Here is a 66,954-nt window from a genome sequence, read left to right on the forward strand (position 1 = left end):
AGCTCCTCCAGTGTCCAGTGTGTCCCAGACCTCTGCCATCTTGGATTCAGAGGTGTTGGGGCACAATGGACAGCTCTGAGTGGCCAGTGCCAGCAGGTGACGTCAGAGACCCCTCCTGACAGGTGCTTACCTCTTTCAGTAGCCAAGCCTCCTTTCTCAGTAGACAAACCTCCTTTTCTGGCTATTTAGGGTCTCTCCTCTGGGCTATTCCTCAGATAACGAATGCAAGAGCTCACCAGAGTTCCTCTGCACTTCCGTCTTCGACTTCTGCCAAGGATCGACTGCTGACTGCTCCAGGATGCCTGCAAAACCGCAACAAAGTTGCAAGACGACTACCAGCAACATTGCAGCGCCTCATCCTGCCGGCTTTCTCAACTGTTTCCTGGTGGTGCATGCTCTGAGGGCTGTCTGCCTTCACCCTGCACTGGAAGCCAAGAAGAAATCTCCAGTGGGTCGACGGAATCTTCCCCCTGCCAACACAGGCACCAAACTTCTGCATCACCGGTCCTCTGGGTCCCCTCTCATCCTGACGAGCCTGGTCCCTGGAACACAGGAGCTGGGTCCAAGTGTCTCCCACAGTCTAGTGGCCCTCCTGTCCAAATTTGGTGGAGGTAAGTCCTTGCCTCCCCACGCCAGACAGCAAACCTGAGTCCTACATGATTTGCAGTTGCTCCGGCTTCTGTGCACTTTTCCAGGACTTCATTGTGCACAGCCTAGCCTGGGCTGCACTCCTACCCCCACACCTGGTGCTTGCACCCCTGTCCTGGCTGCACCCCCCCATACCTGGTGCTTGCACCCCTGTCCTGGCTGCACCCCCCCATACCTAGTGCTAGCACCCTGTGCTGGCTGCACCCACACCCCTAGTGCTTGCACCGCTGGCCTGGCTGCACCCTCACCCCCCCTCCACCCCTGGTGCTTGCACCCCTGTCCTGGCAGCACCCCCCACCCAACCCCTGTTCTGGCTGCACCCTCCTACACCTGGTGCTTGCACCCTTGTCCTGGCCGCACCCCACTCACCTGGTGCTTGCACCCCTGTCCTGGCCGCACCCCACTCACCTGGTGCTTGCACCCCTGTCCTGGCTGCAGCCCCCTTTCCACACCTGGTGCCTGCACCCCTGTTCTGGCTGCACCCCTCCCCCCCCACGCACACACCTGATGCTTTCACCCCTGTCCTGGCTGCACCCTCCTACACCTGGTGCTTGCACCCCTCTCCTGGCTGCACCCCTCCCACCACACCTCGTGCTTGCACCCCTGTCCTGGCTGCACCCCACTCACATGCTGCTTGCACCCCTGTCCTGGCTGCACCCCTCCCACCACACCTCGTGCTTGCTTCCTTGTCCTGGCTGCACCCCACTCACCTGGTGCTTGCACTCCTGTTGTGGTTGCACGCCCCAAAACACCCCCCCGGGATACTTAAAACAAGCCTGACAGACCCTTTCAGCTACGAAGCTAGATTGCAAGCTGCGCATGCTCAGATACAAAGCCACAACTGTAAGAAGAATGGGACGTGGCCTACCGAGTTGCGCATGCTCAGTAAATACATTACTCTACACTCCGAGCTGCGCATGTTCACCGAGTTCTTTACTAACGTGCTGTGACTTATAGTCGTGAACGCCGAGCTGCGCATGCTCAGTGAATACCTAGCCGTGCACGCTCTGGCAACAAACGCCGAGCTGCGCAGGCTCAGTGACTTTCAAGCTGTGAACGCCGAGCTGCGCATGCTCAGTGACTTTCAAGCTGTGAACGCCGAGCTGCGCATGCTCAGAGGGGCTAGGTGACACTAGCCGACGGCTGAGCGCTTAGAAGGCTGTGCAAACGCGGAGAGGCGCTGCTGAGTTGCCGATGACAAACGCACAGGTGGATATTGAGCCTTGCATCAAAGGAACGCAGAGATAAGTAGCTGGTTTCCGGGTGCAAAGAGCGAGATGGCCGTGCATGATGACGTCTGTATAAGTGTAAGGGAGGCAACGGGGGGGGGGGGCAGGGGCATCTCTTATGTCCTGGGGGAGGGTTACTTAGGCTATGGTGAAGCTCTCCCAAATCTCACTAACCTGCTGGGTTACTCACTTCTCAATAGGTAGAAAAAGACAGAATCAATAAAAACCTCAAAGTGAGAGCAGCAGGATACCGGTGTCTGATGTGGCGTGTCACCCAGGTGAGAATGATATCCACCCAGTCACTCCTATACATTGCTTATTCACTCTGTAGGGAGCCGGGTTCTGTGTTTAGTACTCCCTACTTTTTGCCTGGTTACTAGGGAGGGCTCTCGACCTTCAGCACAGCCATAACTACCTAGTGGAGTCTAGGAGATATATATATATTTAGGTGCTGTTTGATGAATATTCACAAAAGTTTCCAAGAAAATACATGTATATATATAAAAGGACGCAAGGCTTCACAAACTCCCGATCCCGTGCTGAGATCTGATTGGCTGCCAATACTTCAACAAGGAAGTGTTGACACCCTTGTTAGCACTCGGCTTCAGCCACCTCCCCAGGCCCTTTAACAAATCTAATGCAGGGGGGCCGTGGGACTCAGGAAGCCGGCTAGGACCTTGGGCCCCCCCAGTCTTGTTGCCCTTGTGGTCCTGTCACTCTCTCTCTGTCTCTTCTATCCCATAATGGAAGGGAAGAGAGAGAGAAAGATTGTCATTGCAGTGGTCTCTCCATGCAGTGACTTCAAAGAGCAAGACTAGGAAAATATTTTATACGAATGTTATACCTACGTTTGGATGCAGAGCGGAACAGTCACTTCTGGCCTAATGGTCAAGGTCTTGTGCTGCCTCTCAGTGGGCTGACGGTTGAAATCCTAGTATCACTTGGCAGTGTGTTTCTTTATTGATTAGTGTTTGACCGTTAAACCTTCTTAGTGATGGAACATTCACATGTCTTTTCTATCACATGCTTGGGTTGAATGTCATCTTCACACCGAAAGTTGAGGGTTCTTCTCCAGTTGTGTCTGTGGTCTTTTCCTTTATTTAACTTATGCTTACCTTCAAAAGTTAAAGGTTCATGCTGAAAGGTGATATCACTTGTTGCAAATGACAAATACACATTTTCTTTTTCATTTGTCCTAAAATATCTAATTATTTGTGTATCATTCATCAAAGACTAATTCGCTGTCTCTCTCTGAATCTCGTAATTACTCTCTCTCTAAAGGTTCGATGGTTGAGGGGGTTGGTTGCAGGGCAGGCCCTATGACCAACCCCACCACGCATGGCCAAAGGCCATGCATGGTTGGGTGGTAATAGGTGATTGGCCAAAGGGCCGCTGTGCACAGCGGCGGTGGATTAACATATAGTAATGAAAATAACGTTAAATTTTTTTTCCAAAATTCACTGCAAAAATACAAAGATTACAGGAACATTATAGTTAGGAAGTAGAATACAAGTAGAAGTAGAATACAAAAAAACCCATAACAATTCACTTAAAAAAAAAATAAAGGTTACAGGGACGTTATAATTAGCTTCTGAATTTACTCGTACAACAACATAGAAATTCACCAGTTATACTTATCTCAAGTAACTATAACTCATGTCCTAAGGTAACTATAACTCGCACCATTGCAGTGCACTCCTAATTACCACACAAATTACGACACTCATGACATCTTTGATAACATCATTGATAATATCAATGTAATATATGCAGTAATATTTTTGAAGAGAAAACTGCATGGCGGGGGCACAAGTTATATTTAAACTATGGCACAAGTTACAGTTGCTTGAGATAACTATAACTAGTGGCTCGCAGAGTGGGCTCGGGCGCCTGGATCCTCCTGTCCCCTTGCTGCAGTCAGGGCATCTGTTGCGATAAGCTCCTAAGCTGGCTCGCCAAATGCTGTAGCAGGTTCTGTTTATCAAAAAGGTGAACAGCGAGGCTTGGCAATCAATTTTAATTAAACAATAATGGCTGGGAATAGCAGCCACATCTTTTACAGTTGAGTTCTGGAATTAAATTTGCTTTATGTGCAGGGCATGCTTTATGCTGTACAGTGGGTGCAATAAAGTGAAGCTCGTCCTCCTTTGGGCAGGAAATACTGGTACAGTGGGTCAGAAATTGTGTTTAGATGCTTGATCCCACTCTGATAGAAGGGGCCATAAATACCAACTGGAGGTCACATTCTCAGGTGGTCCAGGTGGCCGGGTGTGTTGTGTGTAACCTTGGGTGACGCTTACTACTAGACATTTTTTTTAGCTTTATCTGATGAATGCAGCTGACTGGCTGCTCTGGCATAGTTTCCTTGTGCCAAATGCCGACCCTCTGCTGTGCATTTATTTGAGTTTATGAGTGTGTGCATCTGATTCATTTTCTTTAGGTATTACATCCTTGGGGCCATATATGATTTACTGCTGCAGTCTTCTAGGTGGGTTTGAGGCGAATCTGGTGTTCCATCGTGGGAAATGCTGGGGTGAACAGAGGGCTGCTGTGTTCTGTTGATCTGATAAAGGGGCAACTTTGAAACCATAACAAGTCTTTTATGGTGTATTTAGGCAATCATTCTGTGGTGTGCTGGACTCCTACGAGCAGAACCTTGCCATAAATTGATCCAATACTAACAGTTCCTAAATCAGTCTGCTTTATCTAGTGCCTAGATCCACTGTGCTGTGCATACCACCTACACTTGTGCTACGGATTGGCGCCTAGACCTGCTGCTCTGGATAGCATCTACATCTGTTCCCTTAATATTTCTGTATCTGCTGTGCCATAGATAGTACCTAGACCCCAAAGTGCTGTGCATAGGACCTAGATCTGCTGCTCTGGATAACATCTACACCTATTCTGGGTCCTACCTTATAATTCCCTTAATATTCTTGTTCTCTCTCTGCTATTGATAGCACCTAGATCTACTATGCCTGCATAGGACCCTCACCTGCTCCGCTCAGAGTCGTAACTTGATGTGCTCTGGTTATTCTTGATGTCACTCTGTGAGAGAGAGCACCCAGACCCACTGTGTTTAAGATAGCACCTGAATCTGCCCTGCTCGGGTTATCTTTGCTGTCGGTCTGCTGTCCATAGTGCCTAAACCCCCTGTGAATATAGTCTAGAGTCATAAACAGTTCGAACTCCCACCACTATCAAGGGTCAGTCGAGATGCGTCACTTGTTTGGAAAAATTGTAAAGTAACTGTCCCAGTAATAGTGGAGTAGTTTACTGTTTAAGGTTGTAGCTAGTATTGTAAAATTGTAATGAAAATGTATCTAACATTTTAGGCCATCCTGAGCTGTAGGAGCACACTTATAACAAGCATTTGCAGTGCAATAGGTCTTGCATATTTCAAACAAGTTAAAAGTCATCTTTTGACAACAGCGCCCACAAGTAAAAACATGCGTGTAAACTGAGAAAAGACAACTTAACAAAATAAAAAACTTTGAAATTTTGTTTATCCTTCTGGGCACGCCTTTGTCAGTCACAAGCCTTCTGTTTGTGGGACACTGGAAGTTTGAACAAAAAAGTACCTTGATCACGTAGGGATCAGCGGACAAGCACTAGTTAAGTTGAATCAATTAGTGCTTGATCCCTGCTCCACACAGCGGAACGGAAATGATGCCAGGCATGCCTTGACGAATTACAAGGCTGTAAAGAAGAGTGCCATGCAAACCAACAAATGGACAGGCCGGCTCCAAGCCCCTTACTGAACACAAGAGGGTTTAGAATGTGAGACGCAAGCACATGAACTTGCAGGCTTGACCCTAATAAAAAACTAATGCCCATCTAAAGTCAAGTAATAAAATAAAAAAATGCCACTGTTGTTTACCCTAGGCCTGCTGTTTGGTGTGATTCTGCTGAAACCTTAGAAAGACATTTGCCAACCCGACTAGGACTCCTTGAGCCCCACTATTAACTACAGCATGATGTTAATAGGGGCCGGGACACCCTACACTTCCCTACTGAAGATGCACTCCTGAGAGAGACTTGTGGTTTCTTGCCATGATTTTGGGAACAGTCAGGTCTTTATTGCTTTTCTGAATTCTAGATCAGTGTTGATGGTCCGTATTCTCTTTGGAAGTTTGCTCCATGGGTTGTGTCTGTGGAGAAAGTCCTCCCACTGTTGTGAATCCTAGTTTGTTTTAATGGGATACAGGAGTTAGCTTAGCATTTGGCTTGCAGACTCGTGCTCCCGTCACCTAGTGACCTTTACCCTACTTAGCTTGCTCTTTTAAAGCACATTTATTTAATGAAACCTTGTTTGTAGTTTGGCCCATGTATTAGTTTTGCTTTATCAGTGCCACCGCGCTAAGGCGTCAATATTAAGCCACAAAGATAAACAAACTGTAGGTGTTCACATTAGGTACTTTCCCTCTTCACGCTTTCGAGGGAATTGTTTATATAAATCACTGTCCCAAGCATGTCTTGTTATCTATTGTTTGGGAACAGACCTACATCAGGGGTCCAAGCAGATCTAAATAAATACTCCTCACTTAAACAGATAGAGGGATTCCGACCAGACACCATCGCTGCTATCGATGCTGCACGTCACCTTGACACCGGCCCAGTCTTCGTGTCCCTACGGAGTCTGAGCTAGAGACCTCATTCTAAAGTAACGAGGGTGGGGGCTCTTCTCATGGACATGGCATTGGCAGATTAGGTTTAACATACCTAGCTCTCTTTTAGGTTAGAGCTTAGGCTCATTATGCTAGGACACACACACACACACACACACACACACACACACACACACACACACACACACACACACACACACACACACACACACACACACACACACACACACACACACACACACACACACACACACACACACACACACACACACACACACACACACACACACACACACACACACACACACACACACACACACTTGTTGTTATTATAATATATACTTTATCATTTCATGTTATTGCAAGATGGTGGGGGTCTTTGAATTAATGACTCGTCTTTACAGTTCTGTTTCTTGCACTGTTCATTATCCTAGTCATTGCAGCCCATGCAACTTATTGCAGTTTTGCTAAACAAAACCTATTGAAACTTTACTGCAGCTTCTTCATTGCCTGTGTTTGATTGAGACATGGTGTTTATGTGAGAAAGCGGTAATCTCCATTTAACCACAACAGTCCCTGAGATGTCACACTCTTGAGTCCATGCGTAAAGGCTGCCACAAATCACCTTTATTGTTTGGGTTTTTGGTGAGGTGCTACTTGTGAGCCCGGAGGGTTAGGACAACTTGTTGTAGGACTGGCATAGTCGTCTACAAACATAAGTACAGTCATCATTATACCAGCAGTCTTGCCTAGAGCAAGAGTCAAACTACGACATGACGCCACCAACGATGGTGTTTAGGCACTAATTTACGGATACCCTGACCATCACTGTCTCACATACAACAGGTACCCTAAGTGCCATTATACAGAAACGTCTGTGGTCTTGGGGAAGATCCTCCTAAGCTGAACAGGGAGCACCTAATTAGTCTGTAGGTTGTTGGAGCACGGACTCTTAAAAGGACTTTACCCCTTGTTTGGTGTTCCATCTCTTTTCCCATTTCACAATATGGCTAACGATATACACATTCCTGAGAATGCTAGACAAGCATTAACACTACACCTAGTAGCGCATGGCTTAACAGATGAGGGTAGGGATGTCATTCATAGTGGAAGCTAGTGAAGCTTACCAAACAGATGGTGCACTACCACATGTAATGCAACCCGTGAGATTAGCGCCCTTAGGTAATGATGGACCAACGTGGCCTATGTTTGCCACATATAGCTCACCCAGGTATACAAAATATACAGGCAGCAGACCTGCAAAACTTATACTTTGAACTAGTAACACTTTACAGACGACTTGTTCAGTTCATAATGCGAACTTTGAACACTACACCAGTGTGTCAAGCATCACCAGCACCAGCACCTGCTGGATATCAATTGGCTACTGGGATTAATCTACAAACAGTACATACTATCATGGGTAAGGTACCCACAGAACAAGAGAAAATACAGTGCCCAGAAAACAAATCAACTGGAAGCTGTGTTTCCCCATACGGGACCACGGGAGAAGCAGAGAATTCTCACAATGTCCTTGCCCTTCGGGATGGTTCCCTCAGTGGATTACTGCACCACATGCGGTGCAGTCTTCGCTGCAATTTATACTACCACACATGGTACCCCAACACTTGCCAATTTGCCATAAGTGTTAAAACAGTTACAGAATGAGCATGGGGCTGCACCAGCCCTAGATTTGGGGATGAAATTAACGCATTACTTCAACACAGTCTCCTCAATCATACTCAGTAATATTAAAGGGGAAGCGTTAGCACTGGCTATAAGCCAGCATCTCCGAGAGATTCCACACTTGGACCAGGAGAAACAGCTACTGAAAATTATTTCCGATACCCATACTAGTATAGGACGGGATAGTTTGGGAAAAAAGCCAAGGAAGCTTGAACTACAGAGTACCACCCCTAAGGAAGGTACTAACCCAGCATAGGAGGGTCCTAAGAAGCTCTGGGATTAACAAAAGCAATTTAAAGATAGACGAAATCAGAGAGCAGATTCTCCACATCCGGAGAACTCCAAAAAGAGATATACTCTCCGAAATAGAGAAAATATAAAAGCTCCTTTCAGGACGCACAGGATAGACGTAGCAAGAGAGGGGGCCGTTCTCATCGACATCCTGAACACGTGAAACAGAAGAAAGACTCACCGTAGTCTTCAGACAAAAAAGAAGAAAAGTCCCCACAACAAAAGCCACAGTTTAAAAAGAAAAAGGTGGCAGCACTGTCAATTAAAAACGCAAGTACACTTGAGAACATTGCTGAAGAACAAGACTTGGGCAGTGACACTATTAGACAGCGCAGCAGAGGTCACGATATATCGCCAGAGTCTGAAAGATAATCTGGATGCAACATCAACTTGCAATTTCATTGCAGTTGAGACTGCGTATGGGCGTGTTCTCCCACCCGACAGGGTTTATGATTTAAATATCCAAATTGAGAGAGACGTAGAGCACACCATAAGGTTGATATTTTATGATGAACTTAGTTGTGATATCCTGCTGCCCGAAAGGGACTGGCCACCTGAGCACATCTGTAAGCTCTCACATGGGGAAGATGTAATTTTGCCTTATTTCTCTGATCTTGTTCCAGAAACGCTAAAACAAGCCTACACTGTCAATTGGGCTTTTGTGCAGGCACCTGCGTTGTACCGCAATCATGTAGATTAGGACAAGGATTCTCCTTACCATGTAATACCTATCAGGTCTAGCCCCAACCTTAGCCACAATATCCTGTTAAACACGAAGTAAAAGCTCCAGTGAGGGAGATCCTCACTGAGCTCGATACCAGAGAGTAATTGAGCCCTGTGCCTCTGCAATGAATAACCTGTTATTCCCCATTGCAAAACCAGACCATTCCTACAGAATAGTCTTAGATTACAGACACTTAAACAGTCATGCACATACATATGCTATACAAAATTCACATAGCACAGCACTAATTAACAACATAGTGCACAAAAAATACAAAACAACGTTGGATATTTCCAATGGGTTTTTCTGCCAAAACTTAGCACACAAATGTCGGGACCTGCATGCATTCTCATTTGGCTCACCAAAAAAACTTTCGCCGTTTGCCCCAAGGCTACAAGAACAGCTCAGGGCTGTTCTCAGCCCGTGTAACATCAATATTACATGATATTGATTCTGAGGCGTTGTCTTACATGGATGATATCTGTCTCACAGATACGACCTCAACATTCATCTTGCCAGAGTCAATCGGATCGTTTTAGGATTCGCAGCCCTTGGCTATAAATTTAATTTTAGAAAAACGAAAATAGCCTTTCTCAGCTTATTGTTCCTGGGATATGAGCTTTCAAACGAGGGGAAGAGCCTGGCTCTGCACTTTCTTGAGAAATGTGCACAACTTCACCCACCTAACGCTCTCAAGAAACTACAGTCTTTAATTGTTGTCTTTAATTTTGGTAGAACTTACATTCATCACTATGCACAACGTATCAAGCCACTCTATGACTTAATACGCCCTGATGTTTCTAGCAGACACTCAACAGTTGAACACACATGCATCCTTAGGGAATTGCAACAGGACATGCTAGAAGTAAAACACTTGCACACACGTGACAACAAAACAAATTTGGTCATCAGAATAATTGCTGGTGCCATTGGGTTTACTTATGTCACCTTTAACGAGGGCGACACAGTGCCCAAAGCATACAAATCTCATTTATATTCTAATGCAGAACAACGTTTTGCACCCACAGAAAAGATTCCAGATGCAGTTTAGATGGCTGTCATTTAGGAGAGGCCACTTGCCCAAGGGAAACGTATCATAGTTGTTACCTAACCCTAAAGCATTACACCCACCCTGGATTCAGTGGGCAACCTCCCTGACTGCCACTGATGTTGATTACATGTTTGATCCAAAACTTCAGACACAAGAATTTCTCCAATATGAACATGACTACCCAGCTCCTCTTAGATATTTTGCCACTTGACAGATACCATACTGTCATTTACACTGATGGTTCAGCACAACCAGGTGTAGGTACGAAACACCAATATTCAGCCGCTTGCGCAGCCGTGAGTGCAGTGATGAAGGATGGAGATTTCCACCCTCACATTACCTACACGCAGACCCTAGGGGACTGCACAGCTCAGCTGGCTGAACTCAAAGCCCTTATTCTTGCTCTAGAACACACAGAGCCAGGATTGCTGACCTTAATTGTCTGTGACTCATACTACTGCATCCAGTCCTACAATGATTACCTCAGTCACTGGAAGATGAATGGGTTTAGAGACTCCAAAGAGAAGACCATAAAACACAAAAGATTGTGGGGGGAGGGTGGCTGATCTCTAGGATAAGCTACTGTGTGTCCATGCAGTACATACACTGGGCCACCAACGTGTAGGAGTACACGTTATCGGCAACACTTTCGCTGATGAAGCAGCCAAATTTGCAGTAGCTACGGCTTCTGTGGCTGCAGTGACTCGTTCACAGATGAGATTGGATAATGAAATTATGACTGCCGTGAAAGCTTCGGCTGAAGGCAAGCTTCTTCCAAAAAGATACCCTACAAGATATTCTTACCACATCAGTGCACAGAATTATGCTTATGCAACACTTCCTGGGGTTGGAGATCGAGCGATCCCCAACGAAGACCAGAGATTAGATCTAATAAAGGCAATGCAGGAGGGTGTCTCGTCTGCTCATGCTGGTATCTCGGCCAAAGTAACACTCTTACAGAAACGCTTCTGGTGGCTAGGTCTATACAGACAAAAAAATACGTCCTTTGTTGTGACATCTGCCAGCAGATAAAGGGTTCCAACATTAAACGCCCACCGCAGACATCCCTCAGTGTTCAGCAGGCCACTACAGTGTGTATACTTAGACCATTGCGGTCCCCTTCAACTGGATGGTGCATACAAATACATTTTAGTCGCTGTAGATTCTTGTTCTAGATTCCTGTAGGTATGGCCTCAGCAGTCGGCTGATGCTCGTGCTGTTATAAAAGACTTGCTGATCTTTATTGGTACACATGCAGTAGCAGCATTCCATTCAGACCAGGGCTCTGCATTTGCCTCGAAGACATTCAGTGAGACCATAGGGACGATGGGTGTTGAACTTAATTACTCCTCACCATACCATCCCGAGGGAAATTCGGTCATGGAGAGGCGGAACCGTAATCTAAAGCAGTCCTTAACAGCTAGATTATTATGTTCTGGCCGCAGCTGGCTTCATCACCTATATGGGGTCCAGAGAGCCCTGAATAATCTGCCAAGATGGTCCCTGGGGACGCACTCTCTATGAGGTTCTCTTTGGGATACCTATGTATGTGTCAGATCTTGATGGCCCTGGTTTGGTGGCAGCAGACACACCTTTTGTCATAAATGAACGTCTCACTGTTTTACTGGCGCTTCAGCAAATTCGGGATGATAAAACATCCGGCAGTGCTGCCACTTCAGGAATAAGGGATTTACCAACAACTCCCACTGGCTGGATTCCTAATGTCGGGGATCTGGTTCGTGAGAAGATTGATGTGAAGAAGGAATTCAGCCATCCTACAGAGCACCGGTCCCAGTCCTGGGAGTACAAGGTACTAGAACTATAATCTTACCACCACTGCCTGGTTCCAGAGCAAACAGATTAATTTCCATATATGACGTCAAAGTTCACCATGTGGCCGATCCTGCACAGTAGACTCAGAGGTCCCTTGGGTAGTTCCCTGTCCCCTCTCACTACCCAACAGGATACCTCTTCAAAGCACAAATAACAACCCTACTTCTGACTACACAAGCATGTCCAAAGATGCTACAAATACCTCCTCCATTGTGGGAAGGGCGGAAAATGAGCTCTTGCTGATTCCAGTTACCACTTCAACAACAGCACCTGTCCAAGATTGGGCTGTTTTCTACACCAACACTACACGGAGTGAGGAAACAATCTACTGTGAGCCTGCATGCAAAATGAATCCATCCACCTGTGATGCACCTGCTCCTGTGTCTGCAGAGACTGCTTCTGGGGACTTCATCGACATTGATGACTTTTCTTCAGACTCATCCACTCCAGTACTTGAAAATGTATCAAAGACACGTGAGCTGTACCTATGGCTTAAAAATAACTATTTACTTCACCCATGGAATTATTTATGGTTCTGCTTGACATTTTTTGCATTGTTTCTATGGATTGGATTCGTGACTGTTTTCTTTTTGCTCATTACCTTCCTGAACGCTCCTCTGTTGCGCCTGTGGATGAGGTCTTAACTCCATATCTTTCGTCACATAAGGTCCGAAGAGACTTGTCCCTTGGGAAAATTTCGGCTGTACCAATTCCTGATAGGATTGTGTGGGAAAACGTTCCATTTCATATATTCAGGCCTACTGAGGTCATTCAAATTCCATATGTCTTCAAAATTTCTATGACTGATGTAATTACACCTGGTGTTATATCTGATGATTGGGATGTCCAGACAGTTGATTCTATGTTAACTGAAATGAAGGACTATTCAGTGTTTGAAAGTGATGAGGTATATAGAAATACAGTGAATTATGGAGAGATGTTCTGCTATAATAATCGGGGCCATTACTAACTGCACCATGCCACTAGACACAGACCAGTTCTTATCTTCACACAGTGGGAGCACTGTTCAGCACCACCTGTGGGGAGCCCAAAATGTTACTCGGATAAATGTACTTATTTGTCTGGGCATGACACAAAACATCCAGAATCATATTATTTCAAATGACCTCCTTCACAAATTAGGAAAATGTTGCTAACTGATACAAAGCTGATTTATTCAGATTCCTTTGTTTCCCCGTCTTGCAGTTGAAGTTACGAATACTGATTGAGTTAAAGAACACTACTTGAGTTAAAGAGTGTATGGGGAACACAAGATTGGGAAATACAGAGTAGGGAAGCTTTATTTAGAGCATGTCTGATTCCTGTGCAAATTATCTTTTTTAAATTACACCATTCAACAGTCTGTGGTTAGCAAAAAGTAAAAGAAATGAACACGCCCATTATCCCCACACCGGGAAAGTTTAATGATAGGTAATTCTTCTTGAATGTCACTGAGGAAGCGCTATATGGAAAGGTTCAGGTCTGTGCCTATAACCCTTTACTTGCCAGTCCCGGTGGGTGGTTGATTTGGCCAATAGACACAAATGGACGTCGGGCACATTTTGTGAATTCCTCAGTGGGCTACAAGATTAGCCGGCCAGACCCTCGCTTTGTCTTGGGTCAACACACAGGTATAGTTACAACATACTGTGTGGGTAAACTGTGCCATCAGTAGATACAGACTAACATGTTAGCCACAATTAAGGAACATTTTAACATTGTTTCTGAGGATATAGACTTGCAGGACTTTTTGTTAGGTCCTAGGAAGCCACGCTCTAAAGGAATCATCTATGCTATGTATAATGAGATCTGGAAGCTTTCTCAGATAGAAGCTGCTGCGCATTTAAGGCAAATAGACAAGGAAAACTTAGAAAACGCTTTAGCTGTAGTCGATAACGACATGAACACTCTGTCAAACAGGTTTTATTCTCTAACAAACATAGTGTTGTCTGTGATTGATATCATTCAGACAGACATGTCCGTTTTATATCATGGACAAAGTCAGCTGCGTTCCATCATGCAGTTAGGTTGGATGTTACAGACTTTGAAAAATAGCCGAATTCCGTGGAAGTACATTAACAGTAGTGAATTGTTCACCGCTTTTAATTTATCCCGGGAACAACAGACAATGGCTAAAAGGAAAGTGAGTTTCACCATACTTCACATAGAGAAGTTAGAGAAGTTGCCTTTCACAATTGCAGAAAGTCCTTCAACAGTATGGCTCCTACATGGCATCATTAACCTACCCATTTCCACTTTTTGTTTTTTGAAATGCCTAAAACATCTTGCTGTAGGCAGGTACGAGCGACTAGGCGATAGCTATATTAAAGAAGAGTAGGAGTTGCCCCTTGAATACAAATGTCTGAACGGCGAAAAAGAGGTCTTTCTCAATAGAAGCAAATGTGAGACTACTGTTAGTCATTCAGTGATCTGCAAGCAGGTGTCCCTTCGGGGCCTTTGCAAGGCAGGGGTCGCAAATTTGGCCTGTTTACTGAAGGGTACTCCCATCCCTTTGATTTGACCAGCACTTCATGTACTTTTGAATGGAAGTTATGTGGTGCTGAGCGACCAAAGCTGTTGCGGTATGCGACCAGGAATTGCCTATGCAATTTCAGTCTGTAATTTCATTACGTTTTGTGGACAATTTTTATCCCCCCCCCACACGAGAGATAAAAGTATCAGAAATGTGGCCTCACATTGATACTGTTAAAGTAAATTATGACAAGCTGAGCAGACTAAAGGCGCTGCTGTTCCAAAAACAAGTCGCGTTGACGTCAGCTAGAGAGACGTATGCTCGCCAGATTGCAAGATCATCCGCTGATAAACAATCCCTATTAAATACCAACTTCTCCAAGCACTTTGGAGAGCTGGTAACCAGAATTTTCAACGCCTTGTGCACTACTGGGATTGTCCACTTCTTTAAGGCTGTTGGGTCGGGATTTGTGTCCATCTTCCAGCCTGTCTTCAGAGTCATTCCATCAGCCCTCCATTCACTCTTTTCTAGTGTGTTTGGCGGCTTGCCCATAATTTTGGAATTGATTTGCGAAATACTGCTGCTGTTTCTTCTGATTCGCAGTGGTTGTATCTTTCCAGCTACGCTCAATTGTGCTGTGAATGCATGGTTCAGGTCCTTAATGCTTCGTTGTTGAAGGAATTGGGGCGTGATTGGTCATTGTCATTCCTACCTCTCCTATGGTATGTTCAACCAGTCTGTCGCTGCGTATGGTGCCTCTTCGAACACTTGCCTACAGTGTGCCTTGCTGTTACGCCTGTGCCTCCTGTGGACCAAACACTGCTGATGCCCCTGATGAGGGTTTATTCTCGGTCGCGCCCCTTGAGACTAAGGCTGATTCGCGAGGCCATTTATAAGCCACCCATGGTGAATGATCTGGCTCTTTTTGGCGCTATGGAGAGTGCCACTCATGGAGGTTGACCTGCACAAGAGACTACTACGCACTACTGCTCAGTGGATCTGTCTGCCTATCCTGTGATCGAACTAACATTTGACATTGTGTCCTCTTTCCTGAAGTCCTTTCCATTCGATAGCTTCCAGGATGCTCTTCAAGATCATGACTATTGTTAGAAAGATTTGATAATTGGCTTATTATACCAAATTCAAAGTTTGCATTTATGGCCCTTACTTTGGCCTGCTGTGCTTGTCATGATCAACATTATGGGGGTTATTACAACTTTGGAGGAGGTGTTAATCCGTCCCAAAAGTGACGGTAAAGTGACGGATATACCACCAGCCGTATTACAAGTCCATTATATCCTATGGAACTCGTAATACGGCTGGTGGTATATCCGTCACTTTACCGTCACTTTTGGGACGGATTAACACCTCCTCCAAAGAGTTAATAACCCCCTATATCTCTTTGTATGTTTTTAGCCATTGATTTTTAACCCATTTTCAAATTTGATTTTTTTATCTAGTTTTTATGCTTTTAGTTCAGAGCACTTTTTAGAATTGGGTTCATTCACCTTCAGTGGCGTCAAGTTATGGTGTCATACTTGTTATGGCAATGGGGAGGGTGTAGTGAATCCTAGTTGGTTTTAATGGGATACAGGAGTTAGCTTAGCCTTTGGCTTGCAGACTCATGTCCCCTTCACATAGTGACTTTTACCCTACTTAGCTTGCTCTGTTCTAGCACATTTATTTAATTAAATCTTTTGAGACGGCTGCCTTTTTAGGCCCATGTTTTAGTTTTGCGTTATCAATGCCACAGCGCTAAGGCGTCAATATCAAGCGACAAAGAAAAACAAACTGTAGGTGTTCACATTAGGTGCTTTCCCTCTTCACGCTTTAATGGGAATTATTTAAATAAATTACTGTCCCAAGCATGTCATGTTATCTATTGTTTGGGAACAGACCTACGTCAGGGGTCCAAGCAGATCTGAATAAATACTCCTCACTTAAACAGATATTTAGAGGGATTCCGACCAGATGCCATTGTTGCTATCGATGCTGCATGTCGCCTTGACTTTGACCCAGTCTTCGTGTCCCTACGGATTCTGAGCTAGAGACCTCATTCCAAGGTAACAAGGGTTGGGGGGGCTCTTCTCATGGACATGGTATTGGCAGATTAGGTTTAACATACCTAGCTCTCTTTTAGGTTAGCTTAGGCTCATTATGCCAGGGTATTTGGACATATCTCATACTTTGTGTCATTTCATGTTATTGCAAGATGGTGGGGGTCTTTGAATAATGACTCAGGTCTTTACCATTCTGTTTCTTAGACTTATTATCACTGTCACTGCAGCCCATGCAACCTATCACTATTTGCAGTTTTGCTAAATAAAAACCTATTGAAACCTTACTGTATCTTCTTCATTGCCGGTGTTTGATTGAGACATGGTGTTTATGTGATAAAGGGCTAATCTCCGTTTAACCACAACACTCCCTGAGACGTCACACTCTTGAGTCCATGCGTAAAGGCTGCCACAAATCACCTTTTACTGTTTGGGTTTTTGGTGAGGTGCTGCTTGTGAGCCGGGAGGGTTGGGACGACAGTTGCGAGTTGTTGTAAGACCAGCGTAGTCACCTACAAACATAAGTACTGTCATCCTAAAACCAGCAGTCTTGCCTAGAGCAAGAGTCAAACTACGACAGCACCAATGCAAAGTTTGTACCAGGTACAGAGACATTCTTGAAATGAGGGTTCTCCTTTGAGTGCACAGGTTGAGGATAGATTGTGAGAAGGTTGGTCTATCCCACAAAAGGTTGAGTTTGAAATGCTCCGAATCACATACATGCTCTGAATCACATACATCCTCCTACTGGATGCCAGTGTAGAGCCCCAAGTGCAGGGGTGGTTACTTCAACGAATCAGCACAAACCTTTCCTGTACAAATTAATCCAGTTTGGGTTCTGGTATAAATCGATTAAGTAGCTTGTGAGACATGAGTGTTTAAAACATTTTTGCTGGGTTTGAAATGGTTAAAACATTGAATTATTTAAACTGTTAATACACTGAGATTCGCAAGTCTGTGTAAGTGGACTTCCATGGACCCAAAGTTTAAGAAAATAACTCAATCCTGTTAGATGATCGAACTATTTTTTTGTGTCATCAATATCTGGTTCCATAAATTTCCTGTGAATCTGATTGACTGGCTGCAACATGAGAAAACGTTACAGCTCTCATTATAGGAATCAGACACTCACTCCCCATGTCCTGAAAAGAAAGAAATTTCATACTAACAGAGGGTAAGTAAGCCCTGACCCCCAGACCATGTGGGGGGCCCAAAGGATTACCCTTCAAAGAACAAATGTTTTAAAAGATCTATTTTGCTATGGAATTTGCAGACCCCTCTGCAGAAATAGCACACTTCATTATGACTCCTGAGATACGCAAACCTGCAGCAAGAGGCCATCGTCCTTTGTTGGACCTCCTGCAGATTTGCGAACCCCCTTGAAAGGTTGGACAAGGGACCAGGACCCTTCAAGAGGTTGCAAATGGCTGATGAGAGTCCACAAACATCAAAAACATTGTTAAAGAACCCCAGAAATACACTGAAAAAGAAAAAGGTTTAAAGTGAAGTTATGATTTGCAATTGGTTATGAGATCTTGATATGTGTTAAAAATTTTAGAAGTTTACTGATAGACCATAGAGGACGGCCACCTTCCATCAAGGTTGGTGGAGGACTTAACTCCCGCCACCCTGACAGACATTAGTTCATCCTATATAGAGATGGCACCTGACCAGCAGTCAGCTCTGTATGTTGAAAGGAGCCACATCGCAGCATTTACATTCCCTATACAAAAGGTTTCTTACCCAGCTTTTTTTTCTTTTCCATTGTCCCTCCCAAGCAGACTACACAGGCAGACCTGATGCCATGTTTCTTTGCCACTCTGTTGGCTATCACTGTAAATGCTGCATTCCAGGCCTGAAGCCACGTTTTGTTGTCACTGTAGTGGGTTACACTATAAATGCTGCAGCCCGGGCCTGAAGCCATGTTCTGTTGCCACTCTAGTGGATGCACTATAAGTGCTGCAGTCCAGGCCCAAAGTCATGTTTCGTTGCCACTCTAGTGGATGGCACTATAAATGCTGCAGCCCAAGCCAACAGATCTGGCGTTGGCCACAAACCTTTTCACTTCTTGATTTGTTCATCCATGGTTTTTGCAAAACGTTATTGTTGGGGAAACTGCTGGGCCCTCATCAATCTAAAAAAACATTGAGTAAAGATAAAAATACGAAAATGTGAATAACACAGACTTGTGGATGAAATCTGATTGAAAGTCACTATGAATAACTATGCTTTGAACATGAATTTGGTAAAATCAAAAGGTCAAACTAACACCCAATCTAAAAAGCCAATTGATCTGGTGTTGGCTGCCAGCCACTTGCCTTTGTTAATGTTATTTTGGAATATTTTTTGTAAATCTTTATTACACATAAAGAACATTTGAAAGAAAGATAAATAGAGAGGCTTGCAAAATAGAGAGGCTCACAAAGACAGGCGGACAAGGTTGGTTAGATAGATTGATAGAGATAACCCTGCTGAATGTGATAGATAGATACACATGAAAAGATAAATAAATTGATAGAATTATAGATTTGCAAAGATAGAAGTTGCATAGGTCGTGTGTCAGACAGGTATATAGAGGGACAGTAGATAGGTAGGTTGATATACAGTAGATACATACATAGACGAACAGGTGAGATGGGTAGATCAGCACACACAGTTAGATAGATAGGATTGCAAAGATAGACGACACAGTGCAGATTCAATTAGTAATGTAATAGTTAAAATCTATATAAGCACGACAAACAAGAGCACTGAAAGCAAACTAGAAATACATGTAAGCAGGACATGCAGACGAAGTTGGTTTACAAGCATAGCTGTAGACCTCAATTAAAATACATACAGGATTGCAGGTCTAAAAGCGTTTCATCGGGTGAGTTCTAAAAAATGAATTAATTTATAAAGCAATACTCACCTCCTGGTATACTCTGATATAGCAGCAACCAGGTAAACAAAGGCAGCTCCAGAAGGAATTTACAACATCTCTAGCAGGTGGCAGGAACTGATAAAGCTGGAATGTGTCCTGTGCTGTGAAGAGCTGGTAGAAAGCGTCCTGCTATCACACGAGCCTCTAAACACAAATGCAGCGCTAACGTAATTATTGAGTACAAACAAAACACTGGCACTGAAGAGCACTACCTCCTTGTGAAAGAGTAAAATGCAGTCACTCAAAGTGAAGTTAGTCAGTGGCTGAAGTAGGAAGACTCACTGCCTCATGGTGTATTCTGTAGTGGGCGGAAGCAAAATGTGAATGGCACAACAACCGACCAGTAGATGGAGAGCTGATAGCCCCTTTAAGTATGCATATTGTATATTTAATTTTGTAAAATAAAAGATATTGGTTAACATCAGACCAAAAACGGAAAATTGTGCATGTGTCATTCTGCAGGCGTGCACATTTGTGGAGCGACATCTGCACGCCTGCAGAATGATGCAACAGTAGCCACATCATTGCACCTTTTTGTTTTACTTCCTTTTTTCTGATGTTGTGCAGCATTGGGAAAGCCGATACATCTAAAAGGTAAGACTTCTTGACTTTGCCATTGTGTGTTTAAAATAGTTGAAAACCTCCTTTTCCTTGTGTAGCTCTGCTCAGAGCCTCGGATCTCTGGAGTTGCACTATGTAGAAGATGCTCAGGTTGCCTGCCCGGGTGCTATCCCAGACTCTCTGATTGTATAAAGGGCTCACTTGCATCCATTGCTTATGTCTCCTGCTGTTATTGTGATGGTCCATTCACTGGAAAAGGTTATATCTTGCATTATTTGTTGGGCTTTGTGATAATAGGAAGCATTCCCTGGATAAGAAGGGAGGCGTCTTGTTGCTATGGATTTCGCATCGTAGTTTGTAGTGGGCAGAGGGTCTCACTCACTGAACACGGAACCTTCTCTGGTGTCTTGGTTACTCCTTGAGTCCACACTCCTCGATAGAAGGAGATCATGGAAGGATCAAATGCCCTTATTCTGCCTACTGTATCTTTACTTTGAAAGTGTAATCTAGAATTTCTTCAGCACACTTCTCTATATGGACAATTAAAAATCTCATTCATGTTAGTAGGTTTTTGTGATGGACTCTGCATTTCAACTTGTGTTTATTTTTCTTGATCTAACAGGTGAAATAAATGCAATTATAAATGAAAAAGTTAAAGCCATTACACATCACCCATGTTTGAAGTGATCTAAAAACAGTATGAGTCGAAATCACTTCCCTTGAAAGCTAATGCCTCGCCAAAATCTTTTTCTAGAGCAGAAAACCCAAACCGTCCAATGAGGCCTGCACTTGGCTCTCAGGCATCAGATGATAGTCGTTGAAGACATGACATACTGAAGCAAGGCCGATGAGGTGCTCATTATGAAGGAAGAGCTAACCTGGTATCAGAAAGAACACAGAGGAGAGAAACCGTATGAATATCTAGAATGTGGCAACACATTTATTAGGCAGAGAAAGAGCAAGTGCGACATCAGAAACTTCATACTGGAGGAAAAAACATATTGATGGACTGACTGTGGAAAGGTGTTCTTTGTAATGAATGACCTAATGCAGCATCAGAGTGTCCACGTAGAGGAGAAACCACATAAATGTACAGAATGTAATAAAGTGTTCCAAAAGAAGAAGAATCTAAAGCAGCATCAAAAAATACACACTGGAGAGAAGCCGTATAAATGTACACAATGTGACAAGGCATTTATTACCAATGGACACCGAACACAACATCAGAAAGTCCACACTGGGGAGAAACGGTATAAATGCAATGAATGTGACAAAGCATTTAAAACAAATAGACAGCTAAAACGACATCAGAAAATCCACACTGGGGAGAAACCATATCAATGTGCAGTGTGTGACAAAGCATTTATAACAAATGGAGAGCTGAAGCAACATAAAAAAGTCCACAGTGGGGAGAAACCATATAAATGTACAGAGTGTAATAAACTATTCAGATGGAAATATAATCTAAAGCTACATAGGAAAGTCCACACTGGGGAGAACCTGTATGAATGTACAGAATGTAATAAAGTATTTCAAAGCAAGACAAACCTAAAGCAGCATCAACCGATCCACACTGGGGAAAAACCGTATACATGCCCTGAATGTAACAAGGGATTTATTGCACAGCAAACATTAATACACCACCTGAAAGTTCACACAGGAGAGAGACCATATCAATGTGCTGAATGTGACAAAGCATTTATTACAAATGGAGAGCTGAAGCGACATCAAATAGCCCACACTGGAGAGAGACCATATCAATGTACAGAATGTAATAAAGTGTTCTTAAGGAAGAAGTATCTAAAACAGCATAAAAAAATCCACGCAGGGGAGAAACCATATAAATGTACTGAATGCGACAAGGCATATATTACCAATGGACACCTAATGCAACATCAGAAAGTCCACACAGGAGAGAAGGCATATGAGTGTGCTGAATGTGACAAGGCATTTATAACAAATGAAAAGCTGAAGCAACATCAAAAAGTCCACACTGGAGAGAGACCATTCAACTGCCCTGATTGCAAGAAGACATTTATTAGAAAGTCACATCTAACAGAACACCTGAAAGTCCACCTAGGAGAGAAACCCTATGAATGTACAGAATGTGAGAAGGCATTTATTAGAAAGTCACATCTAATGCGACATCAGAAAGTCCACACCGGGGAGAAACCATATGAGTGCACTGAATGTGACAAGGCATTTATTACCCATGGAAATCTAATGAAACATCAGAAAATCCACACTGGGGAGAAACCGTATAAATGCACTGAATGTGACAAGGGATTTATTGAACAGCAAACATTAATACACCACCTGAAAGTTCACACAGGAGAGAAACCGTATGCATGTACTGAATGTGACAAGGCATTTATTACAAGGCAAAGGTTAATAGTACATCAGAAAGTCCACACAGGGGAGAAACCGTATGAGTGTAGTGAATGCAGCAAGGCATTTATTACAAGGCAAAGGTTAATAGTACACCAGATAATGCACACTGGGAAAAAGCCATATAAATGTACAGAATGTGACAAAACATTTATTGCAAAGCAAAGTTTAACACACCATCTGAAAGTTCACACTGGGGAGAGACCATTTAACTGCATTTAATGTGAGAAGGCGTTTATTAGAAAGTCTCAGTTCATGCAGCATCTGAGTGTCCACACCAGGGAGAAACCCTGTGAGTGTACAGAATGTGACAAGAGATCTATAACAAGGTAAAGGTTAGTCCTACATCAGAAAGTGCACACTGGGGAGAAACCATATAAGTGCACAGAACGTGACAAAGCATTTATTGAAAAGCAAAAATTAATACACCACCTGAAAGTTCACACAGGTGAGAGACCATATCAATGTGTTGAATGTGACAAGGCATTTATTGTAAAGCACAGTTTAATGCAACATCAGAAAGTTCACACAGGGTAGGAACCACAATCAGTGTACAGAATGTACTAAAGTGTTCCAAAGGAAGACTAACCTAAAGCAGCATCAACAAATCCACCCTGGGGAAAAGCCGAATAAATGTACTGAATGTAACTGTTCACTTATTGGCAGGTCACAGCTGATACAATAACAGTACGTCAACACAGAGGAGAAAGTAATGATGGTGAAGAATGCATATCACTGCACTCAGTGTGGGAAGGTATCCTTTCCAAAGGCAAAGCTAATGAAACATCAGAAAGTTTTTAATAGTGGAACACCTGTCCTCCACACAGTAGCGACACCATAGCAGGCCTCAAAATCTACTCGCGCACTCGCTATGGCGAGTCAGATTCTATCAGGCCGGGCTATTTTTAGGATCTACTGGTCCGTTCTGGGGTGGGAACTTAAGCTGAAAAGAAGCAGGTGTTCTGTTTATTCGGAAAGTGAATGAGCTATAAAGATGCCTTTAAATTTTGTTTTTATCTTGACACTTTTGCTGTCTGTTCAAGAATAGAAGTCAAATGTCAGTTTGTCTTTTTACTAACAGCTGCTTATCATGGAAATGGTGTTTACTTTTCTTTCTCTTGCTACAGTAAGTTTTTTGTCAAGTGAGCTGTCGAACAATCGTGAAACAAAAGGCTGTAGGATGTCAATTTTTTTTCTAACAGTATTTAAATAGCTTCCAAATGAATAGTCCAAATATTCAAAATATGTCAGGAATTATGAAATCACATTTGTTTTTACATTCAGAAGTGTGATGCAAACAAACATGTAATTACGAGCAAAATAACTCAGAACACATTAGTTGGTGATGTGCAAATGACAGATATTTGCAAAAACTCAATTTTCAAACATTGTCTGTACACTATATAGTTTTATCAGTAAAACCACGTTGGTGGGAAATTGTGTGACCATTTCAATGGAACATCTGCTGTTTACAAATAACAGTGTGCTACCACTTCATGCTTTAGTTATGTATTTATTAAAAGTGAAGGTTTTTAAATATGATTTAAGAAACATTCCTGCCCCGCCCTGATGACAATGCTGTTAATGAGCAAAGAGGCATGTCAGGGATCAGGTGTATCCCGTATGTGGCTAGATTTGTGTTGTATAAGGAGCAAACGTTTAGTCTGTTAAATCAAACAAAATAGTTGTTTGTACAGCAGATATGCTCACATGTTTGAAGGTGCTCTCAATTTTAACAATGAAGAAAATGGCAGAAAATGGCGGCTCAGTGAATTACAATACTTGCCTAGGTGAAGAGCATTACAGTTAGGTTGAGTAGATTATCTAAGTCAACAGACCTGCAGGTCTAGTAACATTTTTATGATTTTTTTAGGTCTGTGACAAAACCATTATTACAAAGGAACTATTAATGTGACATCTAAGAATCCACGCTGTGAAGTAACTGAAGCAAAACATGTGACCACAGGCTGATCAGATAGTCCATATTGGAGAACTAAACTTTTTCTTGCAAACTGCTTTTATTTTTTTTAACAGGAGGAACCTAATGTGTCAACATGCATTCCAGGGAGTATCGGTATCTGTCTTCACTGACACAAGACATTCATTACAAAGGAATTGCTAACTCTGGATCAGAAGTCATACACTGGGGAGAAGCTGTTTGAATATTATAAACATGAAACAGCATTTCTTACTAAACGCTCTCTGATGAGGCATCAAAATGGTCACCCACGTTTAAGATGTACTGATTGTGAAGTCTTTAATTGGAAACAGTCATCAGTTGCTACGTCAAAAAAACCACACCTGCTCACAGATATAGGGGAATGAAATACCTGAACAAAATGTGGAACAAAGGAGCAGAAATAGTGGCAGTTATCGTAGGTGCAGAAGGATTAGTCAAGAAAAGGTCCCAGGACAACTTGCCCCTTTCCCATGGAGGTAGCAATGTGCAAACTCCAGAGAGCAGCAAATGTCAGCAAAATGCAGATGTTACAGAAAGCAACAGCCAGATTTCTTTCCCTGTTCCTAGTCTACTGTGGTATAAGCACTATTTGGATTTCTTCGTGATAAGACCAGGCTCTGCCTATTTACTCAGTTACGTGACATTTCTAGTGCGAGCCCTTCTAGGGTCGTAACCACACTTTTGGGGACATTTGTCATGATAATATTCAGAGTTTGTTATCTAGGATGTTATGTTCATACAGTTTATTGTTGACATTTTGTTTTTTTCATCAACAAGACGTGAGAGGGAAAGTGGAGTTTTGGGGTTGGTTGGAAGTCAGATGCCACTGGCCTAAGAAGTTTGCAGCCTCCGAAGTTTGTATGCATCAGATTTATGGTTTCATGCAGGACAGGAGCTGCCACAATTTGCACAGACATTGCAGGACAGTTTGCTGGACAACCTGTGAATAAGAGGCCTCTTCTGAGAGCAGTGCCTACAGTCTCCTGTATCACGTGTAGAACAGTTGTACAGTGTTTTCTAAACATGCTGATCTGTAATATAATGAATGTCTGCTGAAAGTACCAACTGCAATCCTAGATGTTTGAGCACTGTAAACGTATATACCGTACAGTTTATATAGTTATTTACTTATCTTACTTTCTTATGTCCATTCAGGCTATGCCCGCAGAATAGAAAAAATCATAAATCTGTTTGCCTGAATAGGAAAAGACTAAGCAAAGGCTTTATCTCTGCATGAGCCTTGTTCCAAAAAGTCAAACTCTGTGGCAACCATCGGGGAAACATGGGAGTGGGTTAATGAGGAAACTCAATAGGAGGATTTATGTTTAGAGGCCACGGAGAGGGACTAGAAATGTCAGCAATGTGTACCCCACTCCTTAGTGTCATAAAACGTGAGCACCTGGTCGATGTACCCACTTAGTTTCTTCCAATGTGAGTAAATGGACTCCCATTGGTGCCTTGCAATGATGCAGGTGTGGCAGAAATTCATTCAATCCAGATGTTTTCTATAATTATTTGTTTATTTTTATTTAGAGGGTTTTATAAACTGCAAACATGACCCAAAAGAATTAGAACACTAAATAGAAAAAGATTGTTTTTGTTACATATATAAGCGTAATACAACTTTTAAACCTTCAACACAACTCGAGAGAGACATTGTATTAATTTTATCAACTTTATGACCGCAGGTGGTCTACGATGTCACTGCTGAGTGTGGTGATGGGATAACACATCCAGTGATGTGTCCTGTTTACAAAGCTGACTCGTGGTCACTAAGCAGCTTGATAAAGCCCTTTTCCTGTTTCCTGTTTCCCGTCCCAGAGCCTTCTGTAATAAACTGTCATGACAAACAGTGCTGTACAACACTCCCGTCCAATCTGGTATCCAACTGGGCTCCCATCTAGTAAGAAAGATTAAAAAAACATAATATTACTAAACTGTATGTGCCCATCTGGTGACCGTAGAGCCACAGTGGGAAGAATACGAAGATCAATCCTCAGTCCTTGAAAGGACAGAAGGGGCAATTGACAGGTCATTGTTTCACCATCCTGAAGACATTGATACTTGCATAGAGACTATTAAAAACTGGAAGCTTCTCTTCACTTGTTTATGAAAGGCGAACTGTTGTTAATTCCACAGTGAACAAGGCTTGCTCTTGTGCTTTAAAGATTGTAAAAGAGGGAGGCAATCAGTGTGTGAGTTAGAAAAGGTCTCACTGGCCCACCATTCACCAGCTACTAATCCTACAGTAACCACCCACAGTCTCAAGACAGATTACCCCTCTCATCGATATGGAAGAAGGGCAGACTTCTAACACTACTGTTATATCTAACGCTGAAGAGCGTCACATACGTCTGGGTAACTGTGTGATTTATACTAGTTTACCCACACAAAGGCTAGACTTTTATGCTCTGGTAATGTTACTCATGCATTGGTATGCTGTGTTACATGTTTAGGCATTTTCTAGGGCATGCAGTGATCATTATTGAGATGAATGGATGGGATAGCTGTTTGGGTGACTATAACTAAAACACAGGTGGCACAGAATTTGATGTCAGAAATACTTCTGATCTGACAGATAAGCTTAGAGGAAAGATGGGGTCAAAACTGCAGACACAACACATATGATTGGGGCAAGCCCCTGATGTGAGATTAGGCTGCCCCCCTAGAATGTGAACGGAGTAAATGACCACCAAAAGCCCCAGCTGGTGATTACATACCTCAATAGACGTAAGGTGAATGTCACATTAATTCAGGAGACACATGCTGCTTCTCTGGGAGTTAATCATTTTGCCAAAACCTGAAGGTTGTACCTCATTCAATAGGGAGAGGCCATATTGGCTAAACTAAGCTTATGTTGTGTTGTTCAGGCCTCTGGACAAATTCTGTGATACAGAAGGACAGTGTTTGGTTGTGTAGGGGTTGTTGTGTTCTGCACACATTGTATTGATCAATAAATGTGGCCCCAGCTTCGAAAGCCCCATTATTATTATATTTTTTTTAAACTAAAGTAAAAAAAGGATTCGGACCTCTTCCCCACCATCTGTAATATGTGGGGAATACTTTAATGCTGCAAGCTGATTTGGATAGCACTGGCATGGGGTCCAGCTGACACACCCATGGGCGGGAGAATCTATGGGATATTGTACACCAGTACAAACTGCCAGATTTGTACCCTGTTGTTTGTGCACTGGTGCAGTGACCTTGCTACCTCCAAGGATCTCTTTTCTGGAATGTTTTGAGGCCAAACCATATTCTCCCCTGTTGGTCTGCCCTGCACAGCCTATCTAGTTCTGTTTGAATCTCGCTAGGCTCTGTGAAGGGGCACAGTGCTGTGGGATTGGTTTTGTATCGAGGTAAGTTTACTACTGGCTCTATGGGGCTCTACTCTGTTGGGTTTCATCTTAGCCCTAATCCTGCATATGTACAAGTGGAGGAGACATTTTGCTCTTTCAGGGATTACCTCTTCAGATAAATAAATCCTGTCTGTGCCTACTGCATGTGGTATCAGTGAATATACGTAACATGACTTGCCTGATGTCTGGGCACCCACAGTGATTGATAACATGTGTTATGACAGTGGACTGTGTAGTCTGGAATACTAGTGTAGGGTTCACTATGATTGTGATGTGGGAGAGGTCCCTACGCAAACCCTGTAGAAATGTCAGGATAGGCCCCATTTGACTAGGCAGATTTCAATGGATGCGGCCACACCCATACTAAACGGAGGGTAGACAATGGTACTACAATGCGTAACTTTTGTAACATTACAGGTCTTGGGATGATTTCCGAAGAAGACATCTGTAGTGTTCTGGCGATCAGGGTTTCTTTTGCTTGGGTAAGGGTTTGGAAATAGTTCACTTGCAAATGTCTGTAAGAAAAAACATAGTCTGTGGTCTGAAACTTGCACACTTGGGCCTTATTTGGGTTCTGAAGGTAGTCACTGAGGAGGTGGTGGGCTCTTGTAAAGGTGGTGCCCTTGGGGTCAACTGCAGGCCTGTTGCATAAAAGGTTTGGTTTGTAGTTTAGTTTAGAAAAACATGCATCATTATTTATCATCATAAATCAACCTTGGGGTTTCCAGCACCTTTCTTTTTGGGGTAGGCTGTTTTTCACTTATGCAATTTTAGTGGAGTACCGGAAGGTGGCCGCAATTGGGGTAGCTTATTTTAAAATAGTGGTGGGTGCTTCTTTATAGGCCGCGTAGTTCGTTATTCATGGTTCATTGTCTTTCCCCCCTCACCACGGCAGGGAGTGACATTTAGTGTGTGGGTGATCTCATCCTTTGGCTGCTATTTTATGGGCCATGTCAGTCATCTAGTCTCCTACCTTCCCTAATGTGTGCAGAAGTAATTTATCGATGCAATCGGTGTCTTTTGACCTATGCACACGTGGGGCAATGTAGAAGAGGAGGTGTGTCGCAAGTGGGTGTTTAACCATTGCATATTGCTGTGAGGGAATGTGTCTACCCCTCCAGTTTTGGCACGCGGCGTACGGTGTGATTTCTCCCTAGTGGCGCCAGGTGTCCTAGCCACGCCTTTTTTCTAGAGGATTTTTTTCTGCTGGTTTTTGGGCTTCCCTTGATCTTATTATGATTTGCTGTCCTTACTGTTATGTACCGAAGGGGCCGGAGAGCTGCTCCGTGTCCCCCATGATTCTGGCATGCTGATGTCTGAGATCTAGCTTAGAAGTCATCTCCGGACAGAGTGTGTTAGGCCTTGTGAGGTGGCTAAACACTAGGCCCGGCGGTGGGGCTTTATTTCTGGATCTCCCGCGTGCAGCTGTGATAGGCATTTGTGAACTCCCTCCTGGAACCACCTCTCTCTCTCGGACCCAGGATATTTGGGCCTGCCATCCTCACTTGTGGTTAGGGGCCTTTGACCAGCATTATGCTACCCTTGTTGTTTGGAGGGACATTACCCGGCGAGCTCTGAGGAAAGGAAGAGGCAACATTTCGCTTAGGTGAGGGTCCGGTGCAAAGGCCAGAACTGTGTTGAAATTCACCTGATATGCGTAATGGATCAAGAGGGCTGGTGGTTTTCGGTGAACCCTCTCCCCCTCAAACGTGGCGCCTTACAGTGTCTTGCAATCTGTCAGAATATGTTACATGGACTTTGGAGCTTTTATAGGCTATCATCATCCTAAGTGCGCTGGAGACTTGGCTCCGACACTGGAACATCGCCTCATTTTTTAACCAAAAGAGGTGCTTCATCGGCTTGAAGGTAGGTGAAGAATGGGGTCCTTTTGAGTTGGGACCCATCCTAGTGACTTGGGTGAGGGGTGGTCACTTAACTGCTGGTTCGGGGAGCCACCCTGCCCCTGGTCAGACTTCCCTCCCCCAGGGCTTGGCCAGCCAACCCCACCCTGGAGGACCAGCAGCAGAGTAGGGCCTAGGTCCCCTCAGACACCAGAATGACAGACCCTAATGCGGCTTCTTGAACAATACAACGTACAGCAGCCCTGAATGCAGGTAAAGGTTTGAGTCTTCTCCTAATGTTGTGTGACTAATCTTTATTTTGAGGTGAGTTTTGAAATGTGCATAAAATGGAGGTTTTGTACTGGGGGTTTGAACTTACTGCATATTTGAGTTTTGCGATTGTGTAAATGTATTGCCCACCCAGACAGTCACCCCTCCCTGCTGTGGTTGTGGCCCCAGTCCTTGTTGCGTGGTGTCCCCTGCCTGCAGTTGCCATCTGTTCAGACAACCACCTGATCCTTGTGGTGGTGGCATTACTTACTGATTTCCCTGTGATTGAATGTAAGGTACATTTGGGTCCGTCTGGGCTTGATTTTGTGGATGCGGATTTTGCGGGGACTGGTCTAGGCTCATCAATTTTTGCACATAGATGGTCCCTGACGTGCCCTTTTGCAATTATGGGCATATTTTGACTTAGGGGACCTCAACTGGTTTCTCCCCCATGTAATGCTCCCATCTTCTCAGCAATCCTGCATTTAGCGGAAGTTCCTCTTGGAATCTCCCCCTCCATGTCGAATGCAGTCTTCTGTGACAGCCATGAGCTCTGATTCAAAGGATTCCTCCTCTGGCCAGGGTCTATCATACTGGCCCTTCCTTTCAGTCCAGCAGGCTAACAGGTGGCAAAATGGTCACGCAAAGACCAAGCCTTGTTCTCTAGTCACTATTTCTCTGAGGGTCAGTTTGTCTGACCCCGCGAGTTTGGTGGGGGGCAGACTTCTTTGCAGCTGCTCTCCTCATGCGCACATAAAGGAGCCATGTGGCTTCTACGTCTTAAGTGGGTTTGAACTAGGCTACCTTGATCTCTTATTTCCTGTTCGGCCTCTCTCCGATGCTGATGATCTTGTGAGATTAGGGTTCCTGATAGAGGACTTCCCTCTGATTCTCCTTCAGGCTCCTCTTGTCTCTTCTGCTTCCTGAACCCTAGTGGAGTATACCCTGTGGCTCCCCCCTTGATGTCAGACCCCGGAAGACTGGGACATTTATCTTCATCCACATTAGTGGTATCACTGTCCAGAACCTCTATGAACCTCCCAGTCACCTGTGAGCCTTCTACTGGACGGGTTGGAGTGTATGCTTCCCGTGCCACTGGGGCTTGATGGGTTGAATATGATAGATGGGGGGTTGCATTTCAAGTAACTCTAGCACCAAACTGGGAAGACGCTGGGATTACCCAGGCCCGCCAGTCTTATAGCCTCACCGTCCTAGATCTAATGCCTTGCTGCCAAGTGGCGGCCTACTGGCTTTGACAACCGGCAGATTGGTGTAGCCTGTTGCAGGAACGGCTGGGATGGCAAGCAGCAGAGAGAGCTCCTCCGTTCCTGCATATGGTGGGGTGGTACGATTACCTTGTTTGTGGGATCTGGGACAGGACAGTCATTCGATAATGATCCTAAGTTCCAGCAGTGCCTCTCTTCTAGCCTTCTTTTGCCCTACCTATTTGGTCCGAATGTGTGTCCTTGTGTACTGTTATGTTACTGTCAAAGGTTTCCCCCCCTCTGGCCAGTGGAAGGCGTGTGCCTTAGTGTGAGTGTCATTTACGGTAAAACTTGTTTAGCTTTTTAACCTGTGCAGGGAATCTAGTTTGTGGCTTAATTGTGACTCCATGGTTTAGTTGGGAACTTTTAAACAACCTCTGTATTCTAAATTCTCAGATCACATAATCTTAAATTCTACTCTGATTGTGGAGAAATATGTACATGGCATTATGCCAACAATAACTATTTTACCACAAGCTCAGCCTTAGTCGAAGAGGCATCAAAAACAGTTTCACAATACACAAAACAACGATGCATATGAAGGGTCACACCCTGAATGAAAGTGCAGAGATTAATTCAAAATACTGTCAATTTTTAGCAGTGGAATAGCAGATCTGGAATTGACGATTCATGGGAATGGCAACTTCTTCATATATACTGGATCATTAACAAGACACAACATTCAACATAAAACACAGTTGCAATAATTTACCAGCCCCACAACATGTGCGTGGTTCCCAGGACTAAGTGTGCCCAATAGGCTGTCATTATCGGCTCTGGGACAAAAATAGCAACAATTTACACAGAAAGGAAGGAACAACTCGACAACCTCAAGCCCTCCTTGGCCAAGCACAAGCTACACCTGATCTGCAAGGTCCAAACTTTCCCTAACGCCCAAATTAGACCCTATGTCACACTCAAGGATCATGTGTACTAGCTGTGTAATGCCCAGTGGTCCAAGCGAATAACACCTCTCACTTCTTTCAGATACTACCAGTGTTCATAAACCGACAGTTCTAAGAAAATCCTTTTAGACTAAAATATAAGATCGTGGTGTTGGCCCTATGTCACACCCAGAGCCTATGCGTACCTTCTGTGTCACGCCCAGTGGTCGAAGCAGTGAGGCCTTGCCCCTTTATCACACATAGGGGTCAAGCATACTAGCTGTGTCATGCCCAGCTGTGCAAGCGACTAAACAACCTTCACCTTTCCTACTGTGCTGACTATTGAATAAACGTGACCTCCGCAGGATTGCTTCCAAGGCAACCTTGCGACTACTCAGCTTGGACACATAAAATAATCAATATGTCACATTTGTCAGAGGCAGGGCGTGGAGATTAAATGTTTGTGCTTCTTCCTAGTCTGCCAAATGCTGGTACTAAGGTTCAGATGTAGGGGGTTATTCCAACTTTGGAGGAGGTGGTAATCCGTCCCAAAAGTGACGTTAAAGTGACGGATTTACCACCAGCCGTATTAAGAGTCCATTATATCCTATGGAACTTGTAATACGGCTGGTGGTATAACCGTCACTTTTGGGACGGATTACCACCTCCTCCAAAGTTGGAATAACCCCCGTAGTCTCTTACCCACTGATGGCTTCAGGATGGACCTCCACCTCACGGTTTCAGCAGCAATTTCAGTCAATTGCGGCATCTGCTCAAATTCCTTGCTGCGCAGATGTGAATCTGCTCAGATGGGGTCTATTTCCTTCGGCTGCAGTTGGGCCAGAAGAACCAATCTGTCCTGACTGGCTTGCCAAAATGTTTTTGGAATGTGTTTTTACCTTGAAAAAACTAAAGATGAGAGGTGTTTGGCAAAACAAGAACAGTTGTTTAAATAAACTTTACGGCTGGGAGCACAGTTACGGAAGCGGGTCTGAGGACTGTCTGAAAATACATTTGTTCAGAGCGGCATTATTTACAGTCTTTGGAGCATCATAAAGCAATTTAGAGATCTTATTTCAAAAAGAGGATTGTGGGCCTAGTCATAGAGCCGTAAATCAAGTCACCTGATAGCGAATACAGGTGGGTCTCGATCTTACGTGGACACAATGAGGGCCAGTGGAAGAAGTGATAAGATGTCTGGCATGAGGAGCGCTTGATCACTGCGTGTACTCAGTGTGCTGTGTTCTGATTGGCTGACTGTTGCTAACTTCGTGTGGCATCAGGCTTTATGGTGTTTTAGGAACGCAGGCACACCTCCAGCCATATGTGCTTTATTGGGGCCAATCTCATGAGACCATTGTGGTGTTGCTGGCTCTCTGGGGGATAATCTGGGTTTTTCCTGTTCCTGCATTTGTCCTGCTGGTTAAGTGTCTCCCCACCTATGATCTGTCAGTCAGTAGCCTCAAACCTTTGTCGTAGGGTCTGACTGACCACGTATTTCTTACTTGGGATTGATGGAGCAGGGCTTGAAAGATCTACTCGACCACTCGCATTGGCGAGTTTTATTTTAAGAAGTCGAGCTATATTTAGATTTAACTCGACCCTTTAGCGAGTGGACAAAGAACAGGTGTTCTGTTCAGCCAAAAACTGAATTAGCAATTAAGATGTCTTTAAGTCCTGTTCTTGTCACATTTGCTTCCTGTTCAGACACAGAGGTTAAAAGTCAGTTTGTCTTCTTGCAATGGAAATACTTTTCCTTGTGACTACAGAGTTCCGGAATTTTGTAAGATGAACTGTCTGACCTATGTGAAATGAAAGGCATTTGGTATCGGGTTTTCCTAACACAACATTTATATAACTAACTCAACTTTACAAACAATTCAAAATATATTTCAGTAGCTGTGAAAGACCATTTTGTACTTCTGTGTGATGAAAAAAATATTTTAATAGAATGGAAAAAAAGTCAGAACACTTTACATGGTGATGTGCAAATGATAAATGTTTTCTGAAACCTAATTTTCACAGATTATTGTTAATGCACCATATAGTTTTATCAGTAAAGCTGCAAGTTAGTGGGACGGTTTTTGGACATTTCTTAGAAATTTACTGTCTGTAAATGCCGGTGTGCTACCACATCATGCTTTAGTAATATACTTATTAAAAGTGAGTGTTTAAACATAAACTGAGAAACACTCCTGCCCTGGTGGCAAAGTTGTAGTAAACTAAGAGGCAAGTCATCACAAAAGATGACAAGTTGGACAAAATCCTGGAAGCCATTGAGGCCACTGGTCAAGACCTGTGAAACAGAATGGATGCGGTGGCAACAGAGTTCAGTCTACTCCGCGAAGATCAGAAAAAACTGCAAGATTTGACAAGCACGGAGAGTGAGCTCAGAGGCTTTCAACCATCACTGGCGAATATGGAAGAGTCAGTCAGGTCTCTCACGGACAAGGTTAAGGAACTGGAGCGCAGAGGAGAGGATTCGGAGGGCCAGTTCAGGCGGAATAACATCTGCATGGGGGAGTTCCCGGAGGGTGCCAAAGGGTCAGACCCCATCCAATTCTTCAAGTCTTGGCTGGCACAAAGCATTGGAGAGGAGGCCTTATCCCCGCATTGTATCATAGAACGTGCGCAGAGAGTGCCGCTCGCAAGTCACCGGTTGGAATTGCACCCAGACCAGTACTAATTTGCCTTCTCAACTACAGAGACAGAAAAACAATACTGAAGAAAACGTGCTGGGTGACGCCAAGCCTGTATGAAAAGTCCTGTGTCTACCTGTTACCAGACTACACAGCTGCAGTTCAGCGTCAACCGGCCTCCTTTGTGAGGGTCAAGAAACTCCTATGTCAATTTGGACTCACATACTACTTTCTGTTGCCAGCTAGACTCAAGATAATAGCTAATGGAGTCAGCTTCTTCTTTACTGAACCCACGGATGCTTGGGACTGGGTGGAGCACCTTTTCTTCTATCTGTGTTGAGGCACAGGCACAACTGGAACAGAGGTAAGCACTGTCCGCTGCAACAGCAGTGTGGCAAGACGAAGGACAGGCCACGTTGCAGCTCAGGAACAGACAAGAAACTGACTCAGAATCTGAAGCCTCTGACAGTGAGATCCTTTCTGAAGTCCTGTTGGTGGTAACACCACAGAAGGCCGATATGGTAATTTAGGGTAGAGCTTGTTTTTAGTACAAATGGTGCTCTGGCCTCCCCCTGGCCTATCGGACTACTCACCCCGCTGAGTAAGACTAATGGCTAATGTAATTAAGCGATTGAAGGGAGCTGTAGCATTTAGTAACACATCATGTAATATGAGTCAGGCCGTACACATACAATGGATAAAGCACAAATGCACTATCACAGACTAGCCAGCCCCTCCGCCTGACTCCTGGGTGCCTGCAGGTCACGCTATAGGGAAAAATGGAGGCCCCATTGTTTGGGATTATGTGTTCATGGTTTGGGTTTACACCTATGTTCAGGGCTGTCCTGGGACTGGAGTTTTGGGTATTACCAGTGCTGCAGAGGCTCTAAATGCACCCTTGATGGCCCAGGACATAAGCGAGGCGAAGCAGGCGTCTGCCACCGGGAAGACCCAGCGATAAACAGATACCCCATCGAATTCTATAAAGGCTATTTACCATTACTAGCACCTAAACTACTGGAGGTTTACCAGATGGCATTGCGAGAGGGTAGGCTCCCCCAGTCACTGCGAGAATCCTTGATTATATCTCTTGCTAAGCTGGGGAAAGACCCACAGGAGCTGGCCTCTTACCGCCCCTGTCAATGCTTGGGTCTGATTGTAAAATACTGAGCAAACTCAGAGCCTCTAGACTACTAGTTCAGTTGCCCCGACTAATACACATAAATTAGAATGGGCTTGTCCCTGGTAGATCCACAACGCTTGATATAAGCAGATTGTATAGAATCATAGAACAGGCCCCGAAACAATGGCCATACGCTGCATGTCTAGTGTTGGACCCTGAAAAACTGTTTGATACACTGGACTGGAGCTACATGTTGTCCACCATGACCGCCTTTGGCATAACTGGTCGCCTGTATAGCCTTATACAGCTTTCTATATGTGAACCCTACGGCTTGTGTAAAAGTGGGACAGTGCATCTCCCCCTCATTTCCAGTGACGAGGGGGACCCGCCATGGCTGTCCCCTGTCCCCACTATTGTTTGCCTTGGCTATGAGGCCTCCGGCCCAGAGGCTTTGATAGCAGGGTGCGGAATGGGGGATTCCCCTATGTGGAACTATGCACGTAGTCTCCTTGTATGCTGATGATGTACTAATTTATATCTGTGATATAAGGCAACGCGTAAATGCTATAACTAAGATATTATCTGACTTCAGGGTGGCTTCGGGTCTAGGGGTCAACTGGTCTACGTCATGCCTATTCCCTTTGCACTAACGTACGTAGATACACTGTTCCAAAAGGGGGAAATATAAGAGAACACAGGGCACTCCTTTTGCTAATAGCAAATGCCCTCACACATCCTATTGGATGTCATGCTTCATCATTGGGCCTGCTCCTTGTCATTGCGCTGCAATGTCTTGAGGGGCACCCCATAAAGGGGGCTCTTTGCCGGAGATTTTTTCTCAATACTTCTGTGCTGTGGTAAGAGATATAGAAAAAAGTGCCAACCTACAGGCACTCAAAGGATAGGAGTGCAAAAAAAGGTTTAAAATTGGCTCAAAACCTAGCACAAAACCACTATTTATTGATCAAGGAGGGGTCTTGACCAAGTTTAAAACAGAGGAGAATGAGAAAATGAGGTAAAGCTCATTCACTCTCTCAGTCACAATAATGAAAGAGGGGAGGGAACTACCTTCACCCCCTGTAATGGGTCAACATGTTCGCGTCTCAGGGGTCCATACAGATCCAGTGACGCTTCATCAGGACCAGATCACTCAACACTTCTCCTCAACTATACACGAAGACCACAATAAGTCTCGAACTGTCAATCTAGAAATCTCCGGTCACTTACTCAAATAAACTCCACGTCAGGCTAGTCATATATAAAGGTCTACCGTCCCACATTATGGATCCGGCTCCATAGGAATCCACGTGCCGGAAGATTGGCACAATCAATAAAGGCTGCCAGACCTCCGCATGGGGACCTACCCCAGGACCGCGTTCCTGCACTCCTGCTGCTCTATACTGCATTTCCAAGTGCAAACTGGAGATTTACGGTGGGAGACTACCACCTTTCGCTATCTAGGCATAAACATCTACCATGCCACGCAAGATCTACTAGATGGAAACCTCACAAGAACCATTACAGCTATATGCTCTCAGATGTCCTTCTGGAGCACACTGTCGCTTATGATGCAAGGCAAGATCCCGTTATCTAAAATGGTTGTGCCACAGCGCCTGTTGTACTTTTTTCATAATCTCCTTCTTGTTATACCCAGGAAGGTCTTCTGAATGCTACAAGCTGTGTTAGGAGCCTTTCTCTGGAACAAAGCCAGACGTCGAGTGGCACTCCGTAAGCTGCATTTCCCGGTTGAGAAAGGGGGATTGGGAGCCCCCAACTTTCAGCAATATTATTTGGCAGCGTAACTGCAGTGGCTGCAATGTTGGTTGGTGGGGAGGCTTTGGGCGAGCTGGGACAGTGTCCTTGAGGCGATGCGCAGCGCTTGGTCCAGGAAACTTTCCTTCCATCTAGTACACCGCCTCCCCAGTGCAGCACACTACTGTCAGTAGCTCATGCAAGTTATAGGTAAAGCATCTAAATAATGCCTGCACTACAAACGTATTCCCCCCCCAAATTAAACTTGCTGCATTTTGGTCATTCCGGACAATGATAGGTTCGGCAGGAATACAACAATGGGAAGCAGCAGGGATTGACACAATAGGAGCATTATTCCATGATAAAGTAATTAAGTCCTTAGACCACTTGCACAGTGAGGAGGGACTCCCGAGAGGTCATTTCATAGCACACGCTAGGTTAACTGCCATACTAGCTGAGCAGTGGTGCATAACACACTCTGAACCGGACCCTTACCCATTAATGCATGCCCTCCACCTCATGGGCAGTGGGAAGAACCTAATCACTTGGGGTAGAGCTGAAAGGGTTGCACTTAGGAATGAGAAAGCCAGGGGGTTGCGTGGGGTTCTAATCACAAGTGGCTGGGATGTGTGTATACAGGAGCTGCATGAGTATTGGGAATGTATGTTGCCTTAAGAGAGATGCCCCAGTGAACCAGTATTTGGTTAAGTAGACTGCTTGGTAAAGGTACTGCCCCCTCCCTGGCATCCACAGTCCACTGCTGCATATCGACTCCTCATGTTGGGGACTTTGGAAGGTGGACGCCACACTGTTACGGACTGCAGGAGGTAGCGAATGTGGGATACCGAGATGGCGTGGGTGTACCACCATACTAACTTAATGATATACTGAGATAGCTGCGGGCAGTGTGCTTCACCCTCCCTAAGAAATGTAAAGTGCCTGTTAGTAATTCTATTGCCATCCATAGCGGTAAATCTTACAGTTTGTTTGGATTAAGTTAAGATTGCTTGTTCGTTAAAGGACTGAACTGGAAACTCCTGTCTCAATTTAGCAGCATATGTTTAATGCTGCCCCTGAACACTGATATATTCATTGACAAATGTATACAGCAATGTTTTGAATGTTCTCTACGTATACTATGGAAATTAATAAAAATGGTTCAAAACAAAAAAACATTCTCTTGAACAGAAGGTACACAACATCTGTGATTTCCAGATCTCTTGAGAAGTTGTAATTATTGAAAAACTGGAATGCTATTGAACAGTATTGGAATGATGCTTCTGCTGTTCATGCTCAAGAATTGATCTGTCAGTTTTTCAGACAAACCCAAATACACCAGGAGAGGGTTATACTGTCATGACTGCCCCTGTATGGCGCTTGAGACTTCAACCCTGAGCTCCTTAGAGATTTGTGGGTCCTGAGGCCCTTAAACACGGTCCTGAATTTCCCAAAGTGTGCTTTTTCATTTGTTAAGGGCCACACTAGTTTCCAGCGTCTCTTCTTTCAGCATTCCTGTTACATTTGGGGCCTGAATCTCACTGCTATTCTGGGATTACTTGGCCTCCATGTCTTTTTCTTCCCAGCTGACCTTGCAGGAGTGACGCAGTCTTTTTCGGTGTCCCTATCCAAGATGTCTGGTGTTATATGATTTTTCCGTCAGATTAGCCCATTCTAAGATAGCGGTAGAGAGTATGGTGGTATAGCTTCATGTCTGGGGAGTATTTAAACAACCAAGGCCTGGCGGAAGGTGTGCTGCAATTCCTTCGGATTTCTTTCCTCACACACTTCTCCCCTTCTGTTCCTACCTTGTCTCCTTTCCCTAAATCCTGGTTCGTCAGCCCTGTGCTTCTGCTGTTTATCATCAAGTTTCTTTCTCCTGGGAGTCCTAATTCCTCCCAATTCAGCTCCAGTGACTACTGAAGGTTTTCTTTGTCCTTGTTGCTTTTTCCTTCTTGGGGGCTCATTGTGGAGGACACCAGTAGTCCAGTGAGACTGCTTTACTGGGACGGCACTGTGGCTACTGGAAAGGGTTACCCAGATCTCACCCAACCCTGGTGGAAGAAGGACTCAAGGATCCAGCATCCAACCCTTGACGTAGAGTGATTCTCCTCACAGCCGTCATCTGCTTTCTGTAGAATCCACAACAGAGACTCAAAGAGATGTGAAGGTTCCGCACCTGACTGTCATCAGCCCACCAAAGGTGTAATCAGGAAAATACCAATGGGCAGGCATCACCAAAGGCCTTCCTCACCTTTCACAATAGAGTCTGCAGTCCCACCGCTCACTCCTACCAGCCACCAAATGGCAGTGCTCTGGAAGACCCAACGAGCAGCTCCTTACTAACTAAAAGGCCTTGTGCACTTACTAAAGGAGCCGTGTCTCTGATCCCCTAACTTCAGTGTCAAGATCTATGTCGTATTTGGAGGGTAGAGTCCTCGTACAAGACAAAGTTGCCACTGTGTTGCTTTTTATCCTCTGCGCCCTTAACAATTGCACATGGGATCTTGTCACTGAGATAACTTTCTGCGTCCTGAGTAGACGTGCTAACAACTCCCTGGAAAGGATACTGCAGGGGCCTTCACTGGAAGGAGGTGTTATCTCCCTCCTACAGGAAGCCACATGCGTGTTGGCCCAAAAGTCAAGCTTTAAAGGAGAATCTGCCTTTGAAAGGCTTTGCCTTGGGTGAGGGGCTTCTATCTTGTCTGGGCAGGCAGACTGGCTCTAGGGACAGAAAATGAGAAACCAGTTGCGAAACTGGTTTTCCAGGGGCATGTAGCCCCCTTGGTACTAACACCTCTGGGTTGGCCTCTGGATCTCTTGATGCCATGTTGGGAGTGGGCAGAATGGTCCATCCTGGGATAGACAGATGTCACAATTTGCAGGTAATGGTAAGAAGGTGGGAGGGAGCCTGGTAGCCCATTAGCTACCAACCACATCCTACTGTGAGGGTATTTTCAGAAGATAAATAGGGCATCCTGAACTCCGATCTCGACTAGACTGAAAAAAAGGACTGCCCTTCTGCACTAGGTTTCCAGAGAAGACAGTCTGCACCGACATGGGCTGCACCTGGCTGCTACCAAAGTAGGAGCGACTGTGCCTGCTGTGTCCTGCCAACAGAGAAACTGGTTTACAAACCCAGCAGATGCAAGCGATTCCAAGCGTCAGCTGGCTGGCCTGTTCATAGCACAGGGCCACTACAGCTAAAGAGGTCTGCTTAGGGCGAGTGGTAGCCTAGACCACTAGATCGCCACTCCACTCCAGCACCAAGGACCAAGACCTGACTCTCAGAAGTTGCACCCAAGTCTGCTGAACCCGGGCGGGTTGCCGTAGCGTAGCTTGGTTGCCAAGAAGGCAAGCTACAGTCCAGAGAAGCATTTGGCTAAGACCGTGACACCAGATGACTGGCAGTCCAGTGGCAACTGGACTTTTGACAGGCCCAAGAAGACTTCAAGAGGCATCAACCCCTGCGGCCAGGATTACCTCACAAAGCCCATGGCCCGAGAAGCAGCTGCAGGAAGAACCCCCCTTGACTACGTTGCATCCACAGCATTTTTGAGCATCATCTATATCCTGAATCCCTGGCATCAGGACTACTTCCATAGGAATCCATTACAATTAGGATAAAGTAGCTGGAACTGTCTGAAGGCTACTTCTTCTGTGGAGGTAAATGTTTCCAAGGGCCTTGTTGGTCCCCCTGACTGGCTCCCTGTCAGAGTCGGTCACCAAAGTAACTGCATCCAACCACATTACAACTAGCCCAAACTTTTCATTAAATTTGCCAATGCTTGTTTACAGTTGAGTGAAATGTCTTGATTTATTACACCTTGGAAATTACCGCCTCCATTTCTCTTGCTCACTCACACACAGCATTCATGTGCCACACTGGGAACAAATGCGAGCACACAGGACACCCAGGATGCTAGCGTTAAAGACTGGGTAAGCACATAGAAAAGGAACTTTCTATGTGCAGCCAATAGTCCTTTGAAGGCAATCCATCTTTTCTGCGTGATCACCCCGGATTTTTCACCTTTTGCCAGACTCTAAATCTTGTTCATTTTAGAGCTCTGTGCACAATACCCCTGCTAGCCTGTATGATCCCCCTTATTCCTTATTGGCTCATTCTACTTGCCTGTAAGTTGCTACTGTATGGTGTAGAACAGTGGTTCCCAACCTGTAGTCCGGGGACCCCTGGGGGTCAGCAAAACCTCCTCGGATTAATAAATTGCATATAAATAAAGTGGCTAAATGTACAACTGAGCATTTTGAAACGTACTGTAAATGTCAAGGAATTAGAAATTTGAGCCTAAAAATTAAATTAGTATCCTCAGATTGATTTGTGTGGAGGGCAGGCGCTTCAAACAGAATACGATGATTTATGCGGCAAAGGCAGCAAATCATTAACAGTGCTGGAAACCCAGTGGCTCAGAATCTCATAAATCTATTGTCTGCCTGTAGCACACTAGTTCAATATCCATACTGCACCAGTGCTGTATATCTAGCACACCAGTGCTATATCCATACTGCACCAGTGTTGTATATCTAGCACACCAGTGCTATATCCATACTGCACCAGTGCTGTATATCTAGCACACTAGTTCAATATCCATACTGCACCAGTGCTGTATATCTAGCACACTAGTTCAATAGCCATACTGCACCAGTGCTGTATATCTAGCACACCAGTGCTATATCCGGACACCCCAGTGCCTTATACATAGTACAGAAATATCGTAAAGGTGCATGGAGGACGACTGTGGACAATGTGTGGCTTCAACTGAATTTCAAAAAGCTCCAATCTTCCTAATAAAATTATTATTATTTTCTTTTTACTTATAGTTGTTTGAAAATTATATAAAATGTTATTCACGTATTTGTTTGATGTATGCTTTTTCTGTGTATTGTTTGCATTTCAAATCATCTTCAATAATGTTTAGGCCGGGGTCTCTGGCTTCCAGTAATGACTCAGTGGGGGTCCCCTGATTCCAATAATATTCAGTAGGGGTCCCCGGGTTCCCAGAATAATGAAGCAGGAGTCCACAGAAGTCAAAACATTAGGAACCACTGGTGTAGAAAATAGCATCCAGGACCTGAAAGTTAAATGCCATATTTTTGTCTTCAGAGCCCATTGTGCCATCCACTAGAGTGGCAGTAAACATTACAATAGGCCCACACGATATAGACTGTCTGCTTCAGTGTAAACCTGCAGTGCGACCTGTTATTTTTACAGCATAGTGTCAAATCTTGCTTGAGAGATCTGTTGTGCCATGTGTAACACTCTGAGTGCTCTTCAGAGTGAGAGAAGTGGATTCCCTTTTTGTTTAGGCCCAGCTGGGTTGCTGAAGAACCCTGCTTTTGTCCTATCAGACTTCTCATTTGTGTCTAGGTTTTTTTGTATGTACAGTGGCTGCTTCAAACTGGATGTTAGTGTTAGATGTGGGAAGACACTAGGATTGCCACACTACTTTCTCCAGGCACACCCCCAGCCTCAGAGCCAAGGTTACGGTAGCTGAAGACTTTCTGCATCTTGAAGATGCCTTGACACATGGCATTATGGGCCTGTTTACAGTAAGACAAACACTTTAGATAGGGTTGCCTTGGGATGATTTCACCATAAATAACAGATTTTAGTTTTCTTGTTCTTTGTTTGATGTGAATCTCAATAGCACCCCCAACACATTGTGGACTCTGCAATTCACTTTACGGTTGTGACCCCCGTGGAAAGTGAACTATGTTTCTTTACAACACAGCAAGCATGTAAGTGTAGAACTCTCTTCATTAATCTCCTACTGAGCCTCACATTAAGGGTAATTAAGTATCCCCATCAAGAAAAGTGCAGTTCCCTGTAGTCACACACTTACAAAAGCAAAGTAATAATAATGGCATGTATAGATCTCAGTCTGGCATGGTAATATTGGACAAGGCACAGCACAAACATTATGGCATGCACCATGTGTGACAACACATAGTGGTGATAAACATTACCTACAAGTGGTTTTTCACTATCAGATCCTTTTGATTACCTCATAGGTACCCTTGAGAATGACCTGTAACACTAGCCCTCCTTTTAGTCCCAGCCTTCAGGCAGCGTGCCTGCACTGTCGCTTGGCAACAACATATTTAAGTTGAGCCTGCACTGCTGTTTGGCAATGACCTAGTGAATCTGAAACAAAAGCTCTTGAGAAGGATGCTTTAAGCTCGCCCGTCACTTAGCTTTCATTGGCATCCGTATTGCTCTTCTTTCCTGCCTTCTAATTCAGCAGCACTTGCAAGGCATCTCTTATTGCAGGTCTTCTTGTGTTTATGAAGACCATGGACGATATACAGATTGATTTAACTTAATTAGTATCTGTCCGCTGCTGCCACTGAAAATTGAGATACTATTTTTAAGGTCGAGCCCAGACAGTGTTTGTCCTGCCTCTTTACGACATTCTGATTTCACTCTGTGGGCTTACAACCCACCCATTGCCTTTTTCTCTGTCCATTAGATTGTTGTTTAAAAGCAGTTGCTTGCTAGTGGTTAATCCTATGTCTCACATTTGCATGTTTTGTTTCCTTCCTTACAGCACTCTCCAATTACTTGCACTTGTCCCGTTATAGAATATGTTCTACAGACTACTTTTAAATTTTTCTAACAGCACTTAACAGGAGCGGACACTGCAAGATCTGTTTCTTTAAACAGGGCTGTAATTCTTGTTCTTACCTCGTCACATTTACAGCGGCCCCTTCAGCATGGCACAGTTGCAGTCTTCTTTCCTCCTGCAGGCTCCCTCTGTACAAAATGCCTCCCGTTCACTTGCCACTCCGGCATCGTGCTCTTGCACCTTCCCTCTGCTAATCGTGGGCCGTGGGCACAGTCTGCTGTGGGGTCACCCGTAGTCTCCACAGTAAGGTCAGGAAGGCCACATGGGTTGGGTGTACATGGGGAAGCCACAGTCATGTCTGTCAGTTGGGGGGGGGGTCAGGTGGAGGGGGGGTTCTCTGACAGTCACTAGAGCTGCGATGGCAATTTGAGACAGCGGGCTTGTGTAGGCACCGGAGGCAGAGCCAGGTGCACAGAGACTGGGGGCGTGGCCTACAGCAATGAGGTCAACACAAATGCTTGGAAAGCCCGACCAGCTGAGCGTCTCAGCTAGAAATCTGCATGTTTGTTACTGCACCCACTGTCTCTCACACCCCCTAAGTCAGCTGCCTGCCTCCCATCATTCTGGGTCTCCCGGTGACCCTTCTCGGCTCCACCGTCCTGTCCGCACACGTCTACACAACTCATCTTCCTATTCCTGCCTCTGCCACCACCATACTTCAAGAGAGCCTCGCTGCGGGGCGCCCTGAAGGGACTGACATAGATGCTCTTAACCATCGCCTTCATGGGCGTCGCTGAGGCAGCTCTGGGTTTTTACCTGGCTGTCTCAAACTGGAGTTTTGAGGTCTGACTGTCCTGCCTCAGAGGTGCCACCACAGAAGAATGGGGAGTTATCACTGGTGTGGAGGCAAAGCCTACGACTACGCAATTTCTTTGAGGGCCTTTCACCGGCGCATGGCCCATTCAGTATGCTTTAAGGCTGTTTATCACATACCCTGTTTCTCCATACGGTAATATAATTAGACTTTTTTGCACTTGCATGTGTCACATCATGGAAGACCCTGCTACGAGGTGAGGATGCATGTCCTCAGGGAACTCCCATTGAGAGTGCAGACCTCAGGGGAGGGTAATTGTTTGTACCATGGCAATTACCCATAGCTTTCAATACTTATAAGTGATTTCCTCCTGTGTTGTTCTAGGGTTGTAGGTTGTACTTCAGTGGAGAAAAATACCAGCTAGCACAGGTTTTCCATTTTGAGGGTCGAGCCTATGAGAGCATGCACTAGGGCATGTGTCTTGCATATGACACACTGTTGTTAACAAAAAGGACTTTGAGGTCGCCCATTACCTAAAATATGTGGCGTGGGTGTCACTCTTCTTTACAGCCGTTTTGTTTTTTGTTTGAGCACTTCACAAGAGAGCATGTGTTTTTCAGCTGCCTGACTTGTGTACTTGTCTCTCTCTGCTGCACTCGTGTTGCTCTGCCTGACCCCCATCCCCTTTATGTTGTGCTCACCCTTGTGTGCTTCTCTCCATGTCCCATGTTGCACACTTGCCTGTGGGTTTCCACGCTCCACCTTACATTCTTGTCCATTTGCTTCTCTTTCCCTGCCCTCTGTGCTGCTTCTCCCCTCATGTGTCTCTCATTGCTTCTTCCCACGCTCCATGTTGCGTCCACACGCATTATTCTGCCCCCTGTGTCGCTCCCCCGACCTGCAAACTTCCCCTCCCCTTCTGCTACATTTGTTTCTTTACCACTCTAACTCAGATCCATAAACAATAAGAACAAAAAATGGTCTTCGTTTTGTCGATGCATATGCTTCTTTTTGCATCTGTCTTAAAAATGGCATGTCTTTTTTCCCTTGTTTTTTAGGCTTGTTCCACAGCATCAGTTGTGTTGTGCAGCATGGCTAAAACCATTTCAAAGTCAATAGGTCCCAAAGGTGAGGCCTATTGGCTTTGCCAGTATATTTTGTGTGCATTTTTATATAGTTCTATATGACCAGAAAGTTCTGGGTGCTTTACATGTGCACCAGTTATATTACACAAGGACCCATGCATTTTTGTATCTCAGGAGATTAAGCGGTTTCCTTAGGATCACAGGATATTGATGCAACACCTTTTTGGTTTTTTTAGCCGAAGCCCTTGTATTTTACAACTTTTGAGCAATTAATGCACCACTGTGGGTGGGCTTCAGGCAGTGCCGTTTTCAGTCAGCAGAGGTAAACACGATACCTGTGTACTTTCACTGTTCTCATTATTAGGGTCTGACTGGGACACGAAATAGGCCCGGGCACCAAAATAAAAGTGGCCTTGATTATTGATCCAGGTAGCTGAAAACGTGGCCCACGTTTGCAATTTAGGCCAGTTTTGAACTCTCATCTAAGTCCACTCCACTCTACTCTACCTCACTCCAGTCTAACTATTTCCACTGTACCCCACCTCACTTTACCTCACTCTAGCCCAATCTACTCACTTCACTCTACCCCAATGTATCCCATTCCACTGTACCCCACTCCAGTCTACCCTAATCTACCCCATACCAATCTACCCTCTCCTCTATAATCTACCCCACGATGTTACACCTACATGCCCCACTCCACATCAATCAACTCCAATCTACCCTACTCAAATGTACCCCAATATACCCCAGCCCCATCTACCTCAATTTACCCCTCTACACCCTACCCCAATCTACCGAACACCATTCTACCCCACTCCACTCTACCTTACTCCATCTGACAACAGTCCAATTGATCCTAATCAAACTACCCCACTCTACCCCAATCTAACCCACGCCAATCTATCCCACCCCAATGAACTCCACTCTACCCCACTCCACGCTGTTCCAATCCTCCCCAATCCTATCTACTCCACTCCAATGTAGCACACTCCCACTCTTCTGTTCCACAATCTACCCCATTCCACCCTACCCCAATCTAACACACCCCAATCTTTCCCACTCTAGCCCACTCCACTCTACCACAATCTACCCCACTTGACTCTACCACAAACTACTCCCTACAATCTACCCCATTCCTGTTTACACCACTTCAATCTACTCCACTTCAATTTAACCCATCTAAACCAGTCCAACCTGCCCAACTTTACCAATCTACCTCACCCCACTCCAATCCACCTCACTCCCCCCATTCTACCTCAATCTGTTACACTTGTCTTCCCCAATCTACCCCACTCCAATCTCTCCCACAATATATCCCACTCCCACCTACCCCATTCCACTCCAATCAACCCCACTACACTCTACATCAATTTACCACACTCTACCATGCTCAGCTGTACCCTGATCTACCTTAACCTAGACCACTCCCATCTATTTCACTCTTTCCCACTCCAGCCTACCCCACCCCATTATACACCACTCTACCCTACTCTATCCTACCCCACTCCAATCTAGAGCATTCTACTCCAATCTACTCTAACCTACCCCAATCTACTACCCCACTCCACCCTACCCTAGTCTATCCCTTCATCCCCATTCTTCCCCACTCCACTCTACCTCAATCTTCCCCACTCCAGTCTACCCCACTACAATCAACCCCACTCTACTCCACTACAATCTACCCCAGTCTACCCTATTCAAATCTACCCCACTCTTCCCAATTTAGCCCATCACACTTTACCCACTCCACCCGTCCCACTCTAATCTACCCCACTTGACCCTACGCTAATTTACCACACCCCAATTTACCCCACTGTACCTCACTCCACTTCACCACAATCTACCCCACTCCTCTCCCCGATTAACTCCGCTCCAGTCTACCCTACTCCAAATTTACCCACTCCAGTCTACTGCACTTCAATCTACCCCAGTCAATGGTCCACTACTGCAGGGGCACTTGCCAGTTCTATGCCTTTCTGAACTCAGTGGGGCTCCTCTGCCTATAGTCTCTGGGGCTACTGAACTGACCCATGGGGAACCCTTCTCCCCATCTGTGAAGCTCCTAACCTCAATTTGCTCACAGATGCATCTCAGTAGGCAGCCAGTACCGCCATGGCCAACAAAGTGATGTGGCCCTTTCCACCCCTTGGGTGTGACATATATCCCCAACCCAGGGAAAACTCTGTCCATAAGGACAGTAACCAACAGAGGCCACTGACAGATGTCAATGTCAAGAGCCAGGCCCAAGCACATCCACTGCTAAGTGAAGGCCCTAAGTGGGGCCATTGGGTAAGCTTCTCCTCCAGCCTTGGAGCTGGCAGGGAGATCCCTATGAGCTCCTGAGGTTTCCCTGACCTCTGAGGCATCTCAGAACGGGGGGCAGTAGCCCCAGAGGTCTTGTACCCCTTCTCCACTCTACCTCCCACCAGTTCAAGGGTGGTATCCTGGCACTGGTCCATCAACCTAGGGTCTGAACCCTGAGGCTGAACAGGGGACCGGGGTAATTCCTCCCTCACCTTGCCCCTACATCTTGAGTCCTGTAACCTCCTCTGGAGAGTGGTACTGCCAAGCAATGGAACTGTCAGGGTACCCTTAGGGGTCACCCCTCTCAGTTCTCTTGCCACCATGGGTAATTCATTCCCCAGAATGCAGTCTAGGGGCATCTGTGGGCTAACCATGTCACCTCTCCACCCCACTCCAGGGATACCAGAGCCATAGGGCGGAAAGAATCCTCCCTATGGGCTAGCATCACCCTACACACCTGCCCGTTGTACTGCTCTGGGGAACTAGTCTCTCCACCATCATGGTTCGCCTAGCCCCGGTGTCCCTCACAGCAGTAACTGGGACCCTATTGACTCCCAACTGGTGGAAGTGATGACTCCCACCCTCAGAGATCACCAACTCACTATCTGAGTCCATTCCCCAACTGAGGGAGATTATGGCATGGTCTATGACCTGCCTCTGGGGTCACCTCCCCCTAAGGCCACATTGGCCACCCCTCTAGAGGTCCCGCCAGTGGGTGGTTTCTTTGGACAGAGTCTCTCTGCTTGTGTCCTAGCTGGGAGCACTCAAAGCAGCAGGGTTGGAAACGGGGTTCTCTGGGCCACCGCCCACCAGAACCACCACCCTGTTTCTTGGATGGGGCATGAGAACCCTTTCCTTACTCTGGGACATGTCTGGGTCATCCTTAACCTTCCCCTCACTCTGCTGGGGAGGAACCTGAACCACCCTTCTTGGGGTCACTCCCAGGTACCTTTTTAGGTCCACCTCCTCAGCATGCTTCCTGGGATCAGTCAGCTTACTGTCGACTAGGTGCTGGTGCAACTCTGTAAAGCAAATACTGAGCATATGCTCTCTCTGGATCAAATTGTACGACCCAACATAATCACTGACTTTACTTTCCTGCACCCAGCCATTCAGTACCTTACTGGAAAAATCAATACCGGCTACCCAGGTTTGGTTGGAGAGCTTGCTACTGTCCCTGAATCTTTGGTGATCCTTTTCAGGGGTCTGTCCAAATTTGTCAATCAAAATGTTTTTCATGGGAGTGTAATTGTTCTGGTCGCCAACCTCTAGTGTCAGAAGTATGTCCCTCCCAAGTATTGGCACGTGTTTCCACAAACCCGCGCCCAGTGATCTTCAGAACCCCATGTGCCCTCAGTGCAACTTCATAAGCAGAAAACCACTTATCAGTGTAATCTGCCACCAAAACCTTATGTATATGAACCTCCAGCAGGTCCTGTATGTATGCTGCCACCATCACTGCTGGACTCACACTGCCTAGACTTGAGCTCCAACACTTCAACTCTTTCAGACTCAGTTCATGAGCCAAGATAAGTTTCTTTTTAGCCAGGGCACTTTCAGACTCAGCTTGTTTGGCTTCTCCCTCAGCCCCTCTCTGTGTTCTGCTCCGCCTCTATTTTGCCAACTGCAGCTGGAATTCGCTCTCCTCCCTTTCCTCCACAGTAAGGCTGTGACTTGAGACACTGCTCCCTGGTTTAGCAAGGGGCACAAATCCAGGGGTGTCACCCTCCCTTTCCCCCTCCCCCGTGCTGTTGGCAGCGCCTCGATAGAGCCATCCACTTGCTCCTCAAACTCATCATGCTCTTGTGAGCGGGCTTATGCTCAGGCCCTCAGCGCCTTTTGGTACTCCTCCTTCTTGGAGGCTCCACGAGTGGGTACCCCATCTCCTTGCAAAATCTCTTCAGCTGGTTAACTGTGTATCCCTCCAGCTTAGCCAGGTCAAACTCCCCAGCTCCACTTGTGGACCCAGCCAGAGACATAATGTATGGGATTGATTAAAGAACGTCAAGCAGGGAAATTGCAGAAGAAAGAAAACAAATCAAATTGACCTTTATCTTTGCGTAGGTAGTGTACACGTAGCTATTGTATGGCACTGCACAAACACAAGTCCTATCCTCACAGCTGAACATCAATGTTAGAAATGGGGTCTCTAGTTTGCAGAGTTATACACCCTTGTCCAAGTAGGGACCACAATCCTAGTCAGGCTAAGTCACAACACAATCCAAATTATCCTGTGCCCACCCTCTGGTAGCTTGGCACTGAGCAGTCAGGCTTAACTTAGAAGGCAATGTGTAAAGTACTTGTGCAATAAATCATACAGTAACAGTGAAAACACCACAAAAATGCACCACACAGTTTTAGAAAAATAGATAAATATTTATCTGAATAAAATAAGGTCAAAATGACAAAGATCCAATAAGCGCAAGTTGAAATATCACTTTTAAAAGGTTTAAAAGAGTCTCAATGCTTAGAACTAAACAGTTGTCTCTGTTACACACAGTGCCTGGGATGCGTCAAAAATAACGACGCACAGAGACCACAGAGTAGGAGAATGATGGCAAAAATAAGGTGTTGCGTCAGATTTTTAGACACGGCACAGACGATGCTTTGTCTCTGTCCATGCAGCAAGGGGTTTGTGTGGTTTTTCGGCACGCAGTCTTGGTTCCTCATTGCGATGCGGGGATATATTGGCGCATAGGGACGATGCGTTGAAAATCCTTGACACGCTTGAAGAAATAGCAGGCACTGCGTCAATCCAGTAGGCGGTGCATGAACTTTTCCGTTGCAAGGTAGGCGCTGCGTTGAATTTCGAATCAGAAGTCGGTGCTGCATCGTTCTGGTCGGCTGTGTGGCGCTTTCTCAGCTGAACTGCAGGCTTTGTGTCGATTTCTGCAGGTGGTGCGTCAATTTTTGGCACCAAGGAGTTTCTTGAAGAGATGATGTCTTTGTTGGCCCAAGACTTTAGAAACAGGAAGCAAGCGCAAGCCAAGTCCTTGGAGAGCACTTTTGGGGAAGGCAGAGTCCTTCCAGCAAACTCAGAGGCCAGCAGGGCAGCAGTCCTTTCCAGCAAAGCAGTCCAGATGAGTCCTTTGGGTAGCCACGCAGCTCCTGTGACAGGGTGCAGGTGTAGGTCCAGAAGTGTCTGAGATGGTGGGGTCCCCGTGGGAGGGTTAGCAGTCCTTTGTTTGAGGGCAGGCAACTGGCCTTTAAATTGTGTCAGGCCCTCCACCCTTTCAGCCCAGGAAGGCCCATTCAGTATGCAGATGTGACAGAGTGTCCAGTGTTTATGGTTGTCTGGGTGGAATGCACAAGGGGAGCCGTCAACCAGCAGAGACCAGACATTGATTGGAGACAGGCTGTAGGGCACAAATAGTGTTAAGTGCAGAGAAATGCCCACTTTCTAAAAGTGGCATTTCTAAAATAGTAATATTAAATCCAACCTCACCAATAAGCAGGATTTTCTATTATCATTCTGGCCATACTAAATATGACCTGGTTACTCCTTCCAGATCAGAATCTACCACTCAAAGGTGTATGAGGACAGTCCCAATGCTAGTATATGAAAGGAGCAGGCCTCACAATAGTGGAAAACGAATTTATGTGCTTCTCACTACCAGGACACATAAAACACATAAGTACATGTCCGGACGTTTACCTACATAGCACCCTGCACTATTGGTTACCTAGGATCTACCTTAGGAGTGACGTATATGAAGCAAAAGGGGGGAGGGGTTAAGGCTTGGCAAGCAATTTAAAAAACCAAGTTGAAGTGGCAGTGAAACTGCACACAGGTCTTGCAATGGTAGGCCTGAGATATGGTTAAGGGGCTACTTATGTGGGTGGCACAATCAGTGCTACAGGCCCACTAGCAGTATTTAATTTACAGGCCGTGGGCCAGTGCTAATGGCTTGCCCATGCGGTCCCCAGCTTCCAGCCGAAGAGATTGCACTGGTAATGCCTTTAAGTGACACTCTAATGCCATTGGCAACGCGTCCTCTTGACTGCCGTAGAGGAACATAGAATAGGTCTTGAACGCAGTGTTAATGCTTGAAGGGGAGTACACATGCGTCCCATCTGCCATTTGTAAACCAGTGACTGGGGTGTTCTCATTCCCTGGGCGAACCAGCCAGGCCAGCAATCTGCCTGACTTACCATCTTCCTCGTGTACTGAGGTCAGGTATTTCTGGTAGTTATAATACCGCGATCTTTCCAAGGTCTCATTGTATGCCTTGCGTGTAATTAGCAGCCGTTGAGGCGCTTCTTGGCTTGTGCCTTGTTCATTGTCTCTTTCATGAATCTCCAATTCTATACCGGTAATATTTCGCTCAAGGGACCGTCAAATCCTTACAGTCTAGCCCATGCAGTGTCCCCTATCACTACCTTTAAAGTCTCCCACTCTATACCTGGGGACCAATGTTCCCAGTAAGGTGCACGTGCACCCTTCCTTCCCCCACCGTGCAGGCCTCTTTGCCAAGCTCGCACTTTCCTGCCACGTCACTGCCTGCTAAACCGTTTGTCAGCGTTGTGTTTAAAAAAGAAACAGCGCGTAAACAGGGTCACTCTCTTCACTGCAGAGCAGGACAAGAAACAACAGTGCAGCCACCCGAGGAAATCACTGTGCACAAGAAGAGCACCCAATGGAATCAGGTACGTGTGTTTAGAGGTCCTCGGGGGCACAGCAGGCATCTCCTCTGCATTTGCCATGTACTGAGGAAGGGTTGGGATTAGGCTGTTGTTCCAGCTTTGGTTCCCTGCAAGCGTTAACTTTTCTGCAGTTCTCAATCTGTAAATAAAAACTCCCCCTTTCTGTTACTCTACATCTCTCTTCCCATCACCAGTAGCCCTCTCCTCCTATGTCTCATGGGTGACCTCTTTCTACCTACTACAGAATTCCTTTCCGCTTTGCCATCCATAAATTCCAATAATGCACTATAATCCCCTTGTGTGTGATGCTCGGCAAATTGCTAAATTGAGAGTCGCTCAGTTTTATTATTCTCAAAAACTAGGAGTGATTAGAAATATATTGCATGCTGGTATTAACCCTAGAAGTGCCATGGGTGATCTAATCGTCCCCATGCAGACACAGAGTGCTCAGGCCGATTTATGCGGCCCTGGGCGCTGCTCTCCAGTAGCAGATTATTCTTTTCTGTACCCTCTATCGATTACAGCTGTGTCTGTCCCAAGCTTCAAAACCCCTTCCTTGGTAAATTCCACAGTGCTTACAATAAGCTGGCGTTTTACATAGGAAGCTGAAATGCTTTTAAAATGCAGATTTTCTGGGTGGTGTGCTGGCCCGCATGGAGCATGAAAGCCCGGAGAGAGCCTTGAGCTGTTTTAAAGACAGGTTCACGGACATGCAGTTCTTGCATGTAACGTGGGCCTGCAGCACAGGGCACATAACGAAAGACTGCAGATTTGAGGCATAATCAGGCTTATTTTTCTAGCGTTCTGGTAAAACAGTTTTCCCATTCTGCCTACCTTTAACTCTGCAAACTGATTTCAAATGTGATTTTTGGAGACGGAGTCGACGTTACGTTAACCTGTAGTTGAATCAGGTAATGTTGAGTCGTGGCCCACCGCAACCCGAGCGGAGCGATCAGCTTGGGGCGCTGCGGTTCATGTTCTTGACGGCCGGGTGTGCCGCACCCCTTCTGTCCTGTATTTCCTCGCACAAGGCCCCAAAGTCGGCATTGGGCCTCAGTGAGGTCTGGGCGCGGTGTGCCCTAAAAATTAGGACTCTATATTCTCCTATGGTCTTTTCCCAATCCAACATGGTGTCTTTTTTTCTTCCTGTATGTCATTTCCTGTTTTAGGGTATATAAGAAGTGTGATTCGTGTTCTTGTGCTGCAACACTTCCTTTGGTGGTGATCTTCGCTCCGGTTGTTTTTTCTCCAGCTTTTTTCCTCGCCTGTTCCAGTTTCTTCGAGGATTTGTTTTCTTATTGGAAGATTTACCTTTTTGCTTCTTTTTTCTTCCAGGGTGGTCCAGCCATAGAAGTTTTTCCCTTTGGGTTTTTTCCTCTGGGACTCCTTCTGGAGGGCACGGACTGCCTTTGGCGTGCCATCGTCAGCAGCACCGTGGCTACTAGAAGGGCCGCCCTTACCTTGGTCAAGGTCAAACCTACAAGTATCGAGACCACTCTGCAGTACCAGTTGACCAGAGACATAAACGACGAGTAGCCCGTAACAGGTAATGGAGCTGTACAAACGGGTGATGTTGATAATTGGGCCAGTAGGAGGCGCTCACACAACCGAGGGATCAGTTCAAAGTCAGCAACCAGGCAGGAAACAGACACTAAAAATTGTAGGTTTGGCTTTGGTACAGATGTGCGTGCTGATTCTATGTCAGGACCGGAGGCTTCGGATTACACTTTCTCTTTCTTTACTGTCAACACAAAACAGCCAATGAAAAAACAGCACATTTCCCCAATATCTTTACAGACTTGTTATGACCACCAATCCGGGCCCACCATCTAGTATATATATCTTGAATGTTATAGTCCGTCCTCCTTCTTTGCTGCTTCAAGCAGAGCTATGTACTTTCACTTTTGCCTGGCAATTGTATGATTAACATTATGTATATATCCATATTCGGCACGGCTTATTGCCTTCAGGCGCCTTTCTTGTGATATGCTTTGCTGGTGCTCGCGGCGATTAGGTTGTTCTCGGCATCAGCATAAATCTTTGCTGATTTCCATTAACGCCGGTGAGGAGTGCTAGGGTTGGCCACGCCATGTGGAGCGCAGTCCTCTTTCTGTTGCCATTTTCGCGCATGCGCATGGACCTGTTTTTCGAGTTTGGTGCGAGCGCACTTCGGCAACAGACAGACGGTTATTTTTGTGCTCCGTGTGTCCCCCGCTTATGCCCGGAGGGGATGAAATAATCGGCAGAGCCTTGCTCGAGGGGATTCTGGTGCTGCCTCCTCCAGTTTATGGCAATATTTGATTGGAAAACACCAGCAGGGAGATTTTAGCTCCCTTTTTAGCAGCTGGGTGTCCCCACCCACATATATATTTGCAGTGCTTTGTCACTTGGGACCTCTAATATATTATCTTATTTTGCACTGAAAAGCATGGCCTAGCAATACCCAGATGATGACCAGTATGGGGCTTATGATGCGGGACAATATGATCAGCACATGGAAGAGCGCCTTGTGGAGGCTCTAGACTTCCACATTCAAGATTCTGTGAATAAGGCTTTAGTGAAAGCCCTGCGCCCGTTTGCGCAACCTATCTTCAATTTTGGCGGTAGGTGCTTTGGCGCAGGCTCAGGGGACCCCACTCTTGCAGAGTTCAATATAAATGAAGCTGGCCGGTCATCATCGTATGACCCTTTGGAACAGTCCATTAATGCAATCTTGAATGATCACGAGTATGAAGCCTTTAAGAGTCATAAAGCTACTCTGTCTTTTCAGACTACCCTTAATACTTCTGGAGAGTCAAATTGTTCTGATTCAGACAATAAGTCAACCTCTGACAAAACCCAGGGCAAACGCATGCATAAGACGCATCACGCTGAGGTTACTTTGAGTCCCCCCCCCAGTAAGAATTTACAATTTGACTCTGATGCTTTATCCACAGACTGGACCACATGTCAGGAAGTGGCGCTGTATGTCCAATCTAGACTCCGGAAAAGTTTTGAGAAGGTCATTCGCAACACGTTGCGTTCAGAATGCCCTCGCCCTGTCCTATCCGGCAAGGTTGTGGAGACTCCTGAACTGGATCCTCACATGGTAACTTTAAAAAATATGGTAAGGATCTAAAAAAAAGGCATTGATGGAACCTGGTGGGGATGCCAGGACAAGTTGTTAGATATTTCTGGTCCCCTCACAAAGATTTTAGATTTAGCGGTTCAAGCTAAAGAGACACAAGAATCAATCGATCCCGAGGTCCTGCTTGAATAGGCCCAAAGGGCCATTTGTTTATTAGGAAACTCTAATTGTTCAATTTCCACAGAGCGTAGGAAGTCTCTCCTACTGCACATTGATCCCAAATTGGCGAAGTTACCACCTTCTGATGCAGGTCCTGCGGCTAATGGACTCTTGTTTGGCGACAGATTTGTCAAAGACCTAGCCAAATATGTGGCTACCTTCTCGGCTTTGGATAAGGCCCGAACCTCAATCAAGAAGGTTTTTAACAGTGGCCTTTTTCGCACGGCCGGACGCTACTGGGGTCAAGCGCCAGGCCGGTTCAACTCTCAGACCTCCCATCCATACTATAGAGGCAGAGGAAACTCCAGCTACCAAACCAACTTTTACCCCTCAAGAGGCAGAGGTTACAGAGGCCGCAATTCCAGAGGAAAATACAACCAAAATTCCTCTCAACCAAGTGACAATTCTTTCTCCCAGGGAGATTTTATTGTGGGGCAGAGTGAGTATGTTTGTGGACAACTGGTCTTTAATAACACACAATGCATGGGTGCTAGAGACGGTGGCAGGTTACCATCTGGAATTTTATTCAACTCCCGAACAGACGTCACTCCGCCCCCTCTGTTTTTCCCATCTAGAGAGTACTTTCATAGATCAAGAAGTAAAAGCTCTTCTTCGGAAAGGAGCCATTGTTCCGTCTCATCCGCACCCCAGAGGGTTTATAGTACTATTTTCCTGGTCCAGAAGAAAGGAGGGGGGTTCCCGCCCGGTGCTCAATCTTCGACAATTCAACTCGTGGATTGCGTACTGGCATTTCAAAGTCGAAGGCATTCATCTCCTCTGAGTTCTTTTCTTAGACGGCAACTGGGTGGTCCGTTTAGATCTCAAAGACCACTCTTCGCTCCTCATGGCCATTTTCTGCAGTTCTTTTGGCGAAAAAAGTGTTACAAGTTCTCAGCTCTTCCTTTCGGACTGCCTTCCGCCCCTTGGTGTGTTACCAAAATCATGCGCCCAGTCATGCAGTGGCTCAGAGAAAAGGGAGTGCGCCTCATTATGTATCTCGACAACATTCTTATCAAGGCGCAGGAGAAACGCATGGTTCTTCTCCACCTTTCCTGGACGATCCAATTGCTTCAGGATTTAGGTTTCATTATAAACGTAGAGAAATCCCAATTAGAGCCTTCCCAAAGGATAGATTTTTGGGGGTTCAGGATAGATTCCATCTCAACCCAATTGAAACTCCCTTTGACCAAGAAGCTAGCTATCAAGAAGCAGTTGAAGAGAGCGTTGTCTGTTCCTTTGATTTCCTTGAGGGTTCTTGCCCGGTTGGTAGGCCTCCTTCCTTCGTCTAGTCAAGCCATTTTTCCAGGCCCTCCAGAGATTTAAGATTATGCATCTTCGAAAAGGTCTTTCATATTCAGAACTGATCTCAGTTTTATCTCAGGAAGCCCGAACGGAGCGTCAATGGTGGTTGGCTTACATGGACGCTTGGAACGGCAGGGCAATTTTTGCCTCAGTTCCGGAGGTTGGATGCCAGCAGATGGGGCTAGGGAGCCAGATGTGGGCAGATAGAGACAGGGGGCGGTGGTCTCCAGAGAGACTTCAGTTGCATATCAACTGCAAAGAGCTTTTAGCAGGCTCTTTTGCGGTAAAGACTATGTCCCCGCTCAAGACAAAATGTTGAATCCTGCTGAAAATGAACAACATGTCAGGAGTGAGGTATATCAACAAACTGTAGTCAAGAATGTTAGAGGAGATTGCGAAGGGGTCTTGGCACTTTTGCCTAGCTCATCAGATTTCTATCACAGCGGAATACATCCCGGGCAAGGTGAATGTAGTAGCAGATTTGAATTCTCGATATCTCTGAGATGTCAGCGAATGGGGATTACATCCCAGAGTATTTCAGTTTCTGAATCATCTTTGGGGTCCTTGCTTGGTGGATCTGTTTGCGTCCCACCTGAATACTCAACTTCCCAGTTTTTATAGTTGGAGGCCAGATATGATGGCTCTCCGTTCGGATGCCTTCCTTCAGTCCTGGACGGGGAACTGAATTACACGTTTCCCCCCCTTTTCCATGATTCACCGAGTTCTCTCCCAGGTCCTTCGTAAGAAGGGGGAGATGATCTTGGTAACTCCATACTGGAAGGCCCAGTCATGGTTCCCAGTAGCATTGTCCCTTTGTTGTGCTGCACCAGTGCAAATTCTAAGATTGGCGGATCTTTTATTGGATCCAATGGGGCAACCACATCCTCTCATTCTGGAGGACAAGTTGTCGCTCATGGCCTGGAGAATATCAGGGTGTCAGAGCAGGTCTCTGAGGTTTCAGAGAACACTAGATTCTTCCTCTCTCAATCCCTCGCGTCTAGTACACATAAAAGATATGCCTCCGCCTGGAAGCGATAGGCTGGATTGGTGCAGTCAGAGGAGTGTGGATCCCTTGGGGGCATCAGTGCAGATGATTGCTAATTTCTTGTCACAGCTAGCGGCACAAGGTTTAGCCTATAGGACGATTAACAATTTTAGGTCGGCTATTTCACCAAAACACCCTCGAGTGGATGGTAAGTCTGTTGGAGAACACCCTTTATTATGTAAACTTCTGCGTGGTATACGCTTGGTGAGTCCTCCTCAACCAAAATATTCCTCTTTATGGGATGTAAACATAATTTTGAAATTCCTAGTTGCGTGGCCAGCTAATGAAGGTTTATCAAGAAAGCAATTATCAGCCAAATTAACTATGTTATTTTGTCTGATTTCATGTCGGAGGGTGTCGGATGTCAAAGCCGTGGATATTGCAGGTAGAATTTTTACTCCTACAGGAGTTTCTTTTCGGATTTCTAAACATACACAATCGAATTCTACATGCTTTTCTAAACCACGTTTTAGAGACAATTCTAAGTTGTGTGGTGAATTGTTTAAAAGTCTATGAAGATGTTACTTGTGAACTTGAGAGATCATTCTGGTCAATTATTGATTTCGTTGCAAAAACCCATTGGCCCTGTGTCTTCAGCGACCTTAGCTAGAAGGGTCAGGTGGTTATTACAAGAAGCAGGAATAGATGTTTCTGTTTTTGGCACTCATTCTGTTAGAGGCGCTATGGCCTCAAAAGCTTTTAAATCAGGATCCAGATTGGAAGATATTATGACAGCGGCAGATTGGTCTTCAGACTCTACCTTTAAGCTGTTTTATCATAAACCTATTGTAGATGTAGCTTCTGGGGTTATACCTCAGCTTTAAACTAGGATAATCCGAAGCCTCCGGTCCCAACATAAAAATCAAATATTTTCTAGCTTACGCAACCATTTTTTAAAAATTCTATTAAGGACACAGAGATGAGGATTATCCCACCTGTGATATGGGTAACATTTAATGTCTATGGCATATTGTACTGGGATTTAAATGTTGTCCCACCCTATGTAATATGTTGTATTTTCTCAGTTTTGGGGATATTATGTCAGTTTTTTCTTTCACAGATGAGAAAACCACTTGGAGGAGTTTGGCTGAGATTTTCCTGTTTTCCATCACGGAGAGCTGTTTGGCCATGAGTTGCACCGCTGTGCTGTTTCAATCCCTTCGCTGGAAAGATTCCGTGGTTTGGCGCCACGACTAAGTTGGTCGGTGTTGGTTAGTGTTTTGATTCTGGAAATTACTTGAGCAAAGAAAGAGGACGGTCTATAGCATTCAAGATATATATACTAGATGGTGGGCCCTGATTGGAGGTCATAACGAGGCTGTAAAGTTATTGGGAAATGTAGTCCTGTTTGTTCATTGACGGCTGTGTGTTGACAGTAAAGAAAGAGAAAGCATAATCCTCGCCTCTGTGTCCTTAATAGAATTGAAAATTCTTGTTGTGTCAGCTAGGAAGTTTTTGATTCTCCTTCTCTGAAGTCTGCAGCAGCTGACAGTGACCACTGTGGCCGACCTTTGTCTGTACTAACACACTGGCTTTTCTCCAGACCCGGACATCGTAATTTGTGCACATCCCTAGGACCATGCTGTACTGCCCAGCCACCACCAGATTTAGCTTTCATTATTGTTTTATTTATTTCTAAAAGTTTTGTAACTAGACTTTTAGTGCTTCTGAAATGGACTAGCAAGAGATAGTGTGAGCCACATGTAGGGGAAATGGTGAAGGTGAGTTGTCCAGCACAATAGTGCGAGTATAAAAACATTCTGCATTTTCTTTAGGCTTTTCAACGCGGTTTTATTTTTGCATAATTCTTGCTGGAATCACATCCTCCAGTATGAAGTGCAGCCCCGAACATCAAACTTTCTCTTATGTCCCTAAAGCTGAGCAGTTTATTTAATGCAATGAAGATCGAATACTGCCCTCTGACCTTATAATGCTTGAAAGTAGGGGTGCGCCACCATACCCACAGGACCTGTTTTACAATATTCTGAAACAATGTGAGGGAACAGCAGCACTTCCAAGTTTTCCAGGTCCATACATAATGCACTGACACAGGTTGGGGTTTTTCTTTAAATTCTCGGACTGCACAGTTTGAACTTGTGACCCCATCAGTGCTTAATTTGTACATAAAAAACGTGCCGGTGCCCAAAGCCCTGCTCTTGAACACATGGCTGCTGAAATTAAATGTGCGAGCACCGAATACTGAGTTAGCCTAATCCTGAAACCATCTTGGGCCTCTTCAATCCCCTTACAGCAACTCCCTACCCATTCGGCTCACTCTTGCAGCTTTCTGCTTTCTCCCATTGTGATGCTTTTTCGTTTTCTTCTTCTTCAGTCTTTCTCCTGGGTGTCTTTTGCTCACAGTAATTGCCTGAGGCAGAAAAATAAGTGCCGGCCCTCAGAAATAAATGTTGGTGTTCTGCACCGGAAACTAGCACAAATTAGGCACTAGACCCCATCCTAAGTCCTTTGGGCTTGAGTCTGCTCGCACTGATTTGTGAGTGGACTGGAGGTGGCTGGTATGGAAGGAAATGAAAACCTTGTGCAAATATTGTTCACTACAACTGGGTGTGTGCAGTGTGTTCTCTGAGCCAGGAAAATTACTCAAATGTAAGCCTTGAAAATGGGAGCTCAACCGATTACAGCCTTTCAAAAAACAAAACATGCAAAGTTCTCATTTTCACCTCGTCCTTCCCTCACTTTCCTCCCGTTACGGAATATGGCAGGTATCCCTACTTAGAATCAAATATAACTCAGTGTGTAAGGCAAAAAGGCCCACCCCCTACCTTGTCCTGGTTTGTATGCATAGACCACACTAACACGTTTGCCTAGCAAGAGGAGATTAAAATCACTTTCCTGGATGACTAAGATATTTTTTGCATAAAACCTTCGTATTACGAAAATATCTTTTGAAGGTGCACCTTGCATTGTTCTGTTTTCCACAGACAAATGTTTGGAATCAGCGATGCAGTGGAACTCTGTGTGCACCGGGTGTTCTCCCGGGGTTTGAAAATGTATCGCTTTGGGTGGCGGGTATTCTGCAAAAACTAACATGCTGAGCTGAGAGCTACCAACTCTTACAGGAGCATTTGCAGAGGGTGGAGGTGCAGCAGCCAAATAGGCACTGCAAGCAAGTCTCTGCAACTAAAATATATAGTTTTCCAACATTATAATTATAACTACACAAACTACAGCATGCCAAAGCAAAGCACTCCAAAATGCCATTAAGTTGCTTGGCACTGAAGGACTTTCAATGGGCGCTAACAGGGTTAAACACTATCAATATCTACACATTTACACTGAGGCTCACAAGTGCACAATTGTATTCTTCTTGGTTTAGTTCAGCTGTAATGTTGACAAATCTATCTTAGAATTATTATTTTTTTATTAAAGGTGTGTGCTTCAGTGACTGTAGCACGAGCACCTTAGAAGACATAAGCTGGCACTGGACTTCTGTCTGAACCCACAGCAAATGTGACAAGATAAAAACAAGATTTAAAGGCACCTTTATTGCTCATTCACTGTCTGAATGAACAGAACACTTTTTGTCAGCTTGCCAGAACTGGTCAGTAGGCCTAAAAATGGCTCACCCGGATAAAATCCGATTAGTCATAGCGAGTGGGTGAGCAGGTATCTTGAGACCTGTAAAGGCTGCATCATCGAAGGTGTAGGTTTCTAAACGGATGATAATATGGAACCAGAGTTCGTCTAAACTGAAACCCCCAGGTAACTATTCAATTGCTCTGGAACTGTTGTGCATAATGTTTTTGTAACTCCTATAACCTATGCTAAATATCTTCTTTCCAATTACAGACGGTCAACATTTGGATTTGAATGGCCAGGCATGAGTACCAAGGAAGACCAGGTAATTCTGTAGACGTTCCAGATGGGATTAAGGGTCTCTAGATAAATCACGTTCATGATCCACCCCTTTGCTTCTATTACAGGTTTGTCAGACCAAGCAAGTTATAGATTTGAAAGGGCCGACATGCGTAGAAACATAAGGACAAGGTAATTGTTTGGTAGGCCCCCATCTGGGTCGCCCGGCACATTATAATATGACAACATGCTGTAACCAACTGTTAACCATCTTTTCTTCTGTTGCAGACATCTCAGACAGTACTGGTCATAGATGTGGACGGGCAGACCGGAGTAGCAGCAGAAAGAGCAGGTTAGTATTTGCTAGTTTTTCCTTATGGTGCAACTGAGACATTGAAACTTTCAGGTGCTTTAATCATTTTTTCCTCTTGTAAAGGCATCTTAGACCCTGCTACACATAAATATGAACAGGCACACATGAGTAGAAGCAGGAAGACAAGGTAATAATTTAGCAGATTTTCATTGTGGTGCCCCTAGTACAGTGGAATATGACAACCTACTTTAATCACCTTTTCTTCTGTTGCAGGCATCTCCGACAGCACTACTCAGATTAAAAAAGGCACATGTGAGTAGAAGCAGAATGAAAAGGTAATTATTTGGAATAGTTCCCTTGTGATGCATCTAGTACATTATAATAAAACAACATTCTTCAAACCTTTTTTTGTTCTTTTGCAGGCTTCCTAGACAGTGCTAATCAGAGATTAGAAAAGGCTGATGTGACCACAAGCAGAAAAACCAGGTCATTATTTAGTCGTTTTTCCTTGTAGTACATCTGAAACATTGGAACATAAGCATGTGCTGTAACTATTTTTTCCTTGTATTGCAAACATCTCAGACAGTGTTACATCTACATTTGAACGGACAGACATGAAACAGACAGACCAGGTAATTATCTGGCAGACCGCACTTCCAGTTCATCTGGAAGATTACAAGTTAACAACCTGTTTGAACCATCTTTTCTTCCATTGCAGCCATTACCGACAGTTCTGATACAGAGTTGGGCAGGCAGGTGTGAGAACAAACAGAGAGGTAATTACTTGCTACATTTTCCAAGAGATAGCTCAGACTAGTCTAATAGATTGCATTCAATAGCATAAGAAACAAATTTAAATAATATTCCTCTTTTTTTGCAGGCTTTGCAGCATAGTAGGCTCAGACTGACTGCCACCAAAATGTTCAAGTGCAAAGCTGGGACTTCTGCAGAAAGCAGTGCTTTACCACAAAAGGAAGAAATGCTGTCTTGTGTTCAAAGAAGAATGGCTGAAAGAAATTGTGGAGACTGAGACACAGAAGTCACAGAACAACGTTTGCGTACAACTGGGAGAGCTATTTCTATACAATCCAGAAGTAGGCCTGATTTGCAAAGTATGTGCGGAAGCAGAGATTGCAGGGGCCTTTCCTACCGGAAGAAATGGAGTGATGGCTGGAAGCTGGACTACTTGAAATGCCATCTATGTAGCAATATTCATGAATCTGCTTTGGTGACCCTAAGAAATAAAAGTGCTGCTGCCAGGCTGGGTTTTGGAGTGCGCACCATGCTGACGGAAACCGCCAGTGACACAGCAAACTGACTAGAAGTGGTTTAACGTCAAGGATCCCTGCCTGGGGAGATAAAGATTCTCATCAACAATGTGTTGCTAGCAGTCAAGATGAACACTTCAATGTTATCTGTTCAAGACAGCTGGAGGAGCAAGAACTACGCCTTTGATTTTTTGGAGGCCATCAACAGCGTGATACGCTCTGACTTCATGGCAGAACTTCATAGTGCTCTGTATCACACATTGATTTTTTGCCTCAACTCGCCCGGGCCGGCGGGTGTCCTTGATTGGGTGGTTAGACGGGTCCCCTCCAGCAGGGCCTCCTCTGTTCTCGGGTCACACTCTCCGAGCATGCTAGTTGCCTGCTCAGCAGGAGCCTCCACGCCGGTGCCACAGTTCCTCCACTGCTTTTGTTCGCCGGCTCGTTCCTCCGAGTCGCCAGGCCGGGTTCATCTCCACTATTACTCTGCTCTCTTCCACAACTGAGTGGGGACCAAGAGCAGGGCCCAAAGGGGTGATAAATGTAGGATTTATGTCTGGGCGACGAGGAGCTAGTGTATTATACGTCCGCGTGACAGTTGGCCAGGCTACGCCCCCAGCTTTTTGTACTCTTATCGAGTCGGTTGATGTCTCTTGTGGGGGTGGCTGTGAGACTCTCAGGGACTTGTAATCCAAATGAGGATTTTGTCCCTTGTTTGAGGTGTCCCAGGTGACCTTTGGAGTAGGTAATGGACAATTTTTAAACACATGCCAGTATAGCTGTTATAACTCGGGAAGTATGGCCCATGTTTCAGACTACGCTGTCCACTTTCACTTCTCACTTATTCTGAGGGTGGCTGGAGCGGGCAGAATCCCGCCCCTCAGCCTCCCACCTGTATAGGGCCATTATAAATGACAATCATTGGGCCCTGTTCCCAGCTAGGGCAGCATTAAAGGAAGAGCTGGGGCTGCCCCTGGAAGATGCCCAATGGATCAGGTCCTATTCTTTGGTCAGGAATGTATTCTGTAATGCAGCATTTAAATTGGTCCATTTTAATTGAACCGTAAGTATATTAGGGCCAGATGTAGCAAAGGATTTGCGCATCGCAAACGCCTCTTTGCTATGCAGAAATGCATATTGCGAGTCGGGACCGACTCGCAATATGCATTTCAGAATCGCAAATAGGAAGGGGTGTTCCCTTCCTATTTGCGATTATGAGTGGTATGCAATACCATTTGCGACCGGTGTCGCAGTTACCATCCACTTCAAGTGGATGGTAACCCACTCGCAAATTGGAAGGGGTCCCCATGGGACCCCTTCCACTTTGTGAATGGACCCAAAAATATTTTTTCAGGGTAGGTAGTGGTCCAAGGGACCACTACCTGCCCTGAAAAAAAAACGAAACTAAAGGTTTCGGTTTTTTTTTTTTAAGTGCAGCTCGTTTTCCTTTAAGGAAAACGGGCTACACTTAAAAAAAAAAAAAAAAACTGCTTTATTGATAGCAGTCACGAACATGGAGGTCTGCTGACGACAGCAGGCCTCCATGTTTGCGAGTGCCTATACTCGCTATGGGGCCGCAATTTGCGACCCACCTCATGAATATTGATGAGGTGGGTCATTGCGACCCCATAGCGAGTTGCAGTCGGTGTCTGAGACACCGTTCTGCATACCAATTTGCGAGTTGCAAATTGCGAGTCGCATGGACTCGCACTTTGCAACTCGCAAATTTTTTATTTGCTACATCTGGCCCTAACTTTGGTACTGCTCCATAGGATAGACCATAGCAAGACTAGTAGTTGCCTTTGGTGTAAAGCTCAGGTGGCGATGTTCCTGCACCTTGCTTTGCGCTATCCCTTGGTTGGCTCCCTTTGGGAATCTGTAGCTTGGTGGGTAGCCACAATCTTTGGAGCTGAGTTGGTGCTGGACCTAGTAGTTTGCCGGTTAGGAGATATCAAAAAGCATAAAGGGAGAACGATGGAATTTAAATTCTTGTGCTTGCTTCTACTGCTACCGAAGAGGAGAGTCACAATTACCTGGATGGGGCAGGGTGGGCCTAGTCTGGATATATGGATGTGGTATGAAGATAAATGGGCAGTGGCTGAGGAAGTGCAACTCTGGAAATGCAGACGTGATGATAAAGTGGAGGATGACCTACAGGCTTGGGGAGCGCTGTCGAGTACATCTGTGGGGCAGGAGGAGGGGTCAAAGGGCGTGTATTCTGAGGATGAGGTGCTAGCTTCTCCTGATGCAGGTGCTGTGACGCCTGAGATACCATAACGGCAGAGCGTTGGGACATAATACTTATGTTTTCTTCTTAATATGGATGTTGATCTACGATAATCTTTACTGCATGCCAACTGTTTGGAGATGGCTGGGACTTTTGTGTATTTTCTGTATCCGTATTGCTGTTTTTCAGCGGATAACAGTTATTAAAGATATATTTATAAAAAAAAATTAAAAAACTATCCAGTGGAATTTCAGGAGGCATTGTTAATGCACTGGTCGAGGGTGGAGTCCCTGTGCAAAGGTGGAGGTTACAATCATTGTGAGCAAAATGAAGTTAGAGACCCCATGAACAGGTGAAAGGTAGAACTCCTGTGCATAGTTAGCAGCAATAACCACTATGTAAAGCTGGAGATTAGAATTCCTATGTAACAATTTAGGTTAAAAACCCTGAAGCAGAGGTGAACAGTGGAACCTCTGTACACAGCTGTGGGCTAGAGGCCATGTGAAGACTAGAATGTCTGTGCACGGGTGGAGGTTAGAACCTCTGTGCACAGGATGAGGATACAGTCCTGTAGCAGAGGTGGAGATAGAACCTCTTTGTACATTAAGCAGCACATTACTTCATACAACGGAGAGACATTAGAGAAACATCACCCTTTTCTGCAGCATTTACAGTTAGGCACAAAGT

At 45.2% G+C, this 66,954-nt stretch overlaps 1 protein-coding gene across 4 annotated transcripts; it reads left to right on the forward strand.

Annotated features, from left to right (window-relative positions):
- The first annotated feature begins 1,748 nt into the window (after positions 1–1,748).
- Positions 1,749–27,912, forward strand: LOC138295233 (zinc finger protein 420-like). 4 transcript variants are annotated; one of them, XM_069233413.1, is made up of 3 exons: positions 1,764–1,955; positions 2,078–2,155; positions 20,727–27,912. In XM_069233413.1, exon 3 carries the CDS (start codon positions 21,140–21,142, stop codon positions 22,712–22,714), a length of 1,575 nt encoding a protein of 524 aa, XP_069089514.1. In that variant the 5' UTR covers positions 1,764–1,955; positions 2,078–2,155; positions 20,727–21,139; the 3' UTR covers positions 22,715–27,912. The 4 variants fall into 4 exon arrangements, with proteins under 4 accessions (XP_069089515.1, XP_069089517.1, XP_069089514.1 ...); XM_069233415.1 differs by having other exon boundaries at positions 20,859–27,912; XM_069233414.1 differs by lacking the exon at positions 2,078–2,155 and having other exon boundaries at positions 1,749–1,955.
- Positions 27,913–66,954: the final 39,042 nt, after the last annotated feature.

The sequence above is a fragment of the Pleurodeles waltl genome, chromosome 5, assembly GCF_031143425.1.
Source record: "Pleurodeles waltl isolate 20211129_DDA chromosome 5, aPleWal1.hap1.20221129, whole genome shotgun sequence".
Classification (NCBI taxonomy): domain Eukaryota; kingdom Metazoa; phylum Chordata; class Amphibia; order Caudata; family Salamandridae; genus Pleurodeles; species Pleurodeles waltl.

Coding starts and splice junctions, on each gene's coding strand:
- LOC138295233 (XM_069233414.1), top strand. CDS start 21,140: ATGAATGACCTAATGCAGCATCAGAGTGTCCACGTAGAGGAGAAACCA.